Below are 72089 nucleotides of genomic sequence, written 5' to 3'. Positions count from 1 at the left end.
AGCAATGACCCTCAGCGGAACAGACTTTTAAAAGTCCTGATTTAGTGCTCCATTGCTCCGCCATTTGCCGGTAGCCAGTCCCTCCCCCAGGGTCTATCTTCCCATCGCTTTGGATTCACTTCTCCGCCAGTCCTACCTTTCAGAAAGTGGTTGATTTTCTGTTTCTAGAATTGCTGCTCTTCTTCTCTTCAATCTCCCATTGGATTTGTAGGTGTTTTCAATGTTTAGATAAGCTATCTAGCTGATCTCCTGCTGCCTGATGTAGTATCAGCCTTCTACTTCTCCACCACCTTGACTCCTCCCCTTCATGAGAACTTTTATTTGCATCCAGCCTCACAATTTCCTGGCTATATGCTGAGGTCTTAATGGAGAAGTTGGCATCAGATTTGTCATCAGTGTGTTCCACTGGAGACTGCCTATAACCAATTCAAGAGACAGGTGGATCTTATGTCATATTCTTTTATTGTCAACTGTCTCTTTATTCTCTTCTCTATGATAATGTGGGTACTATTACACAAAGCTAGGGATATTTTCAATTTAGTAAGTGTACCTAATTTTAGAAGACCAAGAAGCAAAAGACCAAGGAGAGGTAGAACATTAAACAAAACTAATCATATCTGTTTCTAGTTTGGGCTCATATACAAGATTCAGAATTCTTATTGCATATCAGAATTGCCCATGGAACATTTTTTTAAACTTACATTCCCTGGGCTTCAATGCCAGAAATTAAGGAAACCTAGGATAAAGTCCAGAAGTCTTCAAATTTTCAAGTACCTCAAGTGGTTATGATGTGCTGGTCTGGGACCAAACATTGCTCTTAGCATTCTACAAATGATCCATCTCAGTTCACCTAGGAAAGGGATCAAATGGAATTAGTGACCAAATCTCCAACCAACAATAAAGGGTACATTTGCCTAGGCCTGTGCTCTATAACCCCATGATTCTAGTGTGGATCTCATGGTTACACTGGAAGGACTCAGAGACGGGAGTCCAGGTTGGTCCTCATGTAAGAGATACCATTCACAAGTTAGTCCTGAAATTAGCACAGGGCAGAGAACTGGAAGAATGATACCACTTTCACCACCTCCCCCTGCCACTGGGACATAACCTGGAGGAATTCAATAATCTCTGGTGGAGAGTATATTACAAACCACTATAGAAATGCAAAACAACATTGCCCAGATACAAGAAAAATGTATTAAGTCCATCCTCCAAGAAGAGAAAGAAGCAGATACATCCCCATTTTCTCCCCTCCTCTCTTATTTTGAAGCATTACAGTCCTGATATATGAGAGATTTTGGTTGCTCATTAGCATAAAAGGATTGTAAAATTTGAGGATACTTAAACAGGGTATGTCTGGATGGAGGTATAATTTGGCCTCTATATTTTAGTTTGGGGAACTCCATTGATTCTGAAAAGTTGAGAAAGTGATAAGGCTTAAGTCCAGAAGAGAAAGATACTATTTTAGGCTTGTAATCAGATATTATTTTAAAAAGAGAGGTAAAGAGATAAGTACTTTTCTGGTTGTCTAGGCTAGTTTGCCAGCAAAATAAAAGCAGGAAATGAGGATAGATGTTTTTCCCAGGGATAAAGCCTGTATTTGTTAAGGTGTCACCAAGAAATTGTTCCAGAAAGGTATTTCTCTCTAAGAGCTACAATTTCTTTCTGATTATTGGAACATACACACTTTCCTTTGGTACTTTCTATTGCTAAAGCCTAAAAATTGCATGTCACAAGTGGAATTGATACAGAATTTTTTTTTCAGTTATGTCAACTGCAATTAAGCATTATAGCAACAGTCAAAATTATTACTCTAAGAATAAGTAGCTAAGATACACCTGGTGGGCCTGCTTACCAGCCTTTATTCTGAGTAAACCCTCCCTTAAAAGTTAACTGCACACAGCTACCAATACATTATGGAAGCCTCACTCTAGCTTTGAAACACAAATTATCCCATGGTAATGATAACTCATGGAACCTCTCAGATTTCACTGTAACAATGTGATCAATTATTAGTTAAAAGTCACATTTCCTAGGGGACTCCATGGCAGAAGCAAAGGATAAAGTGGTATTTAACTATTATGTAAAATTCTCCACAATTTATAAGCTTCACAAGGTTAAAAAAAAATTAGGAGACAGATAACACATTCTATCACCTATCTGTTGGTTTCAGAGTAAGAGTAGTAGTTGCAGAATTTATTAAGGGACTTTAAAGTTTTACCAAGTACAATATCTCTTTAAATGACTCTTTAGCTGTAAGTGTAATTTTCCATAGTTTCTTGTCATAAGTGAAAGAAGCTGTTCACTTAAGGCAGAGCTCATGTCTCAGACCAGACTTTCTTGGTATCACAGAGTATTTTATTAATGCCAGTCCTGTTAGAAGTGCATGTGTGTTTATAGGGCCCACTCCAAAGTAAAGTCTCAAGCATAAAAAATAAACAGTGTTGTTGAGTCACTGTTTATTTATCATTGCTAACTTAGAATTCATTAAATGGTGCTGACTGTCCTAAACTTTAATTTGAGCCACAAATATTCTCAATGTATTGCCATGTTGCTGAAAAGACATGTGCACCACACATTTTTACCTCATCTGCCTTTCAGCATCTAAGAATTATAGCTCAGTAGTGATTAAAAACAGGATTTAAACTAAGACGAGGTCAGGTGAGTATCTTGGATGATCCAAGGCGTGTCATCTGCCTGAGTGGTTAGCTTTTGTTTATGCCAGGGGCTTTTTATTCCTACATTAAAATGGTGTAAAAGCCTATGCAAGCTACTGACATTTATTGATTCCAATATATTTTTGGATCCTTTGAAAATGTCCCATATGGAAACTTTCACAATTTGGGATGTCTGAGAAGACCTCTATTCTTTGCCAGAACACACCATTTTGAACCCCAATAGCTCCCCCTTAATGTTCTCAGTGTCATATTCAGGACTGGCCTCCAGTGCTGAAATACTGAAATTCTACTCCTGTGGAGAGAATTTGCCTTCAAGAAACTCACTCATGTTTTAGTCCCTCAACCTCATCCCTTGCTCAGTGTCAGAATTTACTAAAATGCTTCAACTCTGGTATATCAAAACCGACTAAGCAATCTTGAATATAATGTGATTATTCACTTTAAAAATATTATTGGTAAATCCAAGAAAAATGTAAATGCAAGTATAAAGATATGACAAAGATACTAGCAAAGCACAAAGGAGGACTCTTAGACCAGGGCAGTGGTAAACTTTAATTTGGTTTGATTCAACAAATACTGTGTACCCTCAATGTCCCAAGAATATTCTCAAGGGGTGAGGGAAGAGGCTGGAGAGGAGAGATAACTCTAACAGATTCAAATGTCACTGAGGAAAGAAAAAGTTTTCCTGAGAGATCAATCGAGAATACCAACAAGCATAATTTTGAAAGTAAGCAGCTTTAAGAAGTATGACGGTATAGTTTTTAAGAATGTAATTTCCAGAATCAGATAGACTTGCCTTTGGAGTCTTGACTCCATCACTGACTACCTGGGTGACCTTGAGTGAGGGACTTAAGTTCTCTACATCTCTGTATGCTCACTTACAAAAATGAGAATGATAGAAATATATACCTTAAACTGTTTTTGTCATGATTGAATATGGCAATTCATATAAACTACCTGGCACATAGTAATCACCTAGAAAATGATAGCCACTGTCCTTATGATTAGAGTAATGCTATCATTTCTCTATCAATAAGATAGATAAGATCTTTGGTTTTAGTTAATGCACAAAGTAAATAATTCTCACTTAGCAATCAAATGAGAGTATGTACACATCACTTAATGTATTTTCTAGTACATTGTAAGCACTCAAAAAATGACCATTATCATTGTTCATTAATTGTAAATTACTGTCTCACCATTTTTTTGTTACTGGGATTTTTTACAATCTGAGTTAATGTGTACTATCTAAACTCAAAACACTATCCCATTTTCTCTCTTTAATATGGTCTGTATTTGAAGATTGACCGTTGTAAGTTTTTAATAAAAAGACTTAAAAATCAAAACTTTCCAGGTATTTTAAGCCTCAAAGCCTTACACACAGCACCAAGTTAGAGTACTAAGTTTTTAAATCTTCATTGAATCTAAACAAAAAAGTAACTCTATCAAGGTTCATACTTAAATATAGGAAGTATCTTTCAGATGATTAAACTTTATCCTTGCTGTTCTACCAAGTAGTCTCTAAAAGTCAAGGAGGCATACACAATGAAGACACTGCAGCTTGAGAAATCAGCCTTACCCAAATACTACTAACCATACTCCATATATTTTACTGGAACTGCTAGTGTAATTCAGTGGAGAAGCTTCATCAGCAAAAGCTGAAATGTAAGCATGTAAAACTTATAAATATTTGGCGGGCTTGTTTAGAAAGGAAAATTCTACCATCTGGCTTCATTTGCAATCCTACTCCTCTCCCATGTAGAATGGGTAGATGGGGATAGTCACCCAAATAAAACGTGTAAACATGCCCTGTGCTTTTCTCTGACTGGATGGGAATCAGAGAATAAACTTTTTAAGAATTAAGAATTAGACTTTTAAATCAATTTTTAATCCTCCTTCTTATATTTTTTTTTAATTTTATTCAAGTGAAACAATAACATGCAGTCAGTACTATAACAAAGCTGGTAGGATGGAAAATCCAATACTAACAAACCTTAAACAAAAGCTGAAGTACCTATATGGTTAAAAAAATACCTGAATGTAACCAAACTTAAAATATTCTAATGTTTTTAGTACACCAAACATAACCAGTAATGACCCTTTCTCCCATAATTTCAAAGCATAAAGTTACATTTTAACACTGTCTTTGGTCGTTATGGTCATGTATATATTTGTCCACTGTTACATCGTAGAGGTATTCTATTTATGTAAATGTCTACATACCTATTAATTTTTTTTACTAACTTTTGAAGAATGTTATACATTGAAACTGAGATTTTCTTTACCTAAAAAAAGCTCAACAGAAACAACAAAAAAGAAAGAGAAGGATCACTAGTATATCTGTAAGATATATTTTGATAGCAATTTTATGGAACCCTAACTTCTATTATATTAGAGTTTTAAAGATTAACTTCAAGACTTTTCACATATTCAAAAAGTCATTTGTTTATATTTGAGGAAAAAGTATTTTTGCTTTCAGCACAAAAATTAATTTTTCATGAGATGATATTACATTGGAATTGTGAGAACCATTGCATGGGCTTTTGTTTCCATTTTTCTGATATTTAAAAAGATCTCTTTCTTAGGAATCTCAAAAATAAAAAGCTATATGGAGAGGAGGACTTCAGGTTTCAAAAGATTATAATGGGGCGCCCGGGTGACTCAGTTGGTTAGCATCTGCCTTTGGCTCAAGTCATGATTCCAGAGTCCTGGAATCAAGCCCCATGTCAGGCTGGGATAGAGCCCCCTGTCAGTCCCCCTGATCAGCAGAGAGCCTAGTTCTCCCTCTCCTTCTGTCTGCTGCTTTGTCTACTTGTGCTCTCTCTCTCTCAATCTGTCAAGTAAATAAATCAACAAAATCTTTTCTTTTTAATTACATGTAAATTCCAGTTTTATAGTAGAACTCCTTATGGCAATGGTTTTGAAACTCTTCTGATTATAACACAAGGTAAGGAATATCTTTTACATCATTAGCCAATGTACACATGCATGCACATGGAAAAAAATTGCAAAACAAAACAAAAAAAAATTGCAAAACAATACTCCTTACTGTATGTGAGGCACTCTATTTTTCTGTTCCATTCTATATTGTCCCTTTCTTTTTCAATCCCAATCTTGATCCACTGAATCAATTTCACCATCCACTAATGGGCTGTTAACACTATTTTGACAATGCCACTTACACCTTAACTGTGTCTTTCAGTCCTTTTAACCTGTTTCTCTATCGCTGGTAACATCAAAGATAGCATGGTGCATATACTGGATGCTAAATAAATGTGAATTTGTATGGTTTTTGTAAACAAACTTTCCTTAAGCCTAACACCAAATGACTAGAGATACCCATACAGGTATGATAAAAATTTTCTTTATTTAGGTTTGACCGAAGATGAAGTTAAGCCCATTGCCAGTGCTAGAGCACCACAGTCTTACACCCACAAGTAATAGGACAGCAGGGAATTAGTAAAAGGCAGTGTGCCCATGGCATCTGTTTGAAGGCAGGATTATGTGACACTAAGTTTCACCTCAAAGTATTCCATCCATACTCAGTATCGTGCCCTTCGGACTGTTATACAGTGAAACAGTCTTTGGTACAAAAGAGAATAATTCTTTTCATCCAGTTTTCTCACTGTTCTGCACAAAAAGAGAAGGCATGAAATTATTCCTGTCTGACTGGATTCTTCACTAACACACAGCAGAGCCTTTACATATAAATCACATACAGTAGTTTTAAGGCACGATCTGTTTTCTAGGCTGAAAAGATTATTAGGCACTAAATTGCCCTGCATTCTAAATGAAGTATTATTGTAGCTGTGTCCATACTCACTAATGTGTAAAAGCTTTGCTGAGCCCCTAGGTTTATCATCTGTAAAATGAGGTAAACAGTATCTTCCAGAACTTTTCCAAATCATTTAATACTCATTGTTTGAACACCAGAAACTGGGCAAGGCACGGTGAACTCAGGTGAATACAAAGGATGCCTGCTAGAGGGTCACAGGTTGACCAAGAAGACAAGTATGACCAAGGGCCACCAACAAGACTGATGAGAGATGAAAAAAGCAGCTAAAGCAGTATGTGGACCTCAGGCACACATTTTATTTGCTTTTGGTGCAACTTCAGGTATCTTTCAACTTGGGGTTTCATAGTTTTGCTTCCTGACCTGACCTTGTTATCATGATAGTTCCCTTCAGGTTTGAACATTCCTTGATTCTAATTCCCAGATCCCCACCTTTTGGCTGTTCATCATTTCATTGGGACTGTATCATTTCAGTCCCAACTTGGCTTCATTCCACCTACCTTTCAGTGTTCTCTCTGGATAATCACCTCATCCCTTTTGTACTCAAACCTCTGGTCAGTATAAGTGCATTTGTATGAGTGTATGTACCACAGAGGGATGAATCAAATACTCTAGAAACAGAGGAAGAAATGATTAACTCTGCCAAGAAGTCAACAAGTACATTTAACCTGAACATTGAAGCAGAGAGGAAGAGGACCTGTGAGAAGACATACCAGAGGGACAGCTACTACGAAGCTCTATCCAATGGTTGACTGCCTCTCCTCACTCAAGGCAAACATGCACATGAGGACTTCACTAAACAGTCTTATGGAAAAAACAGAGTTATACAAGACTAAGGATCAGGGGCAAGTATATAAGAAGAAAAATATGTTTCACAAAACATCCAGTGTTACTATCACCTTGATGGTTCTATTTTCTTCAGCTATATTTCCCAGAAGCTCAAGAATTATTTAGCACATAAAAATATTCACAAAAACATATGTCTTTGAAAGATATTTGCCCCCATTTAATTGAACTTAAGTGTTACAGTAAACTGAGGTTTACTGTAATTTTGTAAACTATTAGTTATGATAATATTTAATCATCTACTTTTTGGTAGGAGTTTAGTTTTATAATCAAACATACAACATATATATTATGTCTCAGAACAGCAGAAGACACTGAGATCGTAGTCAAAGCCCATCGAAATTTATTTTTAAATCTTTGCCCCATATTTTTTCTTTCCTTATTACCAAAAAAAAAAGAGATGTTATATAGTCATTATCAACTTTCTAAACTATTCAGGACATTTTGATCCAGGATACCTTACATAGTATATACACATTAAACAAAAATTTGGAGCCAAGTTTTTTCATCTAAAATACCCTGAGGCCTTAATCAAACTTTATGCCTATCACCCCTTATCCCAAACTTACTTAGTTCACTCAGCAGAAAAAAGATAAATAATGTGCCAAGATTTCAAAGCCAATTATTGGGAAAGTGGACAGAGGACATTGAAAAGTCATTTTTCTCATTTTTTGTCCATGCCAGACATGTTCAGGTTCTTTTTTATGTTTTTTTCAAGCCCTTAAATCATTTAAATTAAATTAAAAATTATTTAAATCATAACTAATAAATCTAGATATGATTTCTGCACTATAAACCTCATGGTTATTAAGAATACTACACCCATGTGATGCACTTCTAAGACACTGCCGAATATATTGAACTTTCTCCTTATAAATTTAAAGTTTTTTAATACCTTAATATTTTGGTATTAATAAAAATAACCACATAGAAAGTGAGTATAAAATGCATTCTGTATTTCTAAGAATAATGCTAGCGTCTATAACAAACTCCCAGATGTCCACATCTGAATCCTATAGATCTTTCTTGCTAATGTAAGTTCTATATGGATATTCCTAATCATTAGCAAATTTCCTTCAAGCTATGTAGCTACTTTTGTCTTTTGGCTTTGTCACTCTCTGTCTGAGCCTTAACATTTAAGTTCCAATGGTAAAAGAAAGTATATGGGAAAGATAGGGAAAATTTGTGTGTACCACGTCTTTTTAAGGCATCTATCACTTGGATTTGGTAATGTCCAATTTCTGAAGAAATACCATAGTAAAAAAAAAAAATGAAGAAGAAAGAAGGAAGAAAGTAGAAGGAAGAAGAAGAGGAAGAGGAAGAAGAAGAGGGAGAAGATGATCAAGAAGATCCCTGAAGTCTTATTTATTTCTGTGCTTTTAGGTCTTTTGAAAGTTAATAAATTTAACTTATGAGCATCCAGATCATTAGTTTTTCTGGCCTTAACATCATTCAGCTATGATTTACATCAGATCCACCTCCATATAGTGTTGTTCTTTAGTATACTTTTTTGTGTAACTTCAAGATGTAAATTAGCTACAAATAAAATGTGCATAGCTGTGTTGGCTGCAAAACATGGAATAGACTTCACTCAAAACTTAAAGACATAAATTCATACTGGTGTGCAATAATACATAAGCATGGCATTTCACCGGTGGCAAGGATCATCCCCATCCTGTGTTGCTTTAGTGTTTTTTTCATGAAGTTATATTGAATTTTTGTAGTGAAACCTGAAACCAAATGAAATTTTCTTAATGCGGGATTTGTTTCTAGAGGTTTGGGGTTTGTCTATAAACTCCAAATCCATGTGTGGTTCATAGAAAATGTTGGTAAAACTCAATCAACTTTTAGAAAACCTGGGTAGAATTTCAAGCAGTTAGGAATGAAAAAATAAATGTGTTTTGTTTTCATTAGACCAAATTCTGTGGGTTTTGAATTTAGAATTGAACAATTGAGGTTTACGTTCCATTCACAGGAAAACATGACTTCCTAGTGGAAAGAAAAGACCTGAAGAAAACAAATTTTACTTTGGAAAAATATAAAAATTATTCATGCATGGGTTTTGGAACAAAACATAGTGGTTGAAAAGAGGTTGCCTGAGAGGAATTTAAAGAAACTGTGTAATACAGTATGTTTCTCCTGGTTGTTATTCTCCTTATTGAAGTGAATTCCCAAAAGTTGTAAGAGGTGTCAACACACGCCATCTTCTTGGGCAAGAAAATATTAATGTAAGTCATATCTAATGGACAAAATTAAACAAAACTGTTTTTAAAATAACAGAATGTTTTTAAAAATAAATAAAATAACAGAATGTTTTAAAAAGCAAACAGTTATCGGTGTACTGTCTGGATTCAGCTGATTATATTCCAAATCATAAGTTCATGGGAGGTAAATAAATGAAATCATTATTCTCATCATTTCAGAGGCAGGAAATCTGTAACCTGGTGTTAAGAGTTGAATTCATGGGTACTGGTGATAATGTGTGAGACTTACAACCTTACAGCTGAGACACCAACTAGAACCAAGACCTGGGTTAATTCACAAGGTAAAAGAAAACTGTTATATTTGTGAGTACATACTTTTCCTTTTGGGCATTTCATAAGTTTTTATTGGAAGGCTTCATGGAAGAACTGAACCTGCAAGAGAAATAGTTAAATAACTGATAAACTGGCAAACTAAGAGAAACAAATAACCTCTTACAATTATACGGAGAGAGTGTGGAGAGGAGTGTCGATCACGAATGTCAGAGGACACAGTTATAGAGGTGATTAAGCCCCAGGCCCACGGAAGATGAAGAGATTTGGAAATGAGAAAATGTCTCTCCTGACTTAGATACAGTGTTGGATTCTCTTTTGCTAGAAAAACACATTTTTAAATTAAGGATGGAAAATTTGTAAAAATTCAAACAGATTATTAAACCTAACATTTTTTTTAATTTTTTATTTTTTATAAACATATATTTTTATCCCCAGGGGTACAGGTCTGTGAATCACCAGGTTTACACACTTCACAGCACTCACCAAAGCACACACCCTCCCCAATGTCCACAATCCCACCCCCCTCTCCCAACCCCCCTCCCCCCAGCAACCCTCAGTTTGTTTTGTGAGATTAAGAGTCACTTATGGTTTGTCTCCCTCCCAATTCCATCTTGTTTCATTGATTCTTCTTCTACCCACTTAAGCCCCCATGTTGCATCACCACTTCCTCATATCAGGGAGATCATATGATAGTTGTCTTTCTCTGCTTGACTTATTTCGCTAAGCATGATACGCTCTAGTTCCATCCATGTTGTCGCAAATGGCAAGATTTCATTTCTTTTGATGGCTGCATAGTATTCCATTGTGTATATATACCACAACTTCTTGATCCATTCATCTGTTGATGGACATCTAGGTTCTTTCCATAGTTTGGCTATTGTGGACATTGCTGCTATAAACATTCGGGTGCATGTGCCCCTTCGGATCACTACGTTTGTATCTTTAGGGTAAATACCCAGTAGTGCAATTGCTGGGTCATAGGGCAGTTCTATTTTCAACATTTTGAGGAACCTCCATGCTGTTTTCCAGAGTGGCTGCACCAGCTTGCATTCCCACCAACAGTGTAGGAGGGTTCCCCTTTCTCCGCATCCTCGCCAGCATCTGTCATTTCCTGACTTGTTGATTTTAGCCATTCTGACTGGTGTGAGGTGATACCTCATTGTGGTTTTGATTTGTATTTCCCTGATGCCGAGTGATATGGAGCACTTTTTCATGTGTCTGTTGGCCATCTGGATGTCTTCTTTGCAGAAATGTCTGTTCATGTCCTCTGTCCATTTCTTGATTGGATTATTTGTTCTTTGGGTGTTGAGTTTGCTAAGTTCTTTATAGATTTTGGACACTAGTCCTTTATCTGATATGTCGTTGGCAAATATCTTCTCCCATTCTGTCAGTTGTCTTTTGATTTTGTTAACTGTTTCCTTTGCTGTGCAAAAGCTTTTGATCTTGATGAAATCCCAATAGTTCATTTTTGCCCTTGCTTCCCTTGCCTTTGGCGTTGTTCCTAGGAAGATGTTGCTGCGGCAGAGGTCAAAGAGGTTGCTGCCTGTGTTCTCCTCAAGGATTTTGATGGATTCCTTTCGCACATTGAGGTCCTTCATCCATTTTGAGTCTATTTTCATGTGTGGTGTAAGGAAATGGTCCAATTTCATTTTTCTGCATGTGGCTGTCCAATTTTCCCAGCACCATTTATTGAAGAGGCTGTCTTTTTTCCATTGGACATTCTTTCCTGCTTTGTCGAAGATTAGTTGACCATAGAGTTGAGGGTCTATTTCTGGGCTCTCTATTCTGTTCCATTGATCTATGTGTCTGTTTCTGTGCCACTACCATGCTGTCTTGATGATGACAGCTTTGTAATAGAGCTTGAAGTCCGGAATTGTGATGCCACCAACTTTGGCTTTCTTTTTCAATATCCCTTTGGCTATTCGAGGTCTTTTCTGGTTCCATATAAATTTTAGAACTATTTGTTCCATTTCTTTGAAAAAGATGGATGGTACTTTGATAGGAATTGCATTAAATGTGTAGATTGCTTTAGGTAGCATAGACATTTTCACAATATTTATTCTTCCAATCCAGGAGCATGGAACATTTTTCCATTTCTTTGTGTCTTCCTCAATTTCTTTCATGAGTACTTTATAGTTTTCTGAGTATAGATTCTGTGCCTCTTTGGTTAGGTTTATTCCTAGGTATCTTATGGTTTTGGGTGTAATTGTAAATGGGATTGACTCCTTAATTTCTCTTTCTTCTGTCTTGTTGTTGGTGTAGAGAAATGCAACTGATTTCTGTGCATTTAAATCTAACATTTTTGAAGTCACTCCTACTCCCCCAAAATACAGCCAGATTCTTCTCTCCTAAGAGAAAAAATGAGATTTCTAGAGATGAGTCTTGGACTAACCTGGGCTGCAATTTGAGTAGGATGATTTCAGGACAAATGTAGGTCAATTCTAGAGCCAACACAGATTGGGTTTCAGATAAACTTGGATGGGGTTAAAAGGTGGAATGAAAGCCATCAGAAACCTGCAAACAGGTGAAATTTAACAAAACAAGCTAATTTGAATTGAGATTTCCTTCAACTTAATTTTGAAGAGTCCAACTCAAGTGTTGAATGGCTTTCCAGAATTGGATTTGTTTAAATATGTTTATCTGCAACACCCAGGGAAACAAAATGTCATGTTTCATGAAATTTTGCTTAATTTGAAAACTAAATTCAGAAAAGACCCAGACTAACCCAGGTTTATAAAAAGCATTGGAAAGTTTCACATTTTATAAGCTGACTGATTTGTAAGCAAATTGAGGAAGAAGCTCTTGTTTTTTGTTTTTGTATTTTTAGTTTAAATGTAATTCAGTTAAATTTAATTCTAAGATTTCAGTGCAACAACTGGAAGCAGGAAGATTAAAAATGCTGGAAAGAAGAGATTCCAAATCAGAAGCAATTGACATAAAAGATAGAATTAATAATCCAAAAATTCTCCACTTAAATAATTCAAACTCCTAAGCTGATATATACTCAGGAAAAAAAAAATAAAAAGTAGAATTCTAAGCAGAGTACATTTGTTACAGTTCCATCTAGATCACAGAAGACACAAAAACTCCAGCCTTCCATTTCTCCTCATTAATAATTTTTCTAAATAACATCTGAACCCAGCACTGAAAACAGAATTCATAAGCAGTCTTCACCTATGGAGAAAAAGGATGATAGACTAAAGGGATTTATTCAAAGCATATTACTCAATATTTTTTATTCTTAGGCAAAATTAGTAAACTCCAACTTACTGAATATCAATGACAGTATTTTCTATTATCATTTTTCTAAATACCTAACGTATCTAAGAGTGTGTTAGCTGGAAGGTTACATCTTATTAAAACTTCATGCTTTTAAAGATGATTTTAGAACATATAAAGTTCTATCTACTGAAAAGATCTAGAAAAAAATTATCAACCCAATAGCAATAACCAACTCTCACATCAATTTCCCATTAACAGGAATCAGGTATCTATGGAAAAATAGCTGATTCCAAGTTTGTGGCAGGAAATGTAAAACATGTACTTGAAGCACTTTATCATAGCAAGAATCAAGCTGCTAAATTATATCATGAGCAAAACTCAGAAGCCAACTTGAATAACCATATAGTGACCAAAGATAGGATAATTTGAATATAATTAAGATAATAAAGGTGATGGATTGAAATACATGAAATATGTATAAATCCCTGAGTTCAGTGTTATCTCCCCCCCACAAAAAAAAAAAAAAAACAGTCATTGGTCATCTTTGGAGGATACTAGGAAACCAATCACTATTTTAAAAACTGGAAAATAATAGAAAAGGATGAAGCTTTTAGTTCTTAATGTACATCCCAGAATAGGTTTCAAAATTAGAGGTTATGAAGGAGAAAGCAGAGAATCAAACTTTCAAAATAAGCAAGCTATTGATATAACATATGAAAGATACAGTAAAAAGTTTAAGTCTTCTCCCTCACAGATGCCTTCACAATTCCAATTCCCTTTTCAGAGTCAACCATAATTAAGAGTTTTGGTGTTAATTTTTTCTTGTGTCCTAACATGTTTCTTTACACAAATGGAATCACACATAATATACATATATACTAATCTTCAGTTTGCTCTTGATCTTTCCACCTGTTCTTTTAATAGCTGCATAGAACTATGGATGTACCATAACATATTAATTTTCTTATTGATAAACAAGGTTGTTTCCTTTTTTTTTTTTTTGTCCCAAACTCTACCATGCACATCCTTATCATATTATTTTAATAGAGCCCTAAAATTCAAATTATTGGGTCAGATGATACATGTAATTTTAACAGCTTTATAGAGATATAATTAATAATTAAACAATTTGTTACAAATATACTCATAAAACCATCACTATACCCACACACACAAAATAACTATGTCTACAATGCCCATGTTTTGTCATCCACATTTATAATCCCAGCTTCCCCAATCCCCAGTCACTGGTCTGTCCCTCATCAAAGAAAATGTTCATCAATAGGTAAATGGAAAAATAAATGCATTGTGTAAATACGACACTACTTGGCAATAAAAAGGTATAAGCAATTGATACTGCAGTAGTATGGACGCACAGAAACATATTTAAGCTGAGAGAAGCCTGATGAAAAGGCTACTGCTTTTATAACATTTACCTGAAATTCTAGAAAAAGTAAATTAATTTAGAGTGTGTCCAAGATTCCTCAATGTTCCCCTCAGTGTGACTAAACTTTTATTTTTCTAATTCTGTTAAATATAGTGCAATATTGGTTTCTGAAGTAGAATTCAGTAGTTCATCATTGACACACAACACCCAGTGCTCATCACAAGAAGTGCCCTCCTTAATGCCCATCATCCATCCATCCCATCCCCCACCTGCCTCTCTCCATCAACCCTCAGTTTGTTCTCTATCAGTAAGGGTCTCTTATGGTTTGTTTCCCTGTCTCCTTACCCCTCCTCCCCATATGTTCATCTGTTTTCTTAAATTCTACATATGAGTGAGAACATATGGTATCTTTCTCTGACTAACTCATTTCACTTAGCATAATATACTCTAGCTCTGTCCACTTGGTTGCAAATGGCAAGATTTCATTCTTTTTGTTGTTATGATCAGTCTTTTTAATTTTAGGCATTACAATAGGTATACAGGAGTATTTCATTGTAGCTTCAGTTTACATTTCCTGAAAGACTAATGATAAGCATCTTTTCTTTTTTAATTTTATTTAAATATCCCATTTATTTGAGAGGCAGCGTGCACACAAGAGAGATGAGCATGTGCAAGGGTGAGGGGTAGAAGGAGAGGGAGACGCAAACTCCCTGCTGAGCAGGGAGCTTCATGCAGGACTTAAGTCTAGGACCCCAGGATCGTGACCCAAGCTGGAAGGCAGGTGCTTACCCGAATGAGCCACCCAGCCACCCTGAGAAGCATCGTTCCATGTGCTCATTTCCATCCATATATTTTCTTTGATAAAATGTCAGTTCAAATCTTTTACCTAGATTTTTGTTGGGTTGTTTTCACATTTAAAATTTTGGTATATTTAGCATAGAAATCCTTTATCCGACACAGAATTTCAAGTAACTTTTCCAATTTGTGGCTTGTCTTTACATTCTGATAATGGTATCTTTTAAAAAGTGGAAGCTTTTAATTTAAAGTCCAATTTACCAATTTTTTCTTTTATGGATTGTTCTTTTGGCTTATTACTAAGAAATCTTTGCCAAATACAATGTCACAAGATTTTCCTTGGTGTTCTCTACTAAAAGTGTCATTGTTTTAAGTTTTATATTTATATCTATGATTTATTTTGAGTTGGTTTTGTATATATGTGAGGTTTGGATCAAAGTTCATTTTTTACACATAGATATCTAATTATTCTAGCATCACTTGTTGCAAGACTATATCTTGCCACTGAATGACTTTTGCATCTTTGTCAAAAATCAATTGACGACGTATGTCAGTTGGTAAGAAAATTTATGAGGCATTTGCTGAGGAAAGCAATGGAAAATAATGGATTGCTAATTAGCAATTATTTGAAGTAATTACATCAGATTTAATTGATATGAACCCATTGTCTTAGTCAAACGATTATTTGGCCATACCCTTTGGGTTCCCTCCTGCATAGACTTTCTCATTTTTTTTAATGTATATAAGCTAGGAATTTTCCAAATCTTTAAGGTCTTTTTTCTAATAATTCCATCTTTGTCTTTTTTCTCTTCTCACATTTTACTAATAGATGCTGAGAGAAGCCAAAGCACACTTTCAGCACTGGTTAGAAATTTCCTCAGCCAAATATCCAATTTCATTGCTCATGAGTCCTACCTTCCACAAAACAAAAAACACAAGAACATGAAGACAATTCAGCCAAGTTTTTCACCACTTGATAACAAGGAGGGCCTTTCCTCTAGTTTCCAATAACATGCTGAGACCTTATCAAAATGGGCTTTACCATCCATAGTTCTACCAAAATTCTGTTTAGGATTACTTGGGTATGCCCTAAGAAGATTAAGACTTTATCTACATTGCCCTTCTCTTCTTTCTGTACCCTTAGCAGAATCACCCTTAAAAGTTTGCTCACAGCAACGTAGACTTTTTCTAGCATGCACCCTGAAACTCTTCTGGCCTCTTTCCGTTATGCTGTTCCAAAGCATCTTACACATTTTTAAGTATTTGTTTAAGTATTTAAGCATTTAAGTATTTGCTGCTGCTGTTACAGCAGCATTCCCAATTCTCAGTACCAAGTTCTGTCTTAGTCTGTTCAGGCTGCTATAACAAAATATCATAGATTGAGTGGCTTATAAACAACAATTTTAGACCCCACAGAATTCAACTTGAAGATGCTCAAAGAAAAATTATTATTTTGTCTTTTGAATAATTTCCAATGGCTTTAGATTAATAATCTTGGGCTATTAAAAACAGGAAGTAAATTTTAGTACTTCCACACTATCTGAAGAGGGATAAGCTGTGAGTCAATGCCTTCCATTTACATACTTGCCCTAGAGCTATAAGGAAAGAGATGGGCCTGGCCACCGGTCCTTTGGTAAAACATTGAAAAAGTATTTGTCACATACTCTTGTGGAAAATTGCAAATTTCTTTCTCAAATATACATAGTCTCCTCTTTAGACAGTAGATCCTAGATCTGAGAATCTTTAGATCCAGTAACTGAGTGAAGGATTTCCCATTACAACAGCTGTTATCAGACTTCTTGTCACCAGCTCAATTTTTCTGGTGATAAAAGTTAAGACCCTTGAGGTTTGCTCCTCTGAGAACAAATGATCCGTTTGCTGTCACAACAGATGCCTGTGGGTTAAGAGCTGTGACTCCAGCTGTACTCCTCATTTTGGTAATTATATACGCCATTCCTCTGTTAAGTGCCTCTAACTAGACTCTGTTAGTTCACAATCCTATGTAATTAATACTAATTTGATGACATTGGTACTAGTTTAACGGTAGCATCTTCTACTGTCACCCTGATCAGTTAAGGATAGTCACCACTGAACTCCTCAAACATTCTCCTCACCATTATTAAAAATCAAGCAGTCTGTACCCCCTTGGTACAACCCAATGGTCACTGCACTTTAGAAGACATTCTTCAAAATTTTCTAAGTCTTCCCCAGATGCCAGAACTGGCCATGGCCAGGGATTACATCCAGGTAAAGCTCAGACTAGAACCAAACCTACATGAGACTTATCTCTGCTTTTCCTATTTTTGATATTTTCCATCCATATAGCCTACATGTAAGGTTACCAGATGCCCTGAGGAACTCTACAATATGCACCTGTAAGACTTGCCTGGAATCCCATGGCCAGGTCCCAATTCCAGGAGGGTGGCCTAGTAGGCAAATCAGTCCACCAACCAGCAGCTTTTCTTTCATGAGATCACACAAAGTTGGTTCACCAAAATAATGTTGATACACTGACCTGGAGTGACTCTTTACTGAGACATAGGAAAACTTCAGGGTTCTGGGTCAATGACAACCACCCTTTGGTTTGAGTCACATGTGTGAAACCATTGCGTGTTTCAAATAACATGTTTTTTGAGATTCAGCTACACTTGTGTGTAAATCAATAGTGTATTCTTTTTTATGATGAATGGTATTCCATTGTGTGAATTTAGTACAGCTTGTTTATTATTCATCTATGACATACATTTCAATGGATTCCAATTATTGACTACTATTAATAAATCAGCTATAAACATGTATAGGCCTTGCACATAAATGTAGATATTGGCTCTCATTGCATTGGGATAAATCCCTAAGAGTGTAATTGTAAGATTGTATGTTAAGTGCATGTTTAATTTGTATAAAACTGCAAAACTGTTTTAACAAAGTAGATGTAAATTTTACATCCCAACCAATAATTTCTAAAAGTTCCATTTACTCCATATCTTTGCCAATATCACTCTTTTTAATTTTAGCACTTTTAGCAGATATGAAGTAGTACCTCATTGTTTAATTTAAACTTGGCTTGAACTCTATAACATTAATAACTCGTATGTTTGTGCAATAATTCGTGTATTTGACTTCTAACTGAATCTAATTGTTTTATTGGATTCGATGAATAAAGATGTTGAGCATCTTTTTGGAGGCCTACAGACCATATATCTTCTTTTGTGAATTATCTATTGAAGTTCTTTTTCTTTTCATTTTTTTTATTCAACTTTCTGTTCTGCTATTACTGAATTGCAAGAATATATATTCTAGCTATAAGCCCTTTATTAGGCACATATATTGTGAATATTTTCTTCCATTCTGTGGTTTTTCAGTTCCTTAATTGTGTCTTCTGGAAAATAGGCAGTTATAATGTTGATAAAGTCTAACATCATTTTTCATGGTGAGTATTCATCTGTGACCTCTCTGATAAATCTTTGTCTATCACAAAGTAGCCAACATTTACTCTTATATTTTCTTATAGAAATTTCATGATGGTAGTTTGTATATTTAAATCTATGATAGATTTCAAAGTCATTTTTGTGTACTGTTGGAGATTACTGTCAAGGTATATATTTTTTATAAGGCTATCTAGTTGTTCCAGCATCATTTTTTGAAAAGACGATCTCTCCTCTATTGAAAAATAATTCGTTCTAATGCTAACAGAAACAAAAAAAAATTGACTGTACATGGAAAGCCTATTCTGGATTCTCTATACTGTGCCACTGACCTATGTTTACCTATATGCTAAGACCATTCTAAGTTGAACACCATAGCTTTCTTTTAAGTCCTAAAATAAAATAATGCAAATCCTTTTTGTTCTACCTCAAAATTGTTTTGGCTATTCTACATCCTTTGCATCTTCATATAAATTTCAGAATAAAGTTTTCAACTTCTTTTTATTTCTTTATTTTGCTTTTCTTTTTTTGCTAATTATGTCCGATGTTACTAGCCATCAGGGAAATACAAGCAAAACCACAATGAGATACTACCCTATTTTTCTAATTATGCTCAGTTAGCTAATTTTTCTAATTATGCTCAGTTAGCCAACATATAGTACATCATTAGTTTTTGATGTAGTGTTCAATGATTCATTAGTTACATATAACATCCAGTGTTTATCACAACACATGCCCTCCATGATACTGATGGCCTGGTTAATTCCTCCAACAACTCCCTCCCTTCTGTAACCTTCAGTTTGTTTCCCAGGGTCCAGAGTCTCTCATGATTTGTCCTCCTTTTTTATTTTTTCCCATTCAGTTCTCCCACCCTTCCCCTGTGGCCCTCTACACTATTCCTTACATTCCACATATGAGTGAAACCATATGGTAATTTTCTTCCTCTGCTTGACTTATATCACTTAGCATAATCCCCTCCAGTTCCAACCATGTTGATGCAAATGGTGGGTATCCGTCCTTTCTGATGCCTGAGTAATATTCCATTGTGTATATGAACCATATCTTCTTTATCCATTCATCTGCTAAAGGGCATCTTAGCTCCTTCCACAGTTTGGCTATTGTGGACATTGCTGCTATGAACATTGGGGTGCACGTGCCCCTTCTTTTCACTGCATCTGTTTATCTTTGGGGTAAATATCCAGTAGGGCAACTGCTGGTTGTAGGGTAGGTCTATTTTTAACATCTTGAGGAACCTCCATATTGTTTTCCAGAGTGGCTGTACCAGCTTGCATTCCCACCAACAGTATAAGAGGGTTACCCTTTCTCCATATCCTCACCAACACTTGTTGTTTCCTGTCTTGTTAATTTTTGCCATTCTAACTGGTGTAGGGTAGTATCTCATTGTGGTTTTGCTTGTATTTCCCTGATGGCTAGTAACATCGGACATTTTTTCATGTGTCCATTAGCCATTTGTATGTGTTCTTTGGAGAAGTGTCTGTTCATGCTGTCTGCCCATTTCTTGACTGGATTATTTGTTTTTTGTGTGTTGAGCTTGATAAGTTCTTTATAGATCTTGGATACCAGCCCTTTATCTGTAATATCATTTGCAAATATCTTCTCCCATTCCATGGGTTGTCTCCTAGTTTTGTTGATTTTTTTCCTTCGTTGAGCAGAAATTTTATCTTAATGAAGTCCCAAAAGTTCTTTTTTTTCTTTTGTTTCACTTGCCTTTAGAGATGTGTCTTGAAAGTTGCTGTGACAATGTCAAAGAGGTTACTGATTATGTTCTCCTCTAGGATTTTGATGGATTCCTGTCTCACATTGAGGTCTTTCATCCATTTTGAGTTTATCTTTGTGTGTGGTGTAAGAGAATGGTCCAGAATGAAACTGGACAATTCAACTTCTTTTAAAAGTGTAGGAGGGCTGCTAAGATGTTAATTGACATGTCATTGAATCTACAGATAAATCTAGGGAGAAGGGACTTCTTAACAGTATTGAGTCTTCCAATCAATGAACATGGTAGAACTATTTAGGTCTTTTTAAAGTTCTCTTATGGACTATTTGAAGTTTTCAGTGTAGCTGTCTTACACACCTTCTATTAAACCTAAATATTTTATCTTTTTTGATTTATTGTAAAAGAAAATTTTTCATTTTCCAAATGTAAATTGTTAGTACATATAAAAACAACTAGTTTTACATATTGATCCTGTATTCTAAGTGTTTTTAGAAAATCCTTAGAATTTTCTATATAGACTCAAATGAATTGTAAATAAGGAATTTTTTCTTCTTCCTTTCCAATTTTATGCCTTCTATTTATTTTAGTTGCTTGTTGTACAATTATTCCAGTAGGATAGTAAAAGTGATAACATTAGACCTTGTTGCCTTAATCCTGATCTATGAGAAAGAGAGAGAGAGAGACTGATGATCAGTTTTTTATCATTAAATTATGTTAGCTTTGGATTTTTCATAGATGCTTTTATCAGATTGAAGAAATTTCCTTCTATTTCGACTATGCTGAAACTTTTTTATCTTGAATGTGTGTTGAATTTTACCAAAATATTTTTCTGCATTTGTTGAGATGATCATATGATGTTTCATCTTTGTTCAGTCAGTGTGGTTAATTATATTGTGTGATTTTTCAAACATTAAAACAAGCTTTTTCTTCTTAGATAAGTCATACTTGTAGCATGTATCCTTTTATAAACATTAATGGGTTCAATCTGCCATACTTTACTTAGGATTTTTTAATCTGGATAGAATTCGTGAGGGATACTGGTCACTGTCTTACTGTGTTAGTCAATTCAGGCTACTATAACAAAATACCATGGAATAAATGGCTTGTAAACAACAGAAATTTATTTCTCAAAGTTCTGGAAGCTGGAGGTCCAAGGTAAGGTATTATATGATCCTTGGATGGACACAAATATTCAGTCCATAACTGTCTCTACTCTCTTGCTTTATAAATCTTTATCAAATCTTGGTATCACTGTTACACTGATCACATAGAATAACATTCTATTCTCTATTTTCTGAAAAATGAGTTTATATGTATGATTGGCATTATTTCTTACTTTGTGCATGATAGAATATACCAATAAAACAATCTTGATCTTGAGTTTTCTTTGTTGAAAGGTTTTTTTATCACTATTACAAATTCAAGTATTTCAATAGTTATATAGCTATTCCAATTTTCTATTTTTTCTTTTGTCACTTTTGGTAAGTCGTGTTTTTCAAGAAATTTATCCATTTCATCTAGTTATCAAATTATTAAGACAGTTTTTTTCCTAATACTCTTTTATTTTCCATTTACAAATGAACCAAAAACAGTAAGATACGTAGGAATAAACCTAACCAAAGAGGTGAAAGAACTGTACTATGAAAACTATAAAATACTGATGAAAGAAATTAAAGAGAACACTAAGAAATGGAAAGACAGTCCATATTCATGGATTGAAATAACAAGTACTTTTTTAAAATATCCATACTACCCAAAGCAATCTACACATTTAATGCAATCCCTATGAAAATACCACCAATATTTTTCACAGAGCTAGAACAAACAATCTTAAAATTTTTATGGAGCCACAAAAGACTCCTGAACAGCCAAAGCAACTGGAAAAAGAAAAACAAAGCTGGAGGCATCACAATTCCAGACTTCAAGTTATATTACAAAGGTGTAGTAATCAAAACAGTATGGTACTGGCACAAAAATAGACACATAGGTCAATAGAATACAACAGAAAACCAAGAAATGAACCCACAACTTATGTGGTCAATTAATCTTCCACAAAGTAGGAAAGAACATTCCATGGGAAAAAGTCTCTTCAACAAATGGTGCTGGGAAAACTGGACAGCAACATGTAAAGGAATGAAATTGGATCACTTTCTTACACCATACACAAAAATAAATTCAAAATGGGTGAAAGACCTAATTGTGACACTTGAAACCATTAAGGTCCTCAAAAAAAACACAGGCAGTAACTTCTTTGACATTGATCATAGCAACTTCTTTCTAGATATGTCTCCTGAGGCAAGGGAAATAAAAGCAAAAACACTAGGAATATTAGCAATTTATATTTAGCTATTTATTGATTTATCCTATTGGGGCCTATCAATTTTATTAATCTTTCAAAGACTGAATTTTGAGCTTTGTTAATTTTACTGTTTTTAAATCATGGATTTATGTATTGACTCCATTGTTTTTTCCTTCTTTTGAGTTTAATTTACTCTTTCTGTAGCTCTTAGAAACTTACATTAAAAATTTTAAGCCTCTCTTTTTTTATAGCCATTTAAAGCTATAAATTTCTCTCTAAGCACTGCCTTTGATGTATCCCACAAATTTTGATATGTTGTACTTTTATTATCACTCAAGTCAAGATACTTTCTTAGCTTCTTATAATTTCATCTTTGAGCCATGGGATATTTATACATGTTATTTAATTTCCAAATGTTTGGGCAATTTCTAAATATTTTAGTTATTGATTTCTGATTTAGCTCTGTTATGGTCACAGAGTATACTCTGTAATACACCAGGCTTTGAAAATTTATTGAGATTTCTTTAATGACCTAGTCTATGCCTACTTTGATGAACATCCCACCTCACTTGAAAACAATGTTCATTCTAGTTATTGGGTACCATGTTTTATAAATGTCACTTGGTTCAAGTTGGTTGATAATGTGCCCAGACTTATAATCAAACTAATCTTTGTCTATTACTATGAATACTGAGAAAGTGGTGTTAAACTCTCCAATATTCTTTCCATTTGTTCTGTAGACTTTCCTTCATGAATTCTGAAGCTTTGTTATTAGATACATATATATTTATGATTATGTCTTGCTAATGAATTGGTCATTTTGTGATTTATAAATGTACCTCATCTCTTAAAAATGCTTGTGTTAAAGTCTACTTTTTCTGAGATTAATATAAACACATCAGCTATCTTATGCCATTTGCCTGGTATATCACTTTCAGTCCTTTTTTAAAGTATATTACTGAAGTTAGCATACAATACCATATTAGTTTCAGGTGTACAACAGTGTTTTGACAAAATCTATACATTACCAAATGCTTACCACAATAACTGTAGTCACCATCTGTCACCATGCATTATTACAATATTGTTTACTATATTTCCTATGCTATACTTTTCATCTCCATGACTTATTAATTTTATAACTGGAGGTTTGTACCTCTTAATCATTTTGACCTATTTTGTCCATCCCCCAACCCATCGCCCCTCCATCAACCATTAGTTTGTTCTCTGTATTTGTGTCTGCTTGGGTTTTTTTGTTTTGTTTTTTAAATTCTCATAGTGGTTTTGATTTCCATTTCCCTGATTAGTTATGTTGAGCATCTTTTCATGTGCCTATACACCATCTGTATGTCTTTTTTTGGAAAAAATGTCTGTTCAGGTTCTCTGTCCGTTTTTTAATAAGATTTTACTAAGATTGTTTGGTTTTTTTAATTTTGAGTTACACGAATTATTTATATATTTTGTATATAACCCTTGTCAGGTATACTATTTGCAAATATATTCTCCCATTCAGTAGGCTGACTTGTTGATGGTTTCCTTTAATGTACACTTCCATCCTTTTATGTTCAACTTACATGCATCCTTAAATATAAAATGAGTTTATAACAGATGCATATACTTGTGTCCTGAATTCTTATTTAAAATCTGACCTTCAATTGGAACATTGTATATTTAATATAACTTACATTATTTACATTTAATGTAATTATTGCAATAGTGTGTTTAAACCTATCACTTGCTAGTTGTTTTCCATTCTTCTCTTCTGTTTTCTCATTCTGCTGCCCTTTTCATTGGTATTTTATTTCTTTTCCTTCTACTGGCTTCTTAGCTTTTTTTAAAATTAATTTTTAGTCTTCTTCCAGTGACAATGCATTCTTCACTTATCAGAATCTATGTGGAGTCAAAATAGTACTACTTCACACTAGACACTTATTACTTTGCCCTTGACATATCCCTCTTACACTTCACACAAGACTATAATATCATTTCATTTATCCATCACCCCCTACATTTATTCTTCTTTTTGTGATATATTTATTTCTACATTTATTATAAAGTCCACCTTACAATATTATTAATTTAGTTTTAAACAGTCGAATTTTTTTAAGGAAATTATGAAGTAATAAAAATAATCTTTTATAAGACCTGCTTATGTGTCATTCCTAGCACTCTTTAGTTTTTACTTCCTATAGATTTGGTTTTTCCATCAGATTTCATTCCTCCAATCAGTCTGAAAAATGTCTTTAATAATTTTGATTTTGCAGGTCTACTGGATCCAATTGGTTACTGTGTTTGCACTTATCAGGAAAATGTCCTTACTTCACTCAATTTTTAAGGGATATTTTCTCCAGATATAGAATTCTGATGAATTTTTTCCCCATCAACATTTTACACACATTTCCATTGTCTTCTGGACAGCCACTATTTCTGATGAGAACTCAGCAAACATTCTTATTGTTAATTTTAGTATTATGTGACTTTTTCCTCTTCTGGCAATTTTCAACAATGCTTCAGTGTAGCTTTCTTGTTATTTACCTTTCATTGAATTCAGTGTTTTTCTTGTTCTTTAAATCAACACTTCTCAATAAATTTGGGGAAATTTGGCATGTTTAATTATATATTTGTTTCCACCCCATTCCTATAAAATATATGTTAAATGAGTTGATATTATTCATTTGTCCCTGAGGTTCTGCTCCTGCACCTTTCCTTTACCATCTCCCATCTGTTGCGAAGATCATCCAGTGAATTTTTCACTTCAGTTATAGTACTTCCCTGTTTGGGTTTTGTTATGGTTTTTATTTCTCAAATGCCTAATCTGTTGGCTCAGTCAGACTATATTTTATTTTAACTCTATGAATATATATTGTACTTACCTGTTTTAAAGTCTTTGCTAAATCCAACTTCTGAGTCACATCACATTCTGCTTCTGTTGACTATTGCCTTTTTCATTGCCTATGGATCTATTTTCCCATATCTTTCAGGGTCTGGTAATGTTTTAATTGTGTACTGGACATTAAGAGTGATATGTTATAGTGATTCTGGATTCTGTTTTCACTCTGAAGGGTATTGGTTCTTGTTCTAGTAGGCAGTTCAATTAGCCAGTAATTGTGGCTATACCTTTAAATTGTGTAGGTCTGATTTTATGTTTTGATATGGAAGATATGTGGAAACGCAAGATATTTCCCAAGCTAAGTTGGCAAAAGCCAACCTCCAATATCTATCTCCCCCGCATATTTTGTCAGGGTTTGGTTTTAGGCTTTGTTAGAGTGAATGTAGAGCAGAGGTGTTCAACTGGTGATTTTCTCTCCGGTGACATTTGGTAACATCTGAAGATGTTCTGGATTGCCAGAACAGAAAATAAATGGGGAGCTACTGACATTTAGAAGGTAGAGGCCAGGAATGATGCTAAACATCCCACAATACACAAAACATATCTACACAACAAAAATTACCTGGTCCACAATATCAATAGTGCCAAGACTGAAAAACTCTTTTCTAACTTCGACCTTACTTGGTGGCATAGTCCCTACTTCTGCTTGCAAGATTAACAAGGTATTAATGAGGACCTCCAGTGACTTTCATCATGATGTCTAATGTCTCTGGTAAGTTCCTTTCTGAGTGAGCCTAATATAGTCATGTTCTGAGGATACTATTTCTGACAAGAGGATTTGAGCATCACATTGCAAAGAAAGGAGCAGAGTTTGTGGCCATTTTTACAACATATCCACCTCTGCTTTTAATGCTAATAATTTTTAGTTTTTCAATGTAAATCTTTACTTTTTTAATTCATTGAGCTTAAGTGTGGAATTGGTAAAAGTATATCATATTTTTATTATGTATATTTGATGTTTGTGACTTTGTTGAATATCAGATTCTTAAATTCAAAAGATAGCTTAATCTGATGATATGAAAAGGTATACATACTAGCCATAGTATGTATGCCTGAAAAATTACCTATATGATTAGGAATTAGCTTATGTATATGGATGTTATTATTTCTATTAGCATGGAAACCTGACCCTTTGCATTACATTTCATTAACATCTTTATAGTTTCATCCACACTATGGGTCTATCTTAATAGGGGAATTTAAAGACAGCACCTTATAATCCAGAAGCCAGTATCTAAATAATGAATATAGTGAAAGGCTGAAGACATAAACATCAAAACTTCCCAAAGAAGCTTTATGATGAGATATACCACCTACTGGAATCAGAGCATATCAGAGCCCATTCTAAGTACTTTTAGTCTCAAGCTCCGTATGGCCTTGTTGTTTTATACCTCAGAGCCTGCTCTACCCTGTTGCCTTGTCAGTTCTTCCTCCTTCCCAAGACAAAATTCCAGGTCTTAACTCAGATTTAGTAATACAAGATACAGCTTTCATCAATGCACTGCCCTAACCCATGAAATGAGTTGTCTTTTCTCTCTCCCTCTCTACATTTTCATAATGTAATACATAATTAAAACTATTGTCCTCACTCTAGAAACTATACTTACTTACTTGGTTTGGAATCTTCTACCCCAGCTAGTAAAATACAAGTATTGTGGTAAATTAGAAAATCAAGACATTCTGATATGACTACATAAAGAATAACAATATAACTGAGCCAAGTATTTGGCATAAACAATATCAAAGTCATAACTAAATACTAATTTATTAATTGCATTAATTTGACTTTTGTGTCTTTACCATGGTGTTTTTCCCTTTTCTGAGTAGACAACAGAATTGTGTATCACTTGACTTTCCATGGGTATTCAATATTGTTTATCTTGTAAACACAGGGAAAATAAAGTTAATTAGTTTCTCATTTGCTTTGTTCATTGTAAGACAAAAATAGCATTCAGCTTCTGTTTGATGATTAGAATAATGGCCAAGGCTAGAAATATAGATGGCAAGTTGAATAATCATAATCTTGCCATAACCTTGAATAACCATAATCTTACTCAACAAAAGAGAACTGGCTACATCAAAAATAAACATAAATATCATAAAAGTAATCTTTGAAACCAAGTGAACATATAACAAAACTATCTCGAAAAAAACAACATTCTCTTGGTATTTGTCATTTCCATGCCTATCCCATTAGATAGCTGCAAAAGAAACCCTTTAAAGACCAACAGCAATATTTTTTTTTAAGATTTATTTCTTTATTTACAGGGAAAGAGAGAGAGTTAGTTCAGTGGGGAGAGGAAAAGGGAGAGGGAGAGAGAAACTCAAGCAGACTCTGTGCTGAGTGCAGAGCCCCACAAGGCGTTTAATCTCATAACCCTGAGATCATGATGACCATGACCTGAGCCAAAAATCAAGAGCTGAATATTTAACCAACTGTCCACCCAGGGACCCCACAGCAATATGTTATTCTTTAAGCTACCACTTATTTTAATGATAAAATTATGTGTATTTAAATAAATCATGAGTAATTGTTATAGGGAAAATATGGCATCTTGTAACTAAATATCTTTAATATCTAACTTCTGCTTATTTTATTCTTTCCAATTACCACAGTATGTTATGATTTTAAATGAAATCTGTTTTCTTTTAAAATACTATAAAATTAATACTTATAAAGTTCATATTGATTATCCAGTTACTTTTATTGATCTTACAGGCAGAATAGTATCTTGATCTATCACATTCAACAACACCAAAATATATACAACTCTAGTGTCAATATCAATAATCACTAAAAATCAAGCAAACATTTACAACTATGTGCAATTAAGGGAAATTGATTCAAAAGGCATGTAATGGTAGTAACAATAAAATAGCATTTATATATTAAGACGTACATAGTCAACCTAAATTTGGTACCTCAGGCATGTTTAGAATTTCGATATTTATACAAACTTTGGAAACTGAGGAGTACACTGGCCAGTCACCAATGATCGTGGAAAAAGAAAATTGACAAAAGTGCTTATTTTGCTAACAGTATAGCTCTTTAGCCTGACATTGTGTGATATTGTTACCCCTTCCCAAGCATTAGAAATCAATACTACATGTGCCTCAAGCTTTTTTACAGATGAATGATCAGATCAAGATGCCCTTATTTCAGAAACTAAGGTCATTAATGTTTATCTTCACTTGAGCCATTTTAGAAGGCTTGCTGAACCAAATGCCATCTCAGACTACTGTATGAACAGCGACATCTAGTGGGCATTATGACCCCAAACATTTTATAAGTCCAAACCAAGGGTATCCACGAAACAAGTGAAATCACTAGAATGCATCATCTTTAATATTAACACAAGAATATTTCCAATGAAACTATATCAGAAAATTACACTTCCCAGTAGACTTTCTCTGATTTAGTAATAAAATAAATTTAAGAAAAGCCAGCACTGGGTTTCTAATCTTTGTTCTTAATCATCTACCTTTACATAGGTAAGTATCCTTTGTAGATTTTTATACAAATCCAATTTCATTCTCTTCGTGTCTGAATTCTTACTTCTAAAAGAGTTATATAAAGATCTCTGAAACATGATGAATTACTAAATAATCAGTTTTGTGGCTCTTTTAGGAACATGAACTGGAATGTTCCAGCAATAAACAAATCCAGCCAGTCTCTATGACAATGCACTGAGGGGCAATATTAAGATACTAGAAAAGCTGCCAGTCTGTTAGTTATTGTTGTATTGAGTTTACACTGAGTTGTTATTAATTTTTGTAAACAAGGAATATCCATTTCAAGACTCTCTAAAATAACAGATTCATGAAACAGAATTATAGACTCATTTTACCATCAAAAAGTCATTTCCTAAGTATGACTGTTTCCTGTTCATGAAAAAGTCGGTACATTCTTTGCCTGTTTTGCATAGCCAATCTGAGGCAATCCAAAAAGCTTTTGTTGTTTGCTGGAAGCTTAGCTCATCATTCTCTATACATACTTCCAGCCAGAGATCTAAAACTATCTCCCAACTCCCTTCAGGCCAGCTCCAGGGAATCTGTATCTTCCTGTCACCATGAAAATTTTTTCCTGAGCACAAACTGTGTATGATGCAATTCCATGGTTGTTCATGGGACACCCTGGGATTGTCCCTTCCAGATGGACTGAGGTACCCCCGAAACGCTTAAACATACATAAATGAATATAAGCGGACTTCACTATGAACTTATTTCATTTCCCAAAATTAATTTCCATGGACTAAGACTAGACCTTTCTCTTTCTCTTTCCCTTTAAACTTTTAAGACTTTGTTAATGACAATAAACAGATGCAAGGTCTAGACCACAGTTGTTGTTTTTTTTAACACACCAGCCTCTTCAAACACAGAATGGGCATATTTAATCCTTCCAGATCATTAAACTATCCACGACCCAGCCACATGCCATGTTGGTGATTAGCTGAGACATTCACCTGACTTCCATTTGCGTGCTAAAAAGGGCTGTCTAAGCCCAGACCCCCAGGGACTGGACACAAAAGTCCAAAGGAGGGATATCTCACAGGCATCATCCCACTGGGGGAACTGCGAGGAAAAGAAAGAAACCATTTTATAGCACTTAAGATTTTCATGTAAATGCTAGGCAGACACGTTCTAGTGGTCATTTCATACCCAAGTATATAAGCAGTTAATCTTATTAAAACAATGAGTGTGATTCATATGCATTTAAAATTAATACTAAGGTCAGAGAAGTTACTGTTAGTGTAAAGCCCAGAGTTTTCTCCAGCCCACTCCCACCAGTAACTCCCTAGTGCTCTTCCCAAGGTCTTAAGTACAGGAGGATATGTGGGCAGGGGCCACAAAAAGTCTAATGTTTACTAAGGGGACAGGCAGCACTGAGTGGCACTGGTGGCACCTGGAGGTTGCCCTTTACGGTTCTTCACTATAAAGACTTCCTTTTCCCTCTTTTCCCTCTCCCTGTTCCCTTTGTCTCTCTTATTTCTGCCTGAATCTAACAGTGATCATGTGAAGCACTGTTGTGCCCTGCTGCTGTCTGAACCCAGCCTGTAAAACAAAGATGATTTCTGAATTTCAGTGGAAAATGCTGTTAACTGCTCTACACTCAAAACATCCAGATCACCTCAGATGAAGAGCTATGGGCAAGCACAGATTATTACTGTCTGCTCCTAGTAAGAACCTCCTCCCAAAAAATAATTCAGAACTTGAACTTGCATTCTGAGTTAAAGGTTAATTCTCTATCGGCATTTACATATCTTGACCTTGCACATGTCTTAAGGATGGATTAGTTCAGATTTGCAAGTAAGTAATCTCAAAGTTACCAGCCCACAAAAACATTTTCATTACCTCCTCTCTCCACAAAAGTACCCAAAGAGTAAAGTAAATTATACTTTTTACTAATTGCCCAGGGTCATTCTTCACTGGGCCTGGAAGAGTATACAAGAGTCAAGTTGAATGGTTGGATGAGTCGCCACCACTAGATCTCTACAAGCCTAGAAATAATTTGGTCTGGGTCTAAGTGCTAATATCATGCTGCCAAGTCTCTTTCTGAAAAGCATAAAAGCAAAATATCCCATTCCTGCAAGCAAACCAACCACGAGGGTAGTGCCAAGAACTTTGGGGGCCCTTTTCTTGGCCACCCGGAATGCTGTTGGCAGCACTGCAGAGATTAATATATTGTTGACATGTCCTAAAACCTTGTTAAATGTTTTTCTCTTCAAGACACGTTCGTAATAGGTTTCCAAGTTTGGTCGCTTTCCATTTCCCCAGTTTCTCCTCGCAAACCCCAGGAACTTCAGTCGATGTAATGTGACAGCAAGAGAAACGTCTGCCAGGGTGAAGGATTCTCCGCAGAGCCAAGGCTGGCGGCCCTCTTCTAATCAGAGAGATGGACACAGAGAATTAGGGGCAAGAGCTATACACATAGATTAGCTGGCATCTTTCATCTCGGTCTTGGGGGCAAGTGTGAGTACAACAAAAGATGAAGGCCATGGTACATTCTCTTGACAATCCTACTCAGTGAGTAATTCTAACCTAAGACAAAGTCCATGCCAGTGTATCCCAAGCTAAGAGAGATTTCTTGGTACCTGTCAACCACCTACATCCCTTAGTGAAACAGGAGCCATCTGAGCTCAGAGCTGATCTTTGATATTGAAAAGAATTCTAAGGAGCTGAGAGCCTCCAAACCAAAGGAGTCAACAGATCTTTCCTCCTGGCTTAGGAAAACAGCAGGTGAGCTTTAGGAAGATCTGTAAAATTGGGCCTAAAATGTCACTCAGTGATTGTTGCTCCTAGTTACTTATGTAAAGCAGAAGAAAGTTCCTATCGTGAAGCAAGCTTCATGTAACATGGTCTTCAACTTTGTCGCCAATTAGAATAGCGCAAATGGTCCATGTGCATGCACGTGGGCAATGGCAGGTTCATGCAGTTAGGTTCACAGGTACAATACAGGGATGCTCACCAGCCAGCCTGCCGATTTATACAGGCCAGCCCCCATTTTATACTTCAGATTGGAAGTATTCTCCCTGCCTAGGGAAAAAACTAGATGGAGCTTTCAAGCAATTACTCTGGTTATTCAACCAAATGAACTACTGTAATTAAAAAATGTGTCAAATGGTCTAAGTAGGAATCTCTCAACCATAACTTTAAATGGTGCAGAAAAATCCTCTACCAATCACATTTCTCATAAACACAGACTGGTTATCATTAGACATCTGGGTTTTGCTGAGTTCAGTATTATTATTATTATTGTCAGGATAATTTAAACTGCCCATGAATAAAAATAATTTTTAAAAAAACAGACTACAGAATGTTTTTGGTAAAATCTAAGAGTATTATTCCCATAAATATGCTTGGCATCCAGCAAAAAGAAAAACAAAAACAAAAACAAATGAGAACCTACCTGGGGTTTCTTCATTTCTTCTTTGCAACTCAGTTTCAACCTGATCCAAGACTTTCTCCAATTCATCAAGAATTTTCTTCAAATATTTGACATTGTCATGGTCAAGCAGCTTTGACTAATTAGCAAAAATAACTAAATAGGTTATTTATGCCTGCAAAAAAACAACCAATACAGAGCAAAGCAGACATAAACTCTTCTAAAGCTGGAGACTATTAATCCACGACAACGAGGAGATCCAGAATAATGTTAAAGCCAAAGCAAACCTGAGGGAAAATGCCTGTGAGAATACTCCATGGGCCAGACCCACTGGTCTACTGGGAACTCCTGTAGGACCAGATGACCAGACATGGCCAAGAATACAAGGGACATAAAGAGACTCCTCTCAACCCCCAAGGAATGAATGGAACTTCAGCAGTTTTCGAGGAATGAAAAACTGAAGGGTTAGGCCTGAGGGAGAAATCTGAATGCAGTGAGTTCAAGACCAAGAGGAAAGTAAGGAGTCCTGAGTATCCCCGCATTTCTTTTGAGCAGCACACTTAGGCTAAGATAAGATAAAGGAAAATGGGAAGTTGAAGAGGGTGGGGAGTGTTAGTGTTTGCTACATTTTTAATATGGCAGAAGCTTGCATGAGTTCTTAGGCCCTGAGGAAAGAAGCACCAGAAAGAGAAAGGCTGACTCTTAACAGATGAAGCAAAGCCCTGCTCCTTAGGGGACAGGCAAGTCAGAGTGAATTAACTCAAAATGGATTAAAGACCGGAACGTAAGACCTAAAACCATAAAGCCCCTAAAAGAAAACAGAAATGGTAAGCTTCATGACATAGGTCTTGGGAATAATATTTTGAATCTGACACGAAAAACAAAAACAAAAATAAACAAGCAGGACTATGTCAAACTAAAAAGTTTCTGCACAACAGAGGAAACCAAAAACAAAATGAAAAGGCAGTCTATTAAATCGGAGAAAATATTTGCAAATTGTGTATCTGATAAGGGGCTAACATCCAAAATATATAAAGAATTCCTACAACACAATAGCAAAAAATAATCTGATTTTAATATGTGCAGAGGATCTGAACTGAAGACATAAAGAAGACATATAAATGGCCAACAGGTACACAAAAGGATGCTCAGCATCATTGATCATCAAGGAAATGCAAGTCAAAACCACAGTGAGATATCACCTCACAGCCGTTAGAATGGCTGTTATCAAAAAGGCATGAAATAAGTACTGGCAAAGATGTGGGAAAAGGAAATAATCATGCACTACTGATAGGTATGTAGACTGGTGCAGTGACTATGGAAAACAATACAGAGGTTCCTCAAAAAAATTACAAATAGAACCACCATGTGATCTAGCAATTCCACATCTGGGTATTTATCCAAAGAAAACGAAAACACTAACTCAAAAAGATACATGCACTCCCATGTTCATTGCAGTTTCATTTACAATATCCAAGAAACAACCTAAGAGTCCAGTGATAGATGAATGAAGAGATTTGGTATATATACCCAATGGACTATTATCCAGCCATAAAAAATAATGAAGTTTTACCATTTGCACCAACATACATAGACCTTGAGGGAATGATGCTAAGTGAAATGGGTCAGACAACGATATATCCTACAGGATCTCTCTTCACGTGGGCTCTAAAAACAACAACAACAAAACAAAAACTAAGCTCATAGACAAGAACAGATTGGTGGTTGGAGGTGGAGGAAATGGGTGAACGGTAAGAGGAAAAAAATGAGAGAAAGGAGGGGAGTCTAATAGAAGAAAAAACTTGCCAATTGCCATATTGGTATTAAAGTCCTAAAGATCTAGCTAGGCCTTAAAGTGGAAGACTACCTGAAATGACAGATTTCTAGTATATATTATGAACTTGCTTTTTCATTTTATGACTTTCCTTGACAATCAGCATGAGAAATACCTGCCTTTTAAGCAACTGTCATTAGGTTTGAATATTAAATCTAATTAAGAAAAATTCTTTCTAAAAGCAGAGTATAAGCCAAAGGTAACATGCACTGGTGATTTGCAAATATTTAAGAGGAGATGTTCTAGAAATAGTGAGACTTTACAAAAAGTAGAACATTTAATACAAAAAGTGGATGTCAATTGAGGACAGCCTGGTTTACTTACTTTAAGTCGCTTCTGTTTTGCGATGTATGCCTCTTGTAAATCTGGGTTTTCTTCAGCAAGCTTTTTCAGTTCCGATTCTGTGTTACCAATTTGGCCTGATAATAAAATCATTTGTGAAATAGGAAATTATTTCCTCCCTTCAATACAAGAGAAAAGGAGAAGCTAGGAAACTTCATGGTAAGAGCATGAGCTCTGGGGTTCATGCCCTGACTCTGCCTTAGACTTAACCTCTCTGTGCCTCAGTTTCCTCAGATTCAAAATGGAACTATCAGAGTATCGGCTACAAAGGCTAAAGATTAAATGTGAGGCACCCAGGAAAGCCCTTAGAGGGAGGCTCAGCAGATCAGAAGTGCTCAACGCACAGTGGTTGTTCTAACTTTCAGTACCTTTCAAGTTTTTGTTAGTGGACTTCTATATGAGACAAGGAAAAAAGCCTTATTTAAAAAAAAAAAAAAAATCTCCAGGTGACAGAATTATATTCAGACCACCTGTTTCAAACCATATGAGTATGCAGAGAAGGAGGAGGAACAAGAAGATAAAGCAGAAAAAGGAGAAGGAAGGAGGGGATAGGAGAGAAGTATCTACAGGAAAGAAAAATAACATAAGTCAGAGAATTAGAAAGATGAGATATGATGTAATGGAAAAAATGTAGTTTCTAGAATCAGAAGATCTGGGTTTGAGTGTTCCTAGTCAAACATCCCCAGAGTCTGACCATGGCCACCTTCCCTTACTGTCCTATGCCAATCACACGTGCCAGAGAGCACAGTTTCTCTTCCACATCCCATGCACTGACCATACTCAGCAAAGAGGAGAGATGGATATCACAACTCAATCTTAATAAATCTCAAGTCACTCAATTTAGAGGTAGGCTAATGGTTAGACAGCCTGTAGTCCAGCTCCTTCACATAATGAAACAAAAATTAAGGACCAGAAATGTGAACTCAGTTGCCCATAATCACCATCAGATTCCAGATTTCATGATTCTTAGTCCATCTTCTACAAAAACATGTTGTGTTCTTTACTTTTCCACAGGCTACTCTTCTGAATTTTACCCAAGCTTGGCCCTCAAGGCTAAGAGCTGGAAAATCAGCTCCAATAGACCATAAATGTCCAGCTGAAAAGCGGAAGCACAGTTTAATCTGACTGGTGCATGGATCGATCTATAACATGAATATCCATGAAGCAAACTCAACAACCCTGTCCCCAAGTCTTCATGAGATATGCCCAGACTCAAAAATGAACTAGAAGAACTTTGAAACAAAATTCCAAGCCTTTAAGATTGTTACATACTGCGAATCCGTGTGGTTGCATAAGCTGGGATCATGGAGTCCACAGTTAGCTCAGGATGTAAAATGCAGCCGTGGGTATAAGCATCCATTGGCAATGAGTCAAGCAGTTCTCGATAATGTTGTACCCGTGGGTAATACATGCTTCCTTTATCAGGCATTAACCTGGGTGTTTTTTCTAAAAACATATACACAAACATTAAAGAAAAAGTTACAAATCAGAGGTTATTTCCAAAAGCAAAATAAAAAACCCAAACCCCTTTAGCAGTGTTTTCAATGTAACATCAAGGCATTTAAAAGATGATATCTCCCCAGCCCAGGCATTCAAAATTGGAAATAGACTGATGTACCAGACTAGACCCCAAACAATGACCACACTGCAATTCTCTCACTTCTCTACCTTACAAATTGCTACTCCACCCACAAGGCCGAGCTAGTTATGTTAATGCCTCTATGGGACATTCCCTAACCTCCTCCAACTACCAGCATCCGATTGGGTCAGGTGTGCCTTCCTCTGTATATGGAAAATACCTTTGTAGATATACCATCAGAACCTTATCACCTTAATTAGTTGTCTGTATCTTTTTGCCCTATGAGCTTCTTCAGGGCAGGGAGTCTGTGATTCACTGTCTCTCATAATGTCTCATACATATTAGGCCATTGATAAACATTGGTAAGGTGAATTAAAACTCATTATGAAAAGATAATCAGAAACCACTCTTTCTAGGTTCTAATTAACAGCAAGAGTGACCCTTTTGATGCTATGTGAATGTGCACTGAAAGTCTTCACAGAATTCACCATGAATTTCTAATATTTTATATCTAGAAAGTGGGTTCTACATAAATCCTCAATTTGCTGGTTAAACCCTAGACTACTTGAGGGTAGGGACCATGCGCTGTTCTCTGTTGAGTTCCCAATGCCTAATATAATATTTGGCTCACAGCAGGTGTTCAATAAATTTCAATTAATTAGTATATTCCCAAATTTCTAGTTGTCATAGAATATTTGAGCTGGAGGAGCTCTGTAGCAGTTAACAAGGACACTGAGATATAAAGGCTGAAGAATTCCGCAAGATCACAAAGCTAATTAAAAGCAGAATAAGAACTAAAGCAGTAGTAAAGTAGTAAAGCAGACCTCTTCTCAAAATAATATTCTTAAACATACAACACTGACACTTAATACCATGGCCTGCTTTATAACATCATCTTCAAGGGGTTTACATTCCAGAGACTATCCAAGAAGAATAAAGATGAACCACATGATTCAAAGATCAGGACTATGTCCCTTCAGAAACACTTCCTACTTCTGACTCTCCAACTGCCCCTGAAAAATGCCAGTGAGCTTATTCCAACAAATGAAAAGAACAGACTCAATTTTATTCATTTATTTCTTAGTTTGGGCTATTTAATTTTGAAACCTTTTGACCATCCCACACTCATTCATAAGTGTTGACAATTCAGAATTGGCTGCCGAGCATTTCAGACAAGATTTTGTAATGCCATAATCCAAGTGGAACAATCTCTCTAAGCCAACAGACTATTTCTGACTCTAAGAAAAAATAAGATGGACTACTCCTCAAACCTGTGGGCAAATTTCTAATTCTCTACTGGAGAGTCCAATTCTGAAGTCTGCCTTGGAATAACCAGGAATGAAGTGTCAGCCACATACTGCTTGTCAACAGTGGATTTACCCAACTACAGCACACTTCCTTGCAGATCTTTCAGGATCTCAATATATTAGTAGAATCCCAACCAATGCCTGGTAGACATGTCCATAAGGACAACAGACTGAAGTCCTTCTAAAGTCCTTGAAACACTGAAGAGTTCTTAAACTTTTGTGTGCCACAGACCTCTTCTCAAAATAATATTCTTAAACATACAACACATAGGATTGCAACGGAAACTGAATAGACTGAAATACATTTTAAATTATAAAATATTAAAATGGGTGCCTTTTATTAATACATTAACAAGATCTAGCAGCAGGTCTAATAACTACCATAATTTCAAAGTAGCTGTAAGCATAAGTCATTTTTAAGATAACTGCAATAACCTGATATGCTAAGAACATATCTGTGATTTCTATTGGTAACAAAGTCACAGGCACTCCTCATATTGTAGGTTTATGCCTACATTGGAAATGAAAGGAATTGATAAGTTTCTGTTAGAAATTAGTGAAGATATAATTTTTTTCCCCTCTAGGACCTCAAATTTCCTGAATTCTATTCATAGATCTCTAAGGGCAACAGCTCTCTAACTGCTATCTAAGAATCCTGAGCTTTTTCTAGATACTCTCAGTGGGTCCACAGAGTCAAAGCTACTTTTATAGTAATACTACAATGTTAATTGCTTTTTCACTTATTCTCCCTAAAGAATACAGCAGAATTTTTCAGAGGCTACAGGACATGTGATGGCTCTATCACTCTGACAGTTAATGAGATGTGGGCTTGTGTATTCATGTGTTTTAAATTTTTCTCAATTTTAATTCCTAATTTGGCAAATATTAATAGTTATACCCCACAAAGCTCTCCAGTGTTCTCAATAATCTTTATGATAAAGGGGCCCAGAAACCAAAAGTTTAAGAACCACTGCTCCGGGGGTCCAAAAGCCTTAAGTTAAAACCAAAAGTGGTACAGCATATTAAAATTCTTCCAAGTAGTTAAATTTATGGCCACTGGCTCAGGCTACTTTCTGGTGCCAGGCCTGGGGCTTGTCTTCAGAAGAGGATACCACTTCCTTCTGGGAAAGTGAATTAGAGCAGGAAAAACACTGTCAGGTAATTGCTTCTGTGGAAGTTCCATCTGGCTAAGCCCAAGTTCTTCAAAGGAATATAAATGTTCAAATCCACGAAAAGAATTTGTTCTACTCAGGACACTATTACTATGTAACTCTCTACTATAACACTTGTCAGACAGAGCATAAGATATCCACTGAACCCAAATTCTCATCCAGCCTGTCTCTCGTCTACCACCTCCATGGCAATACCTGCAATGTGCTGTCATTATTCTCTACACCAGAGCACAATAGTGTCCCCTGCCTCTGGAAACAGTTTTTCAAAAGGCCATTGGGAATTTCCTTTGAATTTTATACAGACCTTCCCTCTCACTCTCATTCTATTTTATTTCCCAATCTTTCCATAAAGCATTTTTGTTATAACACATGCACGAAAGAAGGAAAGGAAAGGAATAGAATGGAATGGAATGGAATGGAATGGAATGGAATGGAATGGAAAAGAAAGGGCCAAGGGAAAGGGAAGGAAAGGAAAGGAAGGGAGGGGAGAGGAAGGGAGGAGAAAGGAAAGAGGAAAGGAGAAAGAAAACAGAAGAGGGATGCCTGGATGGCTCCCGCAGCTGGGCATCTGCCTTTGGTCCTGATTCCAGGGTCCTGGGATCAAGTCCTGCATTCGGCTCCTTGCTCAGCTGGGAACCTGCTTCTCCTCTGTCTGCCTCTCCCCCTGCTTGTGCTCCCTCTTTCTCTCTCTCTGATAAATAAAAATAAATAAATAAAATTTTTTAAAAAGAAAGGAAAAGAAAAAAGGGCACCTGGTTGGCATTCAAGTATGCAGCTCTTGATCTTGGGGTCATGGGTTTGAGCCCCACATTGGGTGCAGAGATTACTTTAAAAAAAAAAAAAAAGAGCCATTTTAGTATGCTACCTCAGTCAGGAGTGAAAAAGCAATAGAAGGCTTACAGGGGGAAGGCACGAAATCAGAGGACTTTTAAGAAGCAGGCATTGAAAAGAGTTTCCAGCATTAGGGAATAGAGTTGCTATACTGGAAACCAGTATAAGTGACTAAGCTGGAAGAATAAATAAGTAAACTGGCAGGAGACCAGACTTCCTAGAAGAACTGAGTAGGGAACAAGGCAGGACTTGAACCGCACCTAAATTTAGGCAGGTGCAGATAGACATAAAACAGAAAGATGTGATAATGAGAGAAAACAAGTTTTTTAAAACCAGAAAGAAAAGATACAATAAAAGCATTCTGCAGATATTTCACGGGGACAAACACCGCCATACAGTCATAAGTCTCTGCATCGCTCAGTAGAATAGCAATGGCCTTGAACCATTATTAAAAAAAAAAAAAATCACATTCAGTTTCCCCAAGTGCAAAAAAAATTTAAAAAATTAAGAGGTTATAGGCATAAGCTTCCATTATCTTTCTACATTGATTTCTCTGATTTCCCATGTTCCTCAATGATGGCAGATAAAGAAGGCATAATTATACCCTATTTTCAGGGAAGACTCCCTCCCCTCCACAGGTCTATTTGAATAATTTTCATCTCTTCCTTATCATTATTAATTCAATGAAAACAGACTTCATTCCTACCTTTATCCCCTTGAGAATTTTTTATTTTACTTAGGTCATTTAGTAATAACATCGATATATTAGATAATATGCAACAGGTAGTTGAATAAAACTGTACCCTTCAACCAGTCAAACACCACGCTATTAAAAAAATATAATAAAAATGGTAAATAAATTATGACCTGAAATAAAAGTTATAGTTACAACTGACTACAATTCAAAGCTGTCATAACTATAGAACTGGAACGATCAAATCTAAACACAGATAAAAACAACAACAACAACAACATACAGTGTCAAATTATAGAAGTTCATTATATGCAGCCATGGTTTTCTGAGAAAGACAAATTTATAGCACTATTTTCAATAAATCTTATACCTTAAGTGGTATTATATTTAAGACTTTGAACAGAAACATTTGTAATTGGGGAGCAAAACTTGTTTATCAGATGGTTTGTTCCAATTATTGTTAACACATAATATGGAATTAGAACCTTTGCATTTTGACACCCCGACCTGTCCACTAAAATTGGACAAACCAAAGAGTAAAAAAAAAAAGTAACTTTTTAACGCCACTTTATTGGCATAATCATGAGTTTTAAAGGCTCATTTTCTTTTTCTTATCACATACCATATTTTCTCCACACTTAATTAGAACCTTTGTGCTAATCTACAGTTTTAGTAGATGTGCTAAAAGGCATATAAAGTTACTCAACTATATATGATAGGCTCTATTAATAGACAAAAATTTGAATAATTGGAAGTTCTTGTCTAAATAATTGCATTTTTAATGTAACAGTGACTTCCGAATTATTTTTAAAATGAGTTGATTTTCAATAGATATTGACAAAAATCTTATCCAAAAAATATATTTCCTAATGATACTTATATACACTACCTTAACATCACACCAGAGTACTTTATTTCCAAACCAAGTTCTATTTCCTAAGAATAAATGAGGTATATATAAACCGAAGACATGAGACATGATCTTTAGGGAACTCTTATATACTAAATTACCAAAACTCCGTATTCACCATATGACAGCCTCGATTCCAGATTACCAGCAGTAGTAAGTAGTAATGTTCTAATATTTTGTAGTCATTTCAGACCCACTTTTTTTTTATTACTTAGTGTCCAAATTAAATTCACTGAGAGAGATTATGAATAGTATAAGAAACATCTAGGTTTTAAAATCTATATTAGCAAATATATTCACTTGTTACATCCACTGTTTCCGAGTTTCCCTAGTTTGCTTAGTATCACACCTCATCTAATTTAATCAATTGCATGTGTTACTATATCTACTCTTCATTGCAAGCCTGAAGAGAAAAAGGTGTCACATATGTGAAAAGGAATCTGTAAAACTGAGTAGTAATAATAGCCCATAAAGACAGATTTGGTATTATTATCAAGTTTACAGAATGAAACTATCTTTGAAGATTAGTAAGCTTCTAATTATTAGGGATCTTTGAATATCTCTGGTCCTTGTGCCAATTAACACCCAAAAAATAGCTATTAAAAGAATGAATAAAGAGATTGTTCTTTGCCAGCCTTGATTGAGCAGCCATAATTCAGTACTTCTAAATTCTTCTTTTGACCCAAATTCTGACTTCAGGAATATCACCACTGATGTCTACATCACTATTACTTTCAAAAAAGAAAAAAAAGAAAAAAAAAAATCAAGGAGTGCCTGCCTGGCTCTGTCAGAGCAGCACTTGACTCTCGATCTCAGGATCATGGGTTCAATCTCCACATTGGGTGCAGCAACTACTTAAATAAAAGTAAAACTTAAAAAAAAAATCAAAAACTTATTTAAATAACTACTTAAATAAATAAATAAACTACTTTAAAAACTACTTAAATAAAAATAAAACTTTAAAAAAATCATAGCCATCATTCAGTTTAGATACTAACTTTTATAAAGCTAAAACTTGAAAAGGATTGCCTTGGCTACCAAATTTCTCCCCACAAACTACCAATTATTTAATGGACTTATCCCAAAAGCATAAGAATATAAATATTGATTACACACAAATATTGAGAAGTATCTACAGGTCAGCAAAACATCATTTTTAATATAATCCCCAGCTGGTAAACTAATAAGGGATGGCAAATAACAGCAAAGGAGATACCAGTTGACTACACTCTATTTTTAACATGAATGAATATACTTTAAGTTTCCTATTATAACCATGAGCAACTATACGTCTCATGAAATCCATTCACTTAGTATTCTAAGTTGTAAATGTTCCTCAAAGTTCCACACATAATTGAACAAAATGTTGCATGTTCTGACCAGTTCACAATTTGCCATGTTTTAGATAGAACCAAAATGACTTGAGATCATCCCAGCCTTTTATCATTAGCTTTAATCAATAACTTTTTAGCAAGCCAGGTCTCCCATCCTTGCTTAACGCAACTGATTTTTTTTTTAATTCTCATACTACATTTAGCCTTGTTAAACTTTATCTTCATTTTTTTTTTCATTTCATTGTCCCATGACAAGCACTTCAAATCCCTCATCATCTTAACTATCCCAGCTTTTGTCATCCACAAATGTAACAGTATCTCCACAATGTCTTTATTCAAGTCATTAGGCTCAAGTCAGAGAACAGAAACCTGTAAGAACACCAGTAGAGATCCCTGTCTAGGCTGATATCTTCAAAAGTTCATTCATTTTTTTTAATTATTCAAAAGTGTTTATTGAGCTCCTATTAAAGAACATTCACCATAGGAAGCACTGGGGATATGACTGTTAATAAGACAGACACTGTCTCTGACCTTATGATACTTAACAGTAGTCTATAAGTAATTGAAATAAATGTAACAAAATTATATAGGATAAGTCTTTAGCTAAATGTGCATCCTTATGTAAGACATTTATAAGTGAATATTCTTTAATATGGTGGTTTGTTCATCTGAAAATGTGCATTACTTTTATCTAGCCATATTTGCTCCTTTCTTCCACAAGGGTACCTTATGAAGTAGTCTCAAATGTTCTACTTAAGATACCTTATATCCAGAACCATGCCCAGTATACAATAGATTCATTTTTCTTAAGTGTTAAAGCCATTCTTCCATAACGTAAAACTTAAGCTGGTTCCTTTTAACTGAGATACTCTAAAGTTCATATATGTACGTGTGTATGCATATAACTAATTTATAGTGCTATGTAAAGTTTAAGTGATTACTTAACACACAGGAAGTGCTTCTCAAATTTTAATGTATATATGAATCACTTTGGGATCTTGTTAAAATGCAGGTTCTGATTCAAGAGATCTGCATTTCTAACAAGCTCCGAGGTGATACCAATGCTGCTAGTCAATGGAACACACTTTGAGTAGCAATGATTGGTAGAATTTACCTTTTCCCATCCCTGACAATTGGGATAAGATCCATCTTTTTTTTTAAGATTTTTATTTATTTATTTGACAGAGATCACAAGCAGACAGAGAGGCAGGCAGAGAGAGAGGAAGGGAAGCAGGCTCCCTGCCGAGCAGAGAGCCACATGCGGGGCTCAATTCCAGGACCCTGGGATCATGACCGGAGCCAAAAGCAGAGGCTTTAACCCACTAAGCCACCCAGGCGCCCCTGGGATAACATCCATCTTATCTGGCTCTTTTCCTAATCTCCATGGGTTCTTAATAACATATAAATTATCTTAATGGTAATAGTGAAAATGCATGCATGTTTATTTTTTATTTTATTTTAATACATTGGGATAAACTTTCCCTAGAGACTAGACTAGCTTTCATGTAACTGTTTTCTTGCTGTCTTCCTACCTACCACAGGTTTTGCTTCCTTTAATCCTCTTTTAACCCCTTCCAATGGAGTGACAACTCTCCTGAGAAAGAGAAAAGAATGAACTAAGAATTGATTGGACTTGCTTTATCTCTGCAATTGATAAAACTGTATCACTTAATCCAATAGACAGAAAAGTAAAGTCACCAACGATATGTAACAAGTTAGCAATAGCTTTAGATAAAGACCTGGGATTCTTGATTGTTTACTGATCCTATTGGTACAGCCAGAATTAAAGTCCTTAGTTTCCATATTTTCATTTAACATTTAGCCCCAGTGCCTTCTCCTCTGATTCCATAAGTACTAAGAAGAACTAAACATTTCCCTTCTTTGAGTAGGACTCAGAATGTATCTTAGTTTTTTTTATATGATCAAAGCAAAAGAAAAAACCTAAGGAAAACTTTAAGAAAACCTAATAATCATTAACATTACTATATTGCAAAGTAACATATTTTATATTACTGAATATCTTAAAGGACAAACAGTGCTAGAAGAGGAAGAGAATGGCAGTAGTGGCAGCAGTAGCAGTAGTAGTAGTAGTGGTGGTGGTTCAAGGCGTGCCAACAAAATATTTTAATATGATTTTCCATTTACTGTATCTTTTTAAGATTTTTATTTAAAATGGAATTCTTATACAGTGATTTTGTTTTATTTATATTTTAACCACTTTTCCCAAGAAATACAAATTATTTAACAGACTTGTCCATTTCCAAAAAGCTCAATATTGAGAAAAATTGTCTTAAATCAATTAATCACCATTTTCAGTACAGTCCCCAGCATATAGACATAAAGAATAGCAAGTAATCATAAAAGAGAAAACAGTTCATTAAACTCTGGTTTAGCTCAACGTCTCCACCTCTAAAATCTCCAATCATAATCCTAAATAACCAAACACTTGGAATAAGAATAGGGGCAGCCGTAGTGCCAACCTAATTCCCTGGGGTTCCCTCCACACACATTTAGGTCCCATACCAATTTTTTTTAAGTACCTCAGACATTTTTTGACCTAGTAATTTGGGGTTATATTCTGGTTTTTATCCTGCCCAATTAACACCAGCATAACTAGTGGCAGATAAAAAGTAACTGGATCTCATGCAGCTTCTATTTCAGAAGAGTACTCAGCTAAGGAGCCTTTTGTTCTCTCAATTACGCCAGTGATCAACTGTATAATCTTGGGCAAATAGTGAAGCTATAGTTCACCTCAAAGGATTGTCGTTAGGGGCAAGTGAGATAATATATAGGTATCAATGACTATGGGAGACAGCTAGTATAAATATGAAGATATGTGTTTGAAAGACTTCCATTCTAGCCCTATTTTGCCACAAAATAGCTGTATTACCTTGGGCAACCCGTTTCTCGTTCATCAGGTACAATGGGAATAACTGGTCTACTATGCCTGTCCCAGATGGCTTCTGGGATAGAAATTATAGAAATTATAAAATGCCTAACATAAATCAGGCTATCAATAAATGTCAAAAAATAACTTAAAAGCACCATACAAATATAAGTGCTTCAATTCTTTACAAAAGATATAAAATTAATGCTATAGAGGAAAAAGATCTCTAAATATACCAACATTCTATTCTTCCTTCCTAAGTTTTACTCCTCTTTTTCCCTCTTATTCTTTTTAAGACGGAACTATTTGGTAGACTAGAAAAAACTGATTTTCATCACGTACATTTTAAATTGTTAGGGATTTTCAAGGCTAAAGATTCACCACAACAAACCACACACCTGCAGAGGAAAACCTCTGAATTAAAAGGAATATCCCAACGTTAGAATTTGTGGTATCACAAAATTTGTGGTATCAAGCTATTTTATATCTGTGTGCTTATGGAAATGGAAAAGGTTTTTAGCATGAAACCACCATCATGAAACCAAAAGGAAAAAGACGGAAGGAAGGAAGGCAGTGGGGAAGGGAGGGAGGATGGAGAAAGGGAGGGAAAGAAGAGGAAGGGAGGGAAGGAGACATATATTTGTGTTGAAAGTAAATCCAAAAAATCACAAATAGCCTTAACATTACCATCCAGGAAAGTCTGTTCAAGATAATCAATGATCTGAGTGGCCTCACAAATAATGTTTTCCCCGTGGATAAGGACAGGCACTTCTCCAGTTGAGTTCAAACGCATAAACCAAGGCTCATTGTGCTCACTCAAGGGCAGACTTACATCATGTTCCTCGCACTTCAATGCCTTTTCAGCAATTACCAAGCGCACCTGAAAGAGTTCACACTGGTCACAACACATGTAGGCATTCAGGTAAATGACATCTCTGGATACCGTTAAGCAGCCTTTCTGGGCTTCCCTGAATTATTATCATCAACACTCTTTTTAACTATTCCTACTCTAGGAATTAACAAGTGAGATACATTCTAGCATCTTAATCATATAAATTAGAAAGGACCAAAAAAAAAAATTGTAAATAATTCTGGCTAAATTTATTCCACAGTGACTCTCTATCATCATTACTTTCTTTCCATCTAAACCTCAGTATGTGTCCTCCCCAGACAAGAATCTGATACAGAGATGTGCTAGGCCTTGCTGAAGAGGACGAATGCGTACAAGAAAAAGAAGGAACTGTAGATTATGCGGTTGCGTGAAAGCGCTTCCCTCTGCCTCACTCTTCAAGGCCCAGGGGACAAGGCCTCCGGCCCTAATACCTAAAGTGATGCTTTTTTGTCGCATATCATGAGTGGTAAAGCCTGAGTCATAGCCTTTCCAACTCGGACTAATTCTCTGTGCTCCCCTACAAGGCGTATCCCAGACCTCCAGGGAGCGCCCGCCGGATTTAGGGCTTTGGAGGCCCGGTTCTAGACCCGCGGGAGGACCCAGGAGAGCCCTGAGGGAGCTGTCCCGGTGCTGAAACCCGATCCGCGCCGCGCGCCCCAACAGAGGCCTTTACCTTTTGAGAGCTGAAAGAATGTGTCCAGTGATACAGAATGAGCCTAACCTCCGCGTCCGACTTGCCTTCTGCCATCAAGGGCGCGCCCCCTCTCTGCTCCTCCTGCCTGCGAGCCATTTTGGGGTACGCGAGCGCTGCAGGGCCTCGTCTGTTCAGCCCTTTATTTCTCCCACCCACACTGCCGCGCGAAGCGTCGTTATTTTTTCCGCTTTGCCTCCAGGAGCCGGGAAAGAGATTTTCGCGCGGACGAATAGACCTCTGGGAAATGTAGTTTCCACCGCCAGAAAGCTGCAGGGCAGTGTCTGCAAAGATGCGGGGGTGTCTTCGCGCCAGAAAGCCACTGATGTACGGAAGTCACATAGGAGGGGCAAATGCACTTTTTTTTAGAGGAAACCATCTAAAAAGAGTCCCTGAATACTAAGATAATAATAAATAATGGTTTGGCGGGGTGGAGTAGAAGTTGCTGAAGTATAAAAGCAGCAATTTCTTCTTGGTTGATTTGTGCCCTTTGCAGAACGGAAGTTCGGGGCGGGGGGGGCGGATAGAATAAGGGCCCATGAGTTTTCATTAGAAGATATTCTCAGGGAGTCATGCAAAATAATAAATGATAACATCTCTTATAAACGATGACGAGTTAAAATAGCCTTGCTGCGAAACACAGAAGTTTTAGGACAGAATTACCCGGGTTCACGTCCTGATTTTTGAAGCGGAGGTAATAATTCTTCTTCCGCCATAAGGTTTTCCTGACAAATAAGTAAATACAATGTTAAACACTCAAAATAGCCTCGCATATTGTAGGCACTCCATATTATTCACAAATTCAGTTGCTTTATAAATACCCTCGTATAGCCATAGTCAAATCATAATTTTATACTAGTCTAATGATTGTACACCTCTTAAAATTTGGCATAATAGTAAAGTAATAAAAATTTTCCATTAGTAAATATGTTTTGATATGACCATAAAAGGAATGCCTGTATAATTCATTAAGTAAATACTTAGTGAGCACCTAGGTGAGCCCATTCTAAGCATTGTGCTAGGCTCTGGTAATACAAAGACCTGACACTCAAGATATGTCTGGTGGCAGAGACAAGTAAATAGACAACACAACAGAGATGATAACTGTCAGTCTTAGAGTGAACACAACGTTTTATGAGGAAAGAGAGGTAATATGCAACTCTGATGAAAAGAGACAAAAATCTCATGAGGCACTTCTTCCCCTCTACACTACATCATTTGTTGTTCTCTAGAATTCTTTTATAATTTTTAAAGATTTAAAAACATCATTCATAACCATAAGTTAACTCAAATGCTACAGAAAAAAAAATGACCCTTATCAAATTTGCTTTTTTTTTTTTAATCAGTAGGTTCTTCAGAGTAGAAGAGGAAAAAACAAAACCTTGAAATCAGACAGAGTAGGGTTTAAATTCTGGATCCACCCCTACTTTGACCTCTCTTGAGCCTTAACTGTGTCATGTGTAAAATATGGATATATAAAATATATGCCTGCTGTGGGAATTCAGTAAGAGAATATATATAAAGCATTTAAGCTGTTGCCTGGAATATAGCAGTTGATGAAAGCATATGTGGAAAGCTCCTCCATGACATTAAGAGAACATATTATATTTTCTTTTCTCTCTTAAGGCCTCAAGATTTTTTTCAACTACCTATATAATCCTCAATTCCCACTCCTCCTCAGAAAAAGTTTATCTTACGTTCTTCAACTTCAGATTCCAATATATGCTGTACAGTTACCTTTCCTTAACTAATTCAATCACTTCAATATCTGAATAGACTCAACACTCTTGGCCAGTCATCTGTCACATGCCATTGAAAGAGCTCTCACAATAAATCCCATGCATATAAAACACTGAGTATTTTCCCTATGACATCCTCCCAGTCACAAAGCCTTAGAGCAAACATTGAAGGAATTGACTGATTATGTGTTGGTGTCTAATATCAAAGATTCATAGATGTCTTTGGGAGTACACATGTGTACCTGGCTTCTAAGGAGAAATTGATCCATATGCATCAGAAACCTTGAAAATGGGCATAACTTCTAGCCTAGCAGTTCTTCTATTTGCAGTTTAAGGGCATAACTTTTAGCAAATTCCAGGAGTTGGCTAGATAATAGATGGTAATGGTCATAGAAATTTTAGCTATGCACATAACTGCTGATAATAAGGACTGCATTTCCTAGAATCCTTTGAACCTAAATGTGACCTTATGACTACATTCTAATTAACGGGATAATGGACGTGCCACAGAGAATGTTTTGGGAAGTTTCCTTAAGAAAATTATTAGTCCTCTGCCTCTTCTTTATTCCATCCTGCTTCTGGGAGGGTAGTTGCTTATTTTGGACCATGAAGATTGGAGTCACACCTCAGGGATGGCCAAAGCCATGAGCTGAAGGGAAAGTGAACCCCTAAGGACATCGAGCAGAACCACCACACTAATCTTAGTCTGCAAACCTCCAAATATTTACTTAAAGAAGAAATAAAGCATACTGTTTAAGCCACTGCTATTTTTTGTGATTTCCAGGTGCTATTATCTTAACCTATCTTCACTAATATAGCAATCTTATAAAATGCTAATTGACTTTTATCTGTTTATGCTTCTACATGTAGTAATTTTCCTATAAATGAATATGTGCTGCTTTTGCCTCTTAAAGATTTGAATATCAAAAGAATATCATTCAGCAGATAAGGAAACATAGTGGTGCTTGGGGTTTTTCCTTTTGTTTTAATCACAATAGGGGTAGGAAAAAAAAAACAGTTACATCGACTTTCATTGATCATAATTCCTGTTATTTCCCAGGAAATAACAGGAAACTAAAAGCTACTTGTAGGTAATATGAAAACCTCATTATCCATTTACTTGTTTATCCGAAGATCAAGTTGACTAAATTGCATGTGTATTCTGTAACCGTTTATCTTCGTACATAACATTGGCTTGTGGGCTCCTGGAGAACAGGAGCCAGATACAGGTCAATGTATTTCTTCAGTATGCATTGTTGACCTTACCTGTTCCAGGAACAGTCCTAGATACAAAATATATGGACTTAAAAGTCATAATCACTAGGAACTCAAGTGTGCAAAAACAGAAATGAGATTTCACCATGTGTGGTAATTGCTTTGATATCTAGGAGATTTTTATGATACTAATATAGACAAAGTCACCTAACACAGTTTCCCAGAAGAGGTGATGATCTTTACTATAACTAGTACCATACTAGAGCAATTACCAATATATCCGGTGTTGTGCCAGCTCTGGTTCAGACAGGCTCATGAGAGCTGATTGTTAATTTTTCAGGAATTTTATAAGCTGGATGTTCAACCCAGCTGTTACTAAAAATTAAATAAAATTGAATCATATTTAAATGAATTATTTACAAAATAAAGCTAGCAAGTACTCAAAACTCACCACTTCCTATTTTATTACATTTTTTATTATCTATACTCGAGTTTATTTACATCTATTATATTTGTATGTGGAAATCATTTATATGGATGTGCTACAGTGCATCTCTTCCAAACTCCCTGTGATATCATGTTAGTAACTTGAAATTGGCCATGGTAGGGGTATTGATGTTATAGAAATCAGCAAGTGCTATCTATACTCTGTTTGTTTTTTCAAGAAATTTGGTTGTTAAACATTTACCAGCACACCACTGGATGCACATATTTTATTTAATATTGAATAAATTGTTTTGAAGGTGATAATGATCAGGGGAACCCTGAGTATATTTTGAATGTGTAAGTTTATATATTAATTTGTACTTGATACCTTTTCCCATCCCAACCAGCTTCAGTTCTGCTTTCTTCTGTATTTCTCAGACAACCACAACCCTATTTCCTTTTTCATTCTCTTCACCATGGCTACGGGGAAAGTAGATACAAACACATCTATCAGCCCACTTTCGAACACTGAGCACTTTCTCTAACTCATCTTTCTAGCAGCAAAACCATGAATCACAGTAAACACAAAAAGTGCATTGATTATTGCACTGCTGTTTAATACTAATAATACCTCACAAACAAAAGGCATAATGTAGAATTTTGGATTAAAGATCACAGACCACTTTCTTACAGTCTCATTTGATCCTCATTGTAGCCTATGAGGCAGTTATAATCCCAAATTTATTTTTTTTTTTTTTTTTTAAAGATTTTATTTGTCAGAGAGAGAGTGAGCAAGAGCAAGCATAGGCAGACAGAGTGGAAGGCAGAGTCAGAGGGAGAAGCAGGCTCCCTGCGGAGGGCAAGGAGCCCGATGTGGGACTCGATCCCAGGACGCCGGGATCATGACCTGAGCCGAAGGCAGCTGCTTAACCAACTGAGCCACCCAGGTGTCCCTAATCCCAAATTTAGAGTTGGGGAAATAAGGTTTGGTGACTGAGAGATTCGTCTGGAATCCTACAGTAAGTGAAAGAGCTGTAACTCCAACGTGACTTTTCGGACTACTCATCAAAGTATTATTTTCTACTGCAGTATGCTAGCTTTAAGCCAAAGACAAAAAGTTATGGACCTGCAAATTTTACACAGCCTGGGACAGATTTTGAGGAAAATACAGCCACCTACTTGACAATTAGTGCCGTAGTTACATGCACTTCTCATTAAAGCACAAACTGTCATTTCAAATCACTATTTATATTTCTTTCTTGGGTTTATATTCTGAACCTTTTAAGGGCAAGGAGCCAATATTATTTATTTCAGTATCCCCAGGAACCCAAAATAGTGCTTGGTACATAAAAGATGCTCCAAACTGCTTTTTAATTAATAGTGAAAAAGAGTAAGTAGTCATCACCACTACCAATAGCAAAAAATAATGATGAAACAAAAAATAATAGAATAACAATAAATTATAAGCGGTTTATATAGATAAATTAATAATAAATTATAACCTGTTTAGCTTACTGCTCTAGAAATTGTGTGTAAAGGTAAGTTTATTTGACAGAATTTGATATTTATTTACAAATCTGGACTGTGGATCATGGCTCTGAAAATGAACTGCTTTTCATGTTAATATTTATGGACATTCTTTATTCATTTAAATATTTGAAAGAATGGAGTGCAGGTGGATTTGATTGATCATAACCATTCTGAGCCTGAGTCACTTAACCTATAAAATTATGATAAAAATCCTCCAGATATTCTGGCTACACAGATATAAACAGCTTGGGAAAATTCCTTGATCTAGACAGTTATAATATGTGCCCTTTGGTGTCTTCTGCTTCAGTCAAGTCTTGATTTACCATAAAGAACTATTACGGCAAAATTATCTATATATCTATAAAAGTGATTATTACTCAAAATCCTATTATTCATCCATTTTGACAGGTATTAATTCGTATTATATTTACATACATATATTTTCCAAATATGTCAACTAAGCCAGAGATCTTGAAACCTCGTGACAAATTAATACTCTAGGTTTCTGATTTTTTTTTAAAGATTTTATTTATTTATTTGACAGACAGAGATCACAAGTAGGCAAAGAGGCAGGCAGAGAGAGAGGAGGAAGCAGGCTCCCTGCTGAGCAGAGAGCCGGATGTGGGGCTCAATCCCAGGACCCTGGGATTATGATCCGAGCCAAAGGCAGAGGCTTTAACCCACTGAAGCACCCAGGCGCCCCTAGGTTTCTGATTTTTAAAGTACTTTTATGAATGACCACAAGAGGTCTCTATTTTTTAAAGAATAACCTGCTTGCTTTTTCTTTTGTCCTTTTCTCTTCTTTTTTTTTCTTTTTTTTTTTTCTTTCTTTTTTTTTGGGGGGGGGGCTTTACAAATTAGAAAACAGAAATGATGGTATTCTCAAGAGAATATATTTAACTAATTAAGCTATCTCATTCAAAATCAAATTTTCCAAAATGGAAAAAAAAAAATCCTTTACACATACGGGGGAAAACAGAATGGTCTCCAATTCCTCTTCATAGTAGCAACATTAACACTAAGCACTCAGAAGCTACTTCACCTGCTCTGCTTTGACCCTTGCCGGTAATCCAACACACGTGAATTGTATAGAATTTGTAATTAGTGTGCACGTAAGAAAAATGGAGAGGAGATTCTTATTTAGAAATTATTTTGAGAATTTTTATCTCAAAGGTAAATAGTCCCTGTTGTCTGACATTCTCAAGCATCTGCAAAACCTTAAGAATTATTTAATTGAATGGGATAAAAGTTGGCTCATGGAGTACACTGATTTGGTTAGAGAATTGTGGTGATTCTGCCGAGTTTACCAGAGCTCTAATGAACATGACTCCCGTATATGATTCATCCTAGTGGTTCTCAAAGTGTGGTCCCCTGACAAACAGATGAGTATCACCTGGCAACTTGTTAGAAATGCACATTCTACTGAATCAGAAACTCTGGAACAATTGGTGTTTTAAAAAGCCCTCTAGATTTTTCTGATGCACTTGGGGTTTGAGAACTAACAATTCAGTGTAAAACTGATGAACCATTCCAATTCTCTATCCCTTATTTGTCCCATCTGTAAAATTAATAGAGCAGAATCATGTGTGAAAACACAACTTACAGTATCTGGCTGACTTAGAGGAATCTGGAAAATGTTCAAATAATCTGAAAACACTTCAACAAAACAGTCTGATAAAACCCCATGGTGCCAAGTTACCAGTTACAGTTTATAGGCTCAAGATGCCAAGATACCTCCACTTTCCCCTCAAAAAAATGTAGATTACCCCCTGTGGGTTTCTAAGCAAAAGTCTCAATGACCTCAGAATAGCCCAGATGTACTTTTGAAACTCTAAAATGTTACCTCTGATCTTCCTAGCATCCCAGAACAAATAATCATATTTAATACGGAGTGTTACTTATTAATTCAGGAGGCTCTAGCTATGAGATTACTGTATACTTATAAAAATTGGATTAATTTTCTAGTCTCTCAAAGAATGACTACTCAGGTTAATGTACTAAATTCTTTATTTTTAACTAGAGAATTCACTTTGAGCCATATTTCTGGTAGAAAAAAATGTGATGTATATGTCCACCCTCTCTCATCTATCTCTACTACGATGAAAGGTGTACATTTCAGAAAAAAACACATGAATATGGTTTAATACATAATTTAAACAAAGATATATTTGCCCTGCATGCTTGCTAATATTTTTTGGAGTGTTTACAGTGTGTCAGGAACTATTTGGAGCCCTTATGTGTCGATTGTATTTAACACTTGCAAAATCCCTTAAAATGAGAAATATCTCCATTTTATAGACAAGGTTACTGAGGCACAGAGAGGTCAGGAAATTTCCCAAACTCACCCTTATTAGCCCCAGAAGCCTGATCTAGAGCTCATGTTCTTACCACTGCAAGATGCAACCTCTGTTTATAAGGGACAACCATAGGGTCATCAGCTCTGATTTCACTAGTCTCATATGCAAATATTACCTATTTCTTCAGACACTAATTGTTTTAATTCAGGAATATTTTTGCCCAAGACTGTTTAGAGTTCATAGAGGGGGAAAAAAAAAAAAACAAAAAACAAAAAACAAAAAAAAAAACATGGAATAACAGAATAGAAAGACTATTCTCCTAAAACTAAGCCAACACTTATTATAAATTTGAATCAACATTCCCCTAGTAATACCTAATATCCTTCCAAAAGTTTACAAAGTACTTTAAAAACAGTATTCATAAGGGACGCCTGGGTGGCTCAGTTGGTTAAGCGGCTGCCTTCGGCTCAGGTCATGATCCCAGCGTCCTGGGATCGAGTCCCACATCGGGCTCCTTGCTTGGCGGGGAGCCTGCTTCTCCCTCTGCCTCTGCCTGCCACTCTGTCTGCCTGTGCTTGCTCTAGCTTCTCTCTCTATGACAAATAAATAAATAAAATCTTTAAAAAAAACAAAAAAACAAAAAAAAACAGTATTCATTTGATTGTCCCAACAAACCCCCTTTTGGAGATAAGGAATCAGCACTGAGATATGATACGTATAGCATCACTCATAAGTGGTAGAGCAGGAACTGGAACACAAAGTTTCCAGCTCCAAATCCTATGGACATTCTACCCCATCCCACAGCTCTCAAGAGGCTCACCACTTGCCTCAGCCTAGGTACGGGCCAACCCGAGAACACTCCATTATTTATTACATCACAGTCTGACTTCAGTCCCCTTTCTTGACTTTACAGTGAAGGATTTGGACACAGTGATCCAGTACTGTGGGATCCTTTCACTGTCTGAGTTCAGTGCCTGAGGTTACGCTTCACTGTGTAACTTGCCCACTTTAATTTAGCATCGCCTTCCACTGCAGACCATCGCCCAACTAAGAGCTCAGACTCTAAAGTCAGAGCTGGGAACAAATCCTTGCTCCACCACTCACCAGCTCTGTGATCCTAGGCATAGCTTCCTCGCTAGCAAACCAGGAAAAATAATCATATCACTTTGATTGGGATAGATTGAGGATTCGTCATGATTTATAAAATGTTAAGTATTTAACACAATGTTCAACATAGGATATATGAAAATTATAACAGATAATAATGATAAGATCGTAAAAGTAACTGGTATTTTTTTAACATTCTGGGTAAATGTTTACTGTTCGTATGGTATGTTCTCCAGTCAGAGGAGTTTGGCTGCTAGATCGGCTGATCCTTGGAACTTCATTTTTGGCAATTCTAACAATTTCATGTAAATTTTAGCCATTTAAACTTCAAAAACACACATGAAAGCATCAGCATTAGGTGGAAATTAAATATTTATTTTCTTTTAGAAGTTAAATATTCCTAATGAAATAAATAACAACAAATTATTTAGATACTATGCATAGATACACACATTTCTAAGCTTTATGCTCTGCTGATTTGTTATGCCTTGCTGATTGTGTTAATATTAGGCAAACGTCAATTATAATATGAAGATAAGAAAAGTCAAGGAGGAAAAAAAGCCACTTCCCAGTGTGTTTGACTAGTATTTGAATAATATCACTAATGCGTCTTTCTTAATGTTACATTAATAAATATTTACAAATAATATTTGTAAATGTTTGCAACTCTGAAAGCCTCTGGAATACTCAGACACAGTCTTGAAGGAAACATGTTCCATAGAAGACACTTAAAACTTGAGTGTGAAATTGTACCTTTGTATTAGTTGTGTTTCCTAAGATAAGTGCTTTCTTACTAATTTACAGTGTGCTTATATACAGTTTCTCATTTAAGCACAACTACAGAGTGCCATTCTCTCCGTGGAAGGTGACTTTCTCTCCCCATTTCCCAAAAGGTGACTTAGGTAGTTTTCCCAGACACCTTTTATCCTTCTCTTTTTATGTTTAAAGGAATCTTCCCAGGGATTTAAGATCATTTGGCACTTATCTTTGTAATTCAAATTAGAATATTCAGTAATACACTGGAATTCATTTTTCTAATATCCTTGCTCTTGTGTTCTTTTAGTCACTAAATAATAAGTGGAGAAGTTAATTTATGCCTACATTGTCTCTGGCCACATAAGAAAAATGGCATAAAAACTCAGAGACATAAGCTTTAAAGAAAGAAAATGCTAATGTTGCAAGGATTGCTCTAAGTCAGATTTTGCTTTGTTAATTTATAAATAGGACAAGATAAGGTTCTGGGCAGCCGCATATCCTGGGCATTAAATAGTCGTCTATGTTTCATTGGCGCCAACTTCAACACACTGGAATGATTTTTTAACTACCCAATCTCACCAGGGATGTTGAGAGAACAAACATGAGAGCCAGTGCTACAAAAACTACTTCATTTATCGTGTTGGTCTTAATAAGATCCTAAAGGAGCAAAGTACTGAATTTTACATTGTGATACCCAAGTCTAAAGCAGCGTGTTTTAATTTTTCACATACCATATTTTTTAAATAAAAGCCATACTGTGGTTCAGAGGGAAAAGATTAATTTGAATCCTAAGCATATAACTGAGACAAATGAAAAAATGAAATTGAATCTGTGACTGTTCATGCTGCATGAGAGAAATGGGTGACGTGTGACCACAATGAACTGTTGCCAGTGACTCCCTAAGTGACATTGGGGACTGGTTGGGGAGACCAGTAAACCCCAAAGATCACAGAGAGGAGCATGGCTTTATAAGCAATCATGTCCTTTTAGAGCAGGGCAGTTCAACAGAAAGAGGAAAACTTGTCCAATTCAGGTGATGCTTGCTTCCATTTCCAAAAAACCAAATATATGTATCAACTGAAAAACTTTTCAGCCAGAAAAACTATTGCTCTGTGCAAGTCCTGTGAATGTAAAAGCCCACTGTTGCCAAATGGCAAGAGAATGTGAAGATGGTAAAATCACCACCACCCAGAGACATGGCCCTATAGTAAGATGACATTGAAATATACATGAAATGAGACAGATGGAGATGAAGCACCAGGAGTCCCAGAAATGGCTGGAGCCCAGAAGCTTGGTCTGGAAAGGGAGACTTGAGTAGTTTTAAAAGGAGGGAGGTGTCCCTTCCTCTAAGACCTCCCCAGAGCAAAGGTGCTTGATTCCGTACAATGAAGTAGCTGAAATCCGATGGGCCCTCTTTAAATAACCGATGACCAACAAGAGCCCTCGTTGTCACCTTCCTCATTACACATGTGCCTTGATGGTTGTGGCAGCTGCAGATAACAGCAAGTTCTCAGGCAGACGTGCAAGGAAGTTCACGGCCCAGCTCTCAAGAGCCCTGAGCCAGCTGTCCTAAAAGCTGATTTAGAACTTACTCCCCAGTGGCCAGGAGGGTGCAGAGCCCCCTCTGGGTCTGCAGTGGGTTCTGTGCCTTTTTCTTCATAAGCTGTATCACAGCTCCAAAATCAAGGCTCTTGGTCAGCATCAGTTTCTGTACATGTTTCCTCCCAACTCCTGAGCCAGCCCTTGGTCACCAGTAGGCCTGTTTGGTGCTGCAAATGTGATCCTGTCTGTCGTTTCAGCCTCAGCAGAAGAGCGACATGACCATATTTATTGCTGTTGCTATTCTGGGGCCCAGATGACGTTTTTCTCCCCTTGTGGCTGAGCACTGCCCGTTCATCTTTCACCACTCCCTCCAAGTCTGCAAGGCTAAAACCAGGGATACAAATAGACTCGATCAGGAGGAGAGTTATAATGAGAAGTTCTTAAGTAGTCTCAGTCTACTCGCTTTAATGCTATGGTATTAAAAGCTTTAAATTCTATAGTCCTAAATTTTACATGTATGCTGTTCACATCCCACTATTATCATAAACTGCTATTGGTGGTAACTTTGCTTAGGAAAGAAAACTTTGCAAAAGGGACAGGGGGAAAAACCCTGACTGATAAGCACAGCTTGGAAATTTGGCAAATGTTGAGTTTCCACTGCTGTGTGTTGGGACGGTCCAAGTGTTACTTGCCTCCATCCCTTCACTCTTCCTACTAAGACACTCCCCTTCTGTGACGTGAAAGGGACGACATGACAAGCCACAGAAATTCCTATTAAGGATACAATGATACAGGACACAGGTGACAGCTCCTGGAAAGTAACTATATACAGATTTTCTAAATGAAGAACGTAGACACATAAATAACTACTTACCACATCCCTTACACGATGCCCCAAAGGGGAGTGACGACTCTGACTTTACCACTAGCCCCGATTCATTACCAGTCAGTCAAGTCTTCTCCATGGCTCATAATCCCTCCACGTTAGCGCTCACCTGACCGGTCGTCTGCACTTGGCAATCGTTACATCTCTAGCTTTGCTAACATGACTTTTCAGGTTTCGTGTGCTCTGACACAAATCACATCTGTAATGGACACTGAAGCAGAAAACGGAGGGGAGGCAGTGGGTCACAGGAGCGGCAGAAGTGGGCTCTGGAGCCAACTGCCTGGGCTTGAAGCCCTGGTCTATCAAGGTGACTTCAAGTTTCCATTACCTTTATAAAATCAGGATGATAGGAGTAGCCCCTTCAGGGGTTGCTGTGAGAATTAAATGCGAAAACTGTATGGAAACAGAAAGATTCAAAGAGTGAGAACAGGAGCCTTGTTTTCACTTTAGAGTGGAGGAATTTAACATCACGGTAGCACATTTCCTTTGAATGAGTTGTGGTTCACCTCCAGTCTGGGCTGCTCACTCTGAGAACGTCAATATGCAGGAGTTGTGCTCCAGATTTGGATGTTCTGGCTGCCAGCCGGGGAAATACCTTTTCAATACCCAGAGTAGTATTTAAAGTGTACTATCAGCTGGCAGCTTGGGGGGGTTTCACCTGAAAAGTCCACACATTATAGAACTTTTTCAATAGAAGAACCTACAACGAGGCCTGATTCTTAGCGTTAAGAAAGTAGTAGAAATACTTATTGTATCTGTAGTTTTTTTTGCCCTGATTTGTGTTTTTGTCTTTGCTCCCTCTTTTCAGTTGTGTATTTCTGCATTCATTTCCACTGACGGTAGAATAACTAAATGGAGACCCATTTCCACCCATTTCCTCTTAATTTTGTCCCTTTCCTGGTAATTCAGGCACCTGTCAGTGTAATACAAATCTCCTTGGGGTGAATAGTCAAGCCTCCATTCTCCCTCTCTCTGGTGGTTGGAGTGCAGGCGGGGAATAGGTCTAATTTTTTGGTGCCCTAGTATTCACCTGACCTCAATAAAAGGGGCACTTAGGGGTGCCTGGGTGGCTCAGTTGGTTAAGCAACTGCCTTTGGCTCAGGTCAAGATCTTGGAGTCCCAGAATCGAATCCCATATCTGGCTCCCTGCTGGGCAGGGGTTCTGCATCTCCCTCTGACCCTCTCCCCTCTTGTGCTCTCTCACTCAAGTAAATAAGTAAAATCTTTTAAAAAATAAAAAATAAAAAAGGGACACCTGGCTGGCTCAGTGGGTTAAGCCGCTGCCTTCAGCTCAGGTCATGATCCCAGGGTCTTGAGTCCCACATCAGGCTCCTTCCTCAGTAGGGAGCCTGCTTCTCTCTCTGCCTCTGCCTGCCACGCTGTCAGCTTGTGCGCTCTCTATCTCTCTCTCTCTCTTTCTCTGACAAACAAACAAACAAACAAACAAATAAAAGGGACATATGGTTTGACAGTCTCTGGTCCTCATTGGCCTTCCCTGAAGTGTCTTGTCCAGCTGGATCTTTGGGAATTGAGCTCTGGCCTTGCCGCTTATGCTAAAGGGCTCATGTCTAAGGTCACTCGTGGCCAGTCCCTCCAGCACGGTCCAGTCCAGTCCGGCCAGTGTGTGGCCATCTACCCCTCCCCAGTGCTGACTCAATCTTGGCTCTAACTGCTCCTCTGGAATTCAACCACATCTTCCATCCAGTCCCTGCTCTTAGTGTCATTTATCCCACTGCTGATGGATTGCAAGAGTTGTGACAACACCAAACCCTGAACTTGAGTTGACATCCCACATACATTAACCTGATCAATTTAACACCTGTAGATTACATCACCTTCTGCCTTGTCAGAAAAAGTACTGTTCTTTGCATTTGGAAAATTATACAAACTGCTTAGTTTTACAGAGTCCCCATTCAAATTTCTTTGAAAGCTGTTCTTTATGTGCGTGAGGGCAGGGCTAAGCTTTTGCAGGACCCCTAATATTTTCTTCCCACTCTCCAATAGATGGGTTTGTGTATCTGACTTGGGAGGCTAGTGCTATAGGCCTTTTTCAGCCACAAGTCCCAGGGAGCAGAAACCTCTTTGTTGCCTCATTCTGATCTTGTCTGTCCTGAAAGCCATAAGGAGGAACCACGGGGACATGTGACCATGCCCCAGTTGGCCTCTTCTTATACTCAAATCTTAATGATTCCTCTTGACTCCACACGAAACCTTGGATTTCAATGATCCCTTTTGAGACTGATTAAAAAAAAAAAAAATTCATCCTGTCCCCATGGCTCTCTGAGAAGAAATAGTTTCCTCTAGAAAATCTCTGGGAGCAATCCACTCTCATTTAGAACCGTCTTCCAAACAGAAGTCCACACAGCCATAGCAAGGCACCCAAGGATTCCAGGGGGTCTGGTAATTCCAGATTTTTCCTTCTTCATGGCCATTACCTGGTCTCAGTGGCTGATCTTGTATTAATCTTTAGGCTAACATTGGCACTGAGGCTCTCTACTTTAATTGTTTCTGACGGATGAGAATTGTTTCTTACCATTCAGACCCAATGGTAACTGGGGCATGTCCACCAAGCAATAGTCAAATGGTATGCCAGTACACTGGACAAAGAAAGGCTTCCTAATAGATCCCATAGAGGAGTCCCCAAAGGCATCAGCATGTGCTGAATCAGGAGAAGCTATGCCGCTGTGGGCGGTGCTCTATTTTTTTTTGGAAATGCAAGCAGTGATTTCAATTCATCAAAACATCATATGTCACATTAAATCCAGGTTGTTAATTTCAATATTACTTTAAATTTATATTGGCTTATGTTGTAACCAAACTGAAGTATATAGAAGTATGCCTTGTTTTATGGTTTATACATTTAAGGACACATAACAATGACCACATATTCAAATAAAAATAAAATTATTTAAACCACCATGGAAGGGAGGTCTATTTAAATTTCTGTTTTCCTTCTAAAGCTATTTGCACATTTCTCAAGATTGAAAAACACTGGTCTGGAGTAAGAGGGGGTCACATCTTGCTTCAGGGTGTGTATCACAATCAACAAGGAGAGGCTGGCGTTTGACTGATTTCATATTTTCTTTCCAATACTACCCTTTTTCCTCTCTTTTTTTCTCTGCCCTACCCCCAGCTATGGGGTAAGTTCTAAAACAGTCACCATTTCTTACTGACCTCTTAGAATAAGATCACAAATAGGCCCTCACCCCTGCCTCCTTCCCCACCGTCATCTCTCCCCAAGATCTTCTCCCTTGCTCAGTGAGCCTCAGCACATTGTCGCATTTCAGTTCCTTCTATGTGGAAAGGTCTTTTCTACCTCACACTTGTTTCCTCTTCTCCAGCTGACCTCCTGCGTATTTTCCAGGTTATATCTTACTCATCCTTCCGAGCTTAGCTCAAATGCCACTTTGTTAGAGAGATGCCTGAGCAGTATCTGTTGGAGTGATGGACGGATGGATGGATGGATGGGTAGGTGGATGGATGGATGGATGGACGAATGGATGGGGAGGCCTTTCCTGATCTTGCAATCTAAATAAAAGTATCACTTGATATTCCTTTCTATAATACTACTTTTTCTTCTATAAATCAGCAATTTTCAATGATAGATTGACTTAGTATCTACCCATTGCACCTCAGTGGACTGTACATTCCATGAGGGCAGGTCACTAATGACTTCATACCCATTAGAGGGCATTCCATTCAGAAGGCGCTCACTGTGTGTGTGTGTGTGTGTACTGAGTCAATGAGCAAAAGGAACAACTGAAGATCACATTCACATCACTAAGCAACTGTAAACATTTTAAAGTCTTTTAATTAATGGATTATGTTCACATGGGACAATCCAAAGAATGATTAAATTTTTAAGACAATGATACATTTTGGCCTTTGAAAGGAAAAAGAATCTCAAGCCGAAACAGCCTTTGCACGCAACCAGCCTCCTGAAACTCTAATCAAAGACAAAATATATACTATAATCAGTATGAGAGTCACGATAAAGGCTACAGATTTTTTAGTGAAATTCAGTTATTGCTTGGACACGATGGCTCTTAAGATATGTATGATTCAGTAGTTGCCAAACCATATTCTCATAAGGTAGATTTTTTTTTCTCATTTAACCAACATAATGATTTTTAAAAAAATTTAAAAGATGGTCCCAGGATCATCTCAACACATTTTCTTCCTACGTGTTTAACCCGAAGCCCCTCCCGTCTCAACACTACTCTAAACCCCCAGGAGTGACAGACAGAAAAACCAGCTAACCCAGGTGCCAATCATCAGGAGTGAGGAGGGGGCAGGCCAGTGTGTCCCGCCACCACAGTGCCCAGCTAGTCCAGGGCCACATGAAACTTGCCAGCAGGATTAAGGCTATAATTCTAAACTGTCTGGAAACCTTAGGAGCTGGGGCTGGGGACACTGTGCTGTGTGGTAACCATCAGGCCTTCTCAGCTTAGCCCAGACCCTGCGTCCTGCTGCTTCTCTGAGATGGATGAAGGAGCCAGGCTGATCCCTAAAGACAGCATAACTCCGAGTCAATGCTCCAGAGATGCTGGGAAGGGAATGAAAACCTTACAAGTCCATCAGCTGATTTGGTCTAGAGTTATCAGATTTTTGTTAAGGTCTAGATTTCAAGGCCACCCCATTAACAGCTTGCTTTATTTTAGAATTACTCACTATCTTTTGTACACTTCTCTGGAGACATGTTCTTACACAGTGCTTTTGAATTCGGCTTTTACAATGATGAGGAGAATATTATTTTTAATTATCAAAGCATTCTGAAAGAGAATTCGTGCAAGAAAGATGAACTAATATTGGGATCTCTAGTGTCAGGCAACCCTGAATTTGTTTTATCAATGGATGTGCTGTAAGGCAGCCCACAGGAAGGGATTACCCTACAATAATGTTTCCCTGAAGAACACTCCAAGTATTTATTAAAAATACAGATTCCCGGGAGGCCTGGGTGGTTCAGTCAGGTGAGCATCTGCCTTTGGCTCAGGTCGTGATCCCAGGGTTCTGGGATCCAGTTCCATGTCAGGCTCCCCGCTCAGTGGAGAACCTGCTTCTCCCTGCCCCTCTGGCTCCCCCTGCTTGTGCGCTTTCTCTCTGTCTTGCTCTTGCTCCTGCACTCTCTCTCTTAAATAAATAAATAAAATCTTTAAAAAAAAAAATACAGATTCCTGAGCCTCAACTCAAACCCACTAAGTCAGACTTCACCAAGGGAGAGACCTGGACGTGTGAATATTTCACAAGTATCTTCTGGTAATTGCCATGAGGGGAGTTTTGAAAATTGCCCTACAGGGGCGCCTGGGTGGCTCAGTGGGTTAAGCCGCTGCCTTCGGCTCAGGTCATGATCTCAGGGTCCTGGGATCGAGTCCCGCATCGGGCTCTCTGCTCAGCTGAGAGCCTGCTTCCCTTCCTTTCTCTCTGCCTGCCTCTCTGCCTACTTGTGATCTCTCTCTGTCAAATAAATAAATAAAATCTTTAAAAAAAAAAAAAAAAGAAAATTGCCCTACAAAAATTCTTCATCAGAGAAATACATTAGGATAATGGAAAAGCTCTCAGAATGGATGCGATGGGGCCTCCCTCAGAGATTTTGCTAGGGGAGGGCGGAACCTAAACAAGCATCTTTTGAAAATGTTTACCAAGGGATTCTTACCCGCACTTTGATGAAGTATCAGCCCTAAAGGAATATTTAATATGGATCTGAGGTGTAGAAATAAGGCATAACTTAGCCTAGGCTGTAACACTGAAGAAGAAAATGGCAGGGCACACTTCCTTCTAAAAGGGGCAAACTTCTCAGAGCTGCAAACACAGCCCGACTGATGCACCAGTATACAGCTGGAGGTTTCTAAATGTCCATTCTGCCCCAGTACGGCAGACCGTCTATGAATTATTCAGTTGGTTGGTGAGTCAGAAATCACTCATGCCATCTGGATTACCCAGACCGTCTTTTTCCATTTGGGACACTGTTTCTAAGGATCATAAAATTCATTAGGTCCAATCAGAGCCATACACGTTACTGCATCATGTGCCAGCTAGAGTATAGGATTCTAGTAAATCTACATATAAAGTATTGATTTTTCAGGTGACGTGCTAAGATGCAAAGATTGATTGCAATTTGATTATCAATAGGTAGTACAATCTCAAATTTCAAAATAAAAGCAAATCAAAATCCTCTTCAGGGAGGACTGCCAGCCCCTCCCTTTATTTTTCTCTGTATCTGTATATGTTTTTACACACATACAAAGAAAAATACAGCATGTTACATACACTATTCTGTACTTTGCTTTTTTCCAACTAAAACGTCTTGGGGATTTTTCCATATCAGTTCATAGAGAACATCCTCATTCTTTTTTAAAGACCATGAAACCTGAGTTTCAGTTCAATTAAGCTTGGAGTCAGACCTTCCTTTTCCTTTGACCAAGGCCCACCTGTAATAAGTGTATGTGTGCGTGTGCATGTGTATGTTTGTGTGTTTATTTTTAAAAGATCACCGGGGTGATCAGCTCACCTGTCAGTTCAGGGCCTCTAGGAAGCAGATGCTGGGACAGAATTAGACACACAAGGCAATTACTGGGGGAACATACATGAAGGTTAGAGGCCAGAAGAAGCAGGAGTAGGTAGGGAAAGCTTATAGGTCACCATGTAGGTCCAAAACCCATGAAAGGAAAGAGGGAATGAAGCAGGCTTCGGTAGAGGAGTCTCAGACTGCAGTGTAGCCCTGGAAAGTTTCAGCCATCAATAGGGAACGCAGGAAATGTCAGCCTGGCAGAGACTGTGTTGAGAAGGAATGTCCAGCTCTATAGCCATCCCACTGTTCTCGGTTATTGGCTAGCAACAGTCTAGGTGGAGCATGGCCACAGTGTGGATAACACCGTGATCCAAATTTTCAGCAGCTCGAGGCTGCTGACCAATCTCCCTCCTCGCAGCAAGTTCTCTTGAAGGAAGATCTGAGCAGTACACAGCCATGGCCACTAGCACCTCTCCTTGCATCGCAACAATCATCATCTCCACGCACATTTGGGGAGCTCTCTTCTTAAGGGAAAGCTTAGGAAAAGGAAGTCAATGGGGCAAATGACTATAGTAGCTCTTGGGGCTGTGAATGATTATCTCTCCCTGTTCCTCTCACTGTTCTAAATCCTCCTCACCCTGAGCTACCTACCATAGCAGCAGGTTTTAGTGGTTTACCTTGTGGTGGGACCCAAACCTTCATTTCTGGAGGGTCCAAACCTTGCTAAGCCATATGCATGCATCCACAGTTACAAGGGATCAGCGGAGTACCAGGAAGTACCCAATGGACCACTTGTGTTCCAACACATATTCCCTTCTGTCTCCATTGTAGAAAAGTCTCCTCCTGCTCAGAATTTGCAGTTCAACAGGACTCTCATTTTGTCCTTTTACAAAAGTACTTCCGCACTGGAGACCCCTCAGAGGATAGAATTGCATGGGTAGGAAAAACAAAGACCTTGAATGGGTCATTGGATATGATGTTGAATGAGGTATTCTTTCTTCTACCACTTAGTTCCCAAACCTGTGCTTTCAACCTACTGAGCATACAGTGCTACGCAGACACTGATTTAGTGAATATACTTCATCCTGAAGGACATGACTCCATCTTTGCAGATTATTACCAGCAAACTGAAATTCAGCTGTGCCTCTAGGAGACCATTCCATCATTCTGTGAGGTTGGCTCCTCACAGCTAGGGGCTAGAGGCATGCTGTATGTAATATGCAATGCAGCATGTAATAAGACTAATCAGTGGATCCCATGGTCAGGGCTCACTTTAGGACCTCATTCATTCTGAAGTAAGTCCCCTGGTCATTCGTGATGTTATGTGAAATTCCATGCCTGTGCATCAGGTATCCTGTAAGCTCCTGGATAATGGCGATACTGGCTGAGGTTCTATGAGATACACAGAATAGGTATCTATCCCAAGACAAGATAAACCATTGGCTTTTCCAGGCTAGAAGGGGCCCAATATATAATCACCAAGATATTCTCAAGGACTATTGTCAGTTGCAGGCAGGCTGGACACTCAGAGGCAGCAGTTGCTAAACTGACCTTGATAAGTGTGAGTCCATGGATAACCTCCATCTCTGCTGCTGAGGCCACTAAGTTCACACGCCCCTTGTTCCAGATCTAGGATGGTTGGCAAGGAAGGATGGCTGACATCAACTGGCTGAGTCCTTTTGTCTGCTTGTGTTTTCAGTGCCTCCCCATGGAAGTTAGTGACACGCAACACAAAACTTTCACATGCCACTCCCATTCCCATGTCTCCATCCTAGAGCTCCATGTCTCCAATCTTCCAGTCCTTTTCATTCCAGGCCTCTGACTAGATGGTCAGGTTGGTGGCCATTACCTAGAAATCTACATACATTTCTACCTCATGCCACTTTTTCTTCCATACAAAGCAGATGACCAGGTTTACCACTCACAACCTGTCCCTTAGGAAAATTTTCCCTCTCTAGAGGCTTTCAAGACCACTCCCAAGTGCAGCCTCCATTCCTTTTCAGCTTCTGCCACATACTGTGCCTGTCTATCTATGAACTAAATGTAGGCTTCTCTTCCTTTTCCAGCTGGTTGTACGGAACTTCAATCTCCCCACAGGTAAGAGCTAAGGAAGAGTGCTTAGTGCAACACTAGGAGACATGGGAGGTCTGGGCAACCTGTTCTGATAGTTTATCATGCCCTCTGCTCCCACTCAGCTTAATTCCAGATACACCATGTCCAACCTACAGTAGACTGATTTGGGTCCTTCTGAATTTGCCTTGGTAGGTTCAACAAGACCCAGCTTATAATGGGAAATTCTAGATGACTGGCCTCTTGGTGTCCTATGGTCAAACTTTCCTTTTCTACCAAGGAACTGTTTCTCGAAGGAGAGACAGTTCTCTTTTGCAGATGATAATAGCCTTGCTTCAGAGCCCCCCATAGGCCTGCATTGTGATCCTTCCACCGGGGCTTGCCATAATCTCCCTATTGTATCTTTTCTCACCACTGACACCAAACACCCACACAAAAGGATCTGGCTCATCATCTGGCCAGGGAGGCGGGGCTGTTTGCAGCACAACTCCTACAAAACTGTCTCCTGCTCTGAGGCTTTCAAAGCTAGTAGCTTCCATCAGTGGCACTCATCATATAGCCTGCAGCAATTTCTAAGTGTGATCTCTGTTGCTTCTGGGACCAAAGAGGGCTGTGTTTTTTGTATTAGAAGCCATAAGATGCAGCAGTTTGTCTTTTACTTTGGAGGGGGTGTCCCAAGCAGAATGAAGGTTCCTTGTGAATACGGCAGCAGATTCGAGGTTGCGGGAGCCGGAGACTGGCTGCCTGGTACCCTTCTCACTGCAGGGTCTCTCTAAGGGGGATGAGAGTGGTGCCCTGCATGGCCACCCCATGAGGTGTTCCTACTTCTCCGTAAGCTTTACAAAGTGCTTGCTGTGTGGAAGTAATAAGTGAAATGCAACAGGTGACAAAAATGCTAGAGCATGGGGACACCTGGATGGCTCAGTGGGTTAAAGCCTCTGCCTTCAGCTCAGGTCATGGTCTCGGGGTCCTGGGATGGAGCCCAGCATCGGGCTCTCTGCTCAGCAGGGAGCCTGCCTCCCCCAACCTCTCTCTGCCTGCCTCTCTGCCTATTTGTGATCTCTGTCTGTCAAATAAATAAATAAAATCTTAAAAAAAAATGCTAGAGTATGTTTAAGGAAAGGACAAGAAACTGAAGCTTTATCTGGAATGCAGTCAGCATCTGAAGACTCCAACGAGGCTTCAAGTTGTGCCCACTGAGGTAGGCTGTAGATTGGAGTAGCAACACTTGGCAAAGAGAACCCATCTCCCCGTGTCAGTCAGTTACTGACTATTACTATTACTGACTATTGTTTCAAATCCCATTCCAGAGCTCTTGGAACAATTCATTCCCCTTACTTTTCTTTCACTGCCTTATAATTGATTATTCCCCCTCTCCTTCAGCTATCATGCACGTAGCTGCTTCTTACCCCTTAATTGTGCTTTCAGCAAATTGTGTGCCTCCCTTCTTTATTCAACTTGTTACAAAAAACTTAGCTCCTCAATTCACACAACTTTTAACATCTTCATACCAACAGTCCCAGGAGTACCAGGTGACGTGTGGAAGTGTTGAATCACGATATTGTACCCCTGAAACCGACATTATACTGCATGTTAACTCATAGAAATTTAAATAAAAACTTTACCAAAATACCAACACTTTCGAATATGCTTTTATATTCCTTTGCCACCCCCAACTGTGCTATTTCCAGTGCTGAGTTGCCTCTGTGACTTCCCATGTTCAGAATAAAGTGCTCTGACCTCCGACGTCCCACGGGAGAGCTGCACCCGTTGTCTTGAGTCCGCAGAGGAGGTCTCCTCTGTCTCCCGATCACAAACACCCGTTCCCTTCATTCCGTCCCTCTACAGGGTGGCTCTTCATGCAAAAAGGTCCTCCTGCGTCGACGCCCGGAAGGACAGCCCTTCCACCCGCGGGACTCCTACAGGCTAGCATAGCCCGCAAAATCCCTCTGTCTCTGAGCTCCTAGGACACTGGGCACTTACTCGCTGCTTGTAGCTGCCTCCCTTGTCCCTTTATTATTTTTCTTTTTTCATCTCCTGCCTCTTTAGAGACACTTTATACCCTTAGGAGCAAGGTCTGGGCCTTATACTTCTCTACGTCTCCAAACCTAACCCAGGAATCATGGATACATGCAGACACACACACACACACACACACACACGCACACGCACACACACACGCACACAGACAAGTACACATGCACTTCATGTTTTGCTTCGGGTCCTGGGGCCTCGGGACAGACCTGCCATCCACCCTGTGTCTTCAAGCTTACTGCCTCTTCTAAGTCTCCCTTTAATCTGTTTTTATCTTTGTCATTGTGAGAACTTTCCTGAAACCCTCTGTGAGCCTCATCCTTGGACACGTATGCTAAGCCCACGTGGATCTCTGCCCGTTAGGAAGAGCAGGCAAAGAGCCACAAGGGACAAGTCATGGGAAGAAACCAAAGCACTGCCCTTGAGACTTAAAAAAGGCTCAGCTGGTGTTTTTATATCTGAATTAGACTATTTCTAAATTAGAGTCTTAGCCTCTAGGGCAGGATTGCCTAGTTGTGATAGGTAAGCCAACAAGTATTCAGCAATTATACAAAATCCTGGTACCAAGAAGCTGATGCTTAGAACACAAAAGCCAGCCTAAAATCAAGGAGACTAGAAAAGGGTAAGAAGAACACACAGTGAATGAGACAGCTGAAGTGACGGGAGAGCGAGCAGAGGCGAATGGCACAGGTTTTTCAGAAGCTGAGGGAGAGAACTGCTCCCCAGTTTTGAATTCACAGCCGCCACTAGCAGGACAGGCACTGAAGAGACGGGGTGCTTGGGTGGCTCAGTTGGTTAAGTTTCTGCCTTCAGTTCAGGTCATGATCTCAGGGTTCTGAGATCAAGTCCTGCATCAGGCTCCCTGCTCGGGGGGGTGGGGGGGGAGGCTGCTTCTTGCTCTGCCTGCTGGTCCTTCTGCTTGTATGCACATGCACGTGCTCTCTCTCTCTGACAAATAAATAAAATCTTTAAAATGTTATCTTAAAAAAAAAAAAAACAAAATTGAAGAGATGCCATTATATCTGTCATCTAGAAGGTCCCTCCTGGCTAGATAAACTTCACCAGACTCGTGAGGATAGAACTCAAATCGAGCGGCATGAGAATGAGAGGGGGGATATGTAAATGTATATGATATATATGCACAATACATTAATATATATGTTATACGAATATAGTACACTTTCAAGGAGGTCAGCAGTTTTGAGAAGAACAAACGGAGGACTTGAGGTGAAAACAGGACCAAGAAACAGGACCGTTTTTACGTGGAGGACACATGAGCAATGGTCGTTGGATGGAAGAAGAGAAATTACAACATATTCAAAGGAGAGAAGGAATGACCCAGAACAAGGAGAGGACAAAGAATATATAATATATTTTCCTCTGGGATGGAGTGGATGGGGAAAGGAAGAAAATGAGAACCAGTGATAAGCTTTGGAGAGAGGAAGAAAGAGGGAGGCTGTTCCTGAGTTAGCTCTCCTCCTCTTGGGGGAGAAGACAAGGCCTCTGCTCAGTAGGAAAGAGCTGGGGCTGAGCAGGGCTCAGGTGACAGGCATCTGGAAGTTGCGTGGGAAGAAATCTGCTGTGTGCATGTGGAGGGATTGATCTGAGTCTTGTCCCCAGGGTTCGCAATGGCAACTGGTACATGACGTGATTGCCTCCAGAAGGGGCTTCCTAGGAGCAGGGAATGAGATTGGAGATGCGGTAGGCAGCAGGAAGTCACTATGGAAAGCACAGTATGATAGGGCCTTCAGGCAGGGAAGGGCTAAGAAGACGCGTAACATATTGAAGGAGTAGAGACTTTGGCAAGTCGATGGCTCGTTCCTGAATGGGAAAGACCAGAGAGTGTTGCCAAAGAGTAGGATTGTAAACTTCCAGTTCTCAGAGTTGGCTTACATCTTGGTCCAAGTAAGGTCCAGATTGCGTCTGAGGAGTTTAAGATAAAGGTCATGGCACTGGGAAAGACAACGGCTTGTGAAGCAGGATGGACCTGCTCAGGACAATGACAGGGGATAGTGCATGGGGCAAACAGAGCATGAGCCACCAGTCCTGGATGTTCATGGGGGAGGGGCTCACAGAGTAGGAGAGGAGAGTGGACCACGGGGGGAGTGAGTTCACCATGCAAGTCTCCAAATGAAGTGGTACTGAGCAGCTGCCAGAGAGAGGAGAAAATCAAGGATTATTTACTTATTGAATAATTTATTTCTAGTTTTCAACCTGCATTATCCAACTGCCTTCTGGGCATCTCCTCTGGGATATATTACTGGATTTTCTTCTCCTGAGTGAACCTATCTTCCCACCTCTCTAATTTACTCTTCTTTCTCCATTTCTTTAATTCTAGACAGTAACATCACCATTCATGTGGCCAGCGACTCTAAAAAGTAAGAAATGAAATTCACCTTCACCAGCCCTGCCTGCTCTCCACCAAGGCTGCTTTCTTCTCCCATCTGAAAGCTCTCATCCTTTTTCCAAAAAAGGACAGTAATAAATAAGAGAAACACAGAGTCCAGAGTCAGACAGACCTGGTTCGAATCCCAGATGGACCATTTCTACCTGGAATGATCTTGGACACATAAATATATTAAACCTAATTTTCTTCTTTGTAAAAGGGTTATAATACTAGTGTTAATCCCAGTATTATGAGATTTAAATGAATTAATGCATTTATAGAACTGAGCACTGAATCTGGCATCTAATCTGCCTTCTAAATTGTGAAGACCATTAATTTGGGGATTTTCTTCTTCTTTTGAAATCAAGTAATCCGCAAAGCTAAGACCATATTTCTTCTTTATTTATTGTGGATGAACTTTTTAAATCATTACAAATGCTTTATTACAAATATGCTATTAATAATCATTTCAATTTACTTAATCCAGTAATTTAAATTGTATCTGCTTTTATAAACACACCTTGAAGCAACAAACACACTTTAGACAATAAACACCTACAGATTAGCTTCCGTCATTTGTAAATTTTAATCAAGTGTTTCAATAATTAATTCTAATATGTAAATAAAATG

At 37.6% G+C, this 72089-nt stretch overlaps 1 protein-coding gene across 2 annotated transcripts; it reads right to left on the bottom strand.

Annotated features, from left to right (window-relative positions):
- Positions 1 to 28293: 28293 nt before the first annotated feature.
- Positions 28294 to 47182, bottom strand: GDAP1 (ganglioside induced differentiation associated protein 1). Of its 2 annotated transcripts, none has more exons than XM_032316434.1 (6): positions 46946 to 47182; positions 46068 to 46260; positions 35939 to 36112; positions 34649 to 34743; positions 32515 to 32629; positions 28294 to 31488 (listed from the first exon to the last, which is right to left on the bottom strand). In XM_032316434.1, exons 1-6 carry the CDS (start codon positions 47060 to 47062, stop codon positions 31106 to 31108), a joined length of 1077 nt encoding a protein of 358 aa, XP_032172325.1. In that variant the 5' UTR covers positions 47063 to 47182; the 3' UTR covers positions 28294 to 31105. The 2 variants fall into 2 exon arrangements, with proteins under 2 accessions (XP_032172325.1, XP_032172326.1); XM_032316435.1 differs by having other exon boundaries at positions 46213 to 46260; positions 46946 to 47010.
- Positions 47183 to 72089: the final 24907 nt, after the last annotated feature.

The sequence above is a fragment of the Mustela erminea genome, chromosome 16, assembly GCF_009829155.1.
Source record: "Mustela erminea isolate mMusErm1 chromosome 16, mMusErm1.Pri, whole genome shotgun sequence".
Classification (NCBI taxonomy): Eukaryota; Metazoa; Chordata; class Mammalia; order Carnivora; family Mustelidae; genus Mustela; species Mustela erminea.
The sequence above is the reverse complement of the archived record's forward strand: the minus strand, read 5'-3'. Positions and strand labels throughout refer to the sequence as shown.

Bases quoted from the DNA above. Each gene is read 5' to 3' on its own strand.
- GDAP1 (XM_032316434.1), bottom strand. From the start codon at position 47,062: ATGGCTCGCAGGCAGGAGGAGCAGAGAGGGGGCGCGCCCTTGATGGCA. The intron at 46,261-46,945 runs GTAAAGGCCTCT...GAACTCTTTCAG, and splicing joins ATTCTTTCAGCTCTCAAAAG to GTGCGCTTGGTAATTGCTGA. The intron at 34,744-35,938 runs GTATGTAACAAT...TTTTATTATCAG, and splicing joins TGCAACCACACGGATTCGCA to GCCAAATTGGTAACACAGAA.